Source organism: Pristis pectinata, chromosome 4, assembly GCF_009764475.1.
Source record: "Pristis pectinata isolate sPriPec2 chromosome 4, sPriPec2.1.pri, whole genome shotgun sequence".
NCBI lineage: Eukaryota > Metazoa > Chordata > Chondrichthyes > Rhinopristiformes > Pristidae > Pristis > Pristis pectinata.
Window position 1 is genome coordinate 4130484 of NC_067408.1, and position 68369 is coordinate 4198852.

Here is a 68369-nt window from a genome sequence, read left to right on the forward strand (position 1 = left end):
GCCAGGCAGCATCCGTGGAGAAAAGCAGGCGGTCAACGTTTCGGGTCAGGACCCTTCTTCTGAGTTCCTCCAGCATCATAGGTTTAAGATCAGAGGTGAGAGATTTAAAAGGGACGTCAGGGGCAGCTTCTTCACGCAAAGGGTGGTGTGTATTTGGAATGAGCTGCCGGAAATAGTGGTTGAGGCGGGCACATTAGCAACGTTTAAAAGTCATCTAGATAAGTACACGGATAGGAGAGGTTTAGAGGGATCTGGGCCAATCGCGGGCAGATGGGACCAGCTCGCTGGACAACACAGTCGGCATGGACGAGTTGTCAAGATACTTAGAACATAGAACGGTACAGCACAGGAGCAGGCCCTTCAGCCCACAATGTTGTGCCGAACCAATTACATTAGTAATAAAATGCCCAACTAAACTAATCCCTTCTGCCTGCACAATGTCCATATCCGACCATTTCCCTCACATTCATGTGCCTATCTAAGAGCTTCTTGCACACCCCTATCGTATCTGCCTCCAGCACCACCCCAGGCAGCACATTCCAGGCACCCACCACCCTCTGTGTAAAAAAAACTTGCCCCACACATCTCCTTCGAACTTTCCCCCTCTCACCTTAAATGCATGTCCTCTGATATTTGACATTTGTACCCTGGGGAAGAGATACCGGCTGTCCACTCTATCTCTACCTCTCATAATCTTATAAACCTCTTTCAGATTTCTCGTCAGCCTCCGCCACTCCAGAGAGAACAACCCAAGTTTGTCCAACCTATCCTCATAGCTCATACTCTCTAATCCAGGCAGCATCCTGGTGAACCTCTTCTGCACCCTCTCCAAAGCCTCCACATCCTTCCTGTAATGAGGTGACCAGAACTGAATGCAATACCCCAGATGGGGCCTAACTGAAGTTTTATAAAGCTGCAACATAACTTCCTGACTCTTGAACTCAAGTGCCGAAGGGCCTATTTCCATGCTGTAAGACTATTAGTTTGGCAGATGAACCGGCAGATGGGATGTTTAGATTGGCAACATGGTCGGCACAGACATGATGGGCCGAAGGGCCTGTTCCTGTGCTGTACTGTTCTATGTTCTATAAGTTTTTATACCCTTATCACACGTGCCCCCCCACCCACCCCCAGCCTCCTCTGCTCCAGTGAAAACAAACCCAGCCTATCTCTCCTCATAACTGAAACACTCCATCCCAGGCACAGTGGTGCCTCACGGTGCCAGAGACCAGGGTTCGATCCCGACCTCCGGCGCTGTCTGTGTGTGGAGTTTGCACGTTCTCCCTGTGACCGCGTGGGTTTCCCCCCGGGTGCTCCGGTTTCCTCCCACATCCCAACGACGTGCGGGGTCGGTGGGTTAATTGGCCGCTGTAAATTGCCCCCAGTGTGTGGGTGAGGGGTAGAATCTGGTAATTGACTTATTATTGTCACTTGTACCGAAGTACAGTGAAAAACTTGTCTTGCATACCGATCGTACAGGTCAATTCATTACACGGTGCATTGAGGGAGTACAGGGTAAAAACAATAACAGAATACAGAGTAAAGTGTCACAGTTACAGAGAAAGTGCAGTGCAGGCAGACAATAAGGTGCAAGGTTATAGTGAGGTAGATTGTGAGGTGACTAAAAATTGGTATTAAGGGAGGATTAATATAAATGTGTGGCCAGTGGTTGATATGGAGGTGAGCTGAAGGGTCATCAGTCCAGTCCAGGTGAAGGGTCTCAACCCGAAACGTCGACGGTCCATTTCCCTCCACGGATGCTGCCCGACCCGCTGAGTTCCTCCTGCATCTCGTGTGTTGCTCCAGATCCCAGCGTCTGCCATCTCCCTCGTGTCTCCGGACATCGGATTCTGTCCGGCCTGCTCCTGTGGAATTCTTCGCGACCTTTGCCTGAAGCAGCCGCCCCACAAACCTGCGCCAAGGAGTAGGCCATTCGGCCCATCAAGTTTGTTATGTAATTCAGCGCCGCCTGAGCTTCACCCACTTCGCTGCCTGATCCCGAAAAAAGAATGAGAGTTGGGAGCAGGAGGAGGACGTTCGGCCCATTGAGTCTGTCAACAAGACCACAGTTAGTTTTCTACCTCAGCTGCCAATTTCTGCAACATCCCCACAGTGAAGTTAATTGTCTTGTGCACAAGTGCAGTGAGGTACAGGTACAATGAAAAACCTGCTTACCGCAGCATCACCAGCACGAAGGTACAGACAACACACAGGAACATAAATTATACAAGTCAGTGAAGGAAAAGTGTGCAAAACAAAACATTAGTGCAAACACACAATCAGAGACAAGTCCACGGTAGTGCAAGAGGTGGTGCGTAGTGTCCCGCTGCTGAGGTAGGGTGAGGGTTGTGCAGGTCGGTTCAAGAACCTAGATCATTACAGCACAGTACAGGCCCTTCGGCCCACGATGTTGTGCCGACATTTTATCCTGCTCTAAGATCTATCTAACCCTTCCCTCCCACATAGCCCTCCATTTCTCTATCATTCATGTGTCTATCTGAGATTCTCTTAAATGTATCTGCCCCCACAACCTCTGCCGGCAGTGCGTTCCACACACCCACCACTCTCTGTGTAAAAAACTTACCCCTGACATCCCCCTTATACCTTCCTCCAATCACCTTAAAATTATGTCCCTTCATGTTAGTCATTGTCGCCCTGGGAAAAAGTCTCTGACTGTCCACTCGATCTGTGCCTCTTATCATCTTGTACACCTCTATCAAGTCACCTCTCATCCTCCTCCTCTCCAAAGAGAAAAGCCCGAGCTCACTCAACCTATCCTCATGTGGTTGTAGGAAAGTCGCCGTTCCTGAAGCTGGTGGTGTGGGACTTCAGGCTTCTGTACCTCCTGCCCGATGGGAGCTGCGAGAAGATGGCGTGGTCTGGATGGTGGGGGTCCTTGATGATAGATGCCACCCTCTTGAGGCAGTGCCTCCTGTAGATGCTGTCAGTGGTGGGGAGGACTGTGCCCATGATATACCGGGCTGTGTCCGCTGCTCTCTGCAGCCTCTTGCGTTCCTGTGCGTTGGAATTGCTGTACCAGGCCTTGGTGCAACCAGCCAGGTTACTTTCTGCAGTGCATCTGTGGAAGTCTGAGTGTTTAGTGACATGCCGAACCTCCTTAAGCTTCTAAGAAAGTAGAGGTGCTGGGAAGGATGACCAATCATTTTGTGATTGGTCATCCAGATGTCAACGCCCAGGAGTTTGAAGCTGCTGACCCTCTCCACCGCCAACCCACCAATGAGCACTGGCACGTGGTCTCTCGACTTCCCCTTTCTGACGACAATGATTCGTTCCTTGGTTTTGCCGAGTCCCTCTCGGTCCCGAACCCTATCGATCTCTCCTCTGAATGCACTGGCTGAGCCTTCACGACCTCCGCAGTCGACAATTCCAATGGCCCACTGCCCTCCGAGTGAAGAAATCTTCCCTTACCTCAGTCCTAGACAGCAAACCCCTTACTCTGAGATCCCCTACACCCCTTTGGATGCTGATATGGCTAACACAGTAACTCAGCTGGTAGACCCACTACCCTGTAGCTCCAGGGATCCCGGTTCGATCCTGACCTGTCTGTGTGGAGATTTCACGTTCCCTGAGAGATTGCACAGACCTCAATGGGCCAAATAACCTCCTGTGTCATTAAAAGTGTAAGATAAGTGTGGAGGAACATGGGGATCTTGGGGTCTGAGTCCATAGATCCCTCCAAGTTGCTGCGCAAATTGATAGGGTTGTTAAGAAGGCGTATGGAGTGTTGGCCTTCATTAGTCGGGGGATTGAGTTCAAGAGCCGCGAGGTGATGTTGCAGCTCTATAGAACTCTGGTTAAACCACACTTGGAGTATTGTGTTCAGTTCTGGTCATCTTATTATAGGAAGGCTGTGGAAGCTTTTGAGAGGGCGCAGAGGAGATTTACCAGGATGCTGCCTAGATTGGAGAGCACGTCTTATGAGGAAAGGTTGAGCGAGCTAGGGCTTTTCTCTCTAGGAGTGACACAGGATGAGGGGCGACTTGATAGAGGTGGATAAGATTACGAGGGGCACAGATAGAGTGGACAGCCGGCACCTTTTCCCCAGGGCAGCAATGGCCAATACCAGAGGACATCAGTTTAAGGTCAGAGGTAGGTTCTTTACACAGAGAGCGGTGGGTGCCTGGAACGCACTGCGAGGGGCGGTGGTGATGGCTGATACGACAGGGACATTTAAAAAACTCTTAGATAGGAACATGGATGTAATAAAAAAATAGACAGTTATGGGCTGTGTAGGAGGGAAGGGTTAGATTGATCGTGGAGTAGGTTTATATAGGTCGGCACAACATCGTGGGCTGAAGGGCCTGTTCTGTGCTGTAGTGTTCCATGTTCTGTAATGACCAAAAATCTATCAGTCTCAGACTTGGAAATACTGAGGACCACAGCTCCCTGGGGTAGTAGTTCCAGAGGTTCACAACCCCCTGGTAGAAGAAATTCCTCCCCATTTCCGGCCAACTCCCTCACCCCGAGACCCTCTCCCTCACCCCGAGACCCTCTCCCTCCCAGAGGCTCCCCCGGCTTTGCCTCTCAGCGTCTCAGCCCATTTCACGTGTCCTCATCATCGGATGGGCAGCAGGTGGCGGCAGAGAGCCATCCCTCAGCATGGAGCAGGTCCCGGAGAGGACTGATCAGATCCCTTTTTTAAATTTTTTTTATTTACAGCGTGGTAACAGGCCCTTCCGGCCCAATGAGTCTGCGCCGCCCATTTTAAACCCAAATTAACCTACCCGTACATCTTTGCAACGTGGGAGGAAACCGGAGCACCCGGAGGAAACCCAGACACAGGAGAACGTACGAACTCCTTACAGACAGCGACGGGAATCGAACCCCAGTCGCTGGCGCTGTAAAGCGTCGCGCTAACCGCTACACTACCATGCTGCCCTTACCGTTCACTGACTTATATGATGTGCCCGTACTGTTGACTGACTTATATGATGTGAAATTCGTTGTTTTGCGACAGCAGTACAGTGCAACGGCATTAAATTACTCTCAGTTACAAAATAAGTAAATAGTGCAAAATAAGGGAACAATGAGGTAGTGTTCATGGGTTCATGGCCCGTTCAGAAATCTGATGGCGGAGGGGAAGAAGCTGTTCATGAAACGTTGAGTGTGGGTCTTCAGGCTCCTGTACCTCCTCCCTGATGGTAGTAACGAGAAGAGGGCATGTCCTGGATGGTGAGGGTCCTTAGTGATGGATGCTGCCTTCCTGAGGCACCACCTCTTGAAGATGTCCTCGGTGGCGGGGAGGGTTGTGCCCGTGATGGAGCAGGCTGAGTCTACAACCCTCTGCAGCACCTTGCGATCCTGTGCATTGGAGCCTCCGTACCAGGCGGTGATGCAACCAGTCAAAATGCTCTCCACCGTACATCTGTAGAAATTCATAAGAGTCTTTGCTGACATACCGGCTCTTCTCAAGCTCCGAGCAAAGTAGAGCCACTGGTGTGCCTTCTTTGTGATTGCATCAATGTGTTGGGCCAGGGATAGTTCCTCTGAGATGTTGATGCCCAGGAACCTGAAGCTGTTCACAGTCACTGTGAATTAAACAGCTTCTTCTGAGAAGTGGTCAACAGATAAAATTTGACTTCCAGTCACATAATCAATACTCCTGAAGTGTTGTATTGAGGGAAACGTCCAGCGGGCAGAAGATACAAAAGCCTGAAAGCACGTACCACCAGGCTCAAGGACAGCTTCTATCTCGCTGTTAAGACAATTGAATAGTTCCCTAGTATGATACGATGTTCTCTTGACCTCACAATCTACCTCGTTATGGCCTTGCACCTTATTGTCTGCCTGCACTGCACTTTCTCTGTAACTGTAACACTTTATTCTGCATTCTGTTATTGTTTTACCTTGTACGACCTCAATGCACTGTGTAATGAAATGATCCGTATGGATGGCATGCAAAACAAAGTTTTTCACTGTACCTCAGTACATGTGACAATAATAAACCAATTTAGAGGGTGCAGAGGAGATTTACAAGGATGCTGCCTGGAATGCGGAGCATGCCTTATGAAAGCAGGCTGAGGGAACTCGGCCTTTTCTCCTTGGAGCGACGGAGGATGAGGGGGGACCTGATAGAGGTGTTTAAGATGATGAGAGGTATTGATCGGGTGGATAGTCAGAGGCTTTTTCCCAGGGCTGAATTGGTGGCCACAAGAGGACACAGGTTTAAGGTGCTGGGAAGTAGGTACAGAGGAGATGTCAGGGGTAAGTTTTTTACTCAGAGGGTGGTGAGTGTGTGGAACGGGCTGCCGGCAACGGTGGTGGAGGCGGATACGATAGGGTCTTTTAAGAGGCTGTTAGATAGGTACATGGAGCTGAGTAAAATAGAGGGCTATGGGTAAGCCTTGTAATTTCTAGGGTAGGGACATGTTCGGCACAGCTTTGTGGGCCGAAGGGCCTGAATTGTGCTGTAGGTTTTCTATGTTTCTATGTAAACTGGGTACAGCAAGATCCCAAAATCAATAGTGACGTGGATAGCCAGTTGTTATAAACATTGACCTCAGGACTATGGGGAGAAGTCCACAGTTTTCCTTCATTAGTTAGGGTTTCAGTTTAATATTTTAACACTAGTTTTATACAATAAATGGAGTCAGGAGCACTGATGTACAGAGGGACCTTGGGGTGCAAGTCATAGCTTCCTGAAAGTGGCCACACAGGTGGATAGGGTGATAAGAAGGTAAATTAGAATCAGGTTTATTATCACCAACTTAGATGCCGTGAAATTTGTTGTATTGCGGCAGCAGTACAGTGCAAAGGCATAAAATTACTATAAAACCCTCCGGAGCAGAGAATTGCAAAGTTTCTCCGCCCTCTTAAATGAAGAAATTTCCCCTCATCTCCCTCCTGCAGAGACAGTGTCTCCTGCTCCCACACTCCTCAGCCAGAGGAAACACCCTCCTTGCATTTAACCTGTTGAGGGTTTAAGCATTAATAAAGAATTATTACCGCGCCGGTTTCCAGTAGAACAATTCCATCAGTTACACACCTTTTAGAGTATTGTGTGCAGTTCTGGTCACCTCACGGTAGTGTAGCAGTTAGCGTAACACTTTACAGTGCCAGCGATCCGGGTTCAAATGTGGCCACAGTCTGTAAGGAGTTTGTATGTTCTCCCCGTGTCTACGTGGGTTTCCTCCGGGTGCTCCGGTTTCCTCCCACATTCCAAAGACGTACGGGTTAGGAAGTCGTGGGCATGCTATGTTAGTGCCGGAAGCGTGGCAACACTTGCAGGCTGCCCCCCAGAACACTCTAAGCAAAAGATGCATTTCACTGTGTGTTTCGATGTACATGTGACTAATGAAGATATCTTATCTACCTGCAGGAAAGACATCAATAAGCTTGAAACAGAACAGAGAAAATTTACATGGATGTTGCCGGGACTTGAGGACCTTAGTTACAGGGCAAGGTTGAACAGACTTTATTCCCTGGAGCTCAGGAGAATGAGGGGAGATCTTATAGAGGTATACAAAATGATGAGGGGTATAGATAGGGTGAATGCATGCAGGCTTTATCCCCTCAGGTTGGGTGAGACTAGAACTAGAGGTCATAGTTTTAGGGTGAAAGGCGAAATATTTAAGGGCATTCGGAGGGTGGTGCGAGTGTGGAACGAGCTGCCAGCGGAAGTGGAGGATGCAGGCTCAATTGTAACATTTAAGAGAGGTTTGGATAGGAACATGGATGGGAGGGGTTGGGGGGGGGTGGGGTACGGTCCTGGTGCAGGTAGATGGGACTAGGCAGAAGATCAGGGCGGCGTGGACGAGACGGGCCAAAGGGCCTGTTTCTGTGCTGTGGGGCTTTATTACAAAAATAAATAAATAGTGCCAAAAAAGGAGTAACTAGGCTTTGGAGGGCATGCAGGGTCACCAGGATGCTGCCTGGATTAGAGGGCATGAGCTATAAGGAGAGGTTGGACAAACTGGGGTGTTTTCTCAGGAGCCCTGATGGAGGTTTGTAAAATTATGAGAGGCGTAGATAGATTAGACAGTCAGTCTTTCTCCCAGGGTAGAAACGTTGAATACTACAGGACATGCATTTAAGGTGAGAAGGGAGAAGGGGAAAATTTTAAAGATGTTCGGGGTAAGATTTTTTTTTAAATAACACACGGAGACCGGTGGGTGTCTGGAATGGGCTGCCGGGGTGGGTGGGAGGAGATACGATAGAGGTGTTTAAGAGGTTGTTAGATAGACACAAGATGGCATTGGAGCATGGTGACTCGTTGCAAGCTGCTCTCCACAGGTCTACTCATTACCCTTACTATAATCATTCTACACTTTTAAATTTAAATTCTATGTCACCTACTATTACTAATAATGTTCTTTTAAATCTTCTTACAGGGCTGGCGATCTTCCGACCTCCAGGAACGACTGCGAAACGGACCCAACTCCTGGACCCAGATGGAATGACTTGTACCTTATTGTCGACCTGCAATGCACTTCCCTGTAGCTGTGACACTTCACTCTGTACTCTGTCATTGTTTTTACCCTGTACTACATCAATGCACTCTGTACTAACTCAATGTAACTGCACTGTGTAATGAATTGACCTGTACGATCGGTTTGCAGACAGGTTTTTCACTGCACCTCGGTACAAGTGACAATAATAAACCAAGACATGAACCTGCAGGAAATGGAGGGATGTGGATCCTGTGCAGGCAGAAGAGATTTAGTTTCATTCAGTATCGTGTTTGGCACAGACACTGTGGGCCGAAGGGCCTGTTCTATGTTGTAGTGGTGCCTTAGCGATAAACCAGTCTGAGAAACCACACGGCAGGCAGCCAGAGGGGTCTAACTGTGTGTTTATTGTTTAGTCGATATAAGTTACACATTAATACACTAGAACATTAACTGTCACAGCACAATGCTTACAGGTAGTTGCGTACTGAGGGAGCCGCACAGAGTGGGGGGAGCTGGTGGGGACAGTAGCGGGGGCTGGAGGAAGAGGTGGTGGTCAGACAACGCAGCAGAGCAACTGATGGGCTGAACGGCCTTTTCGTCCTAGCCTCGCGCGTGCCAACGGCGGGGTGGAAGGGACTGTAACGGCGTGACTGCATTTCTCCCGTGCATAGTGTCTCCCAGCTTTGGGTCTGGATCCAGGACGACAGGTCCGAGATCGGGCAGCGTGGGGGCCAGATGGATCGGAGTTATACTGTGGGCTCTGAGTCAAGCTACAGCTCTGGGCGAGGGAGGGCAGGGGGCCACAGAGGGAGGGAGGGGTGTATTCCGGGACACTGCAGCCTCCTCTCTGCCTGGTACATCGCCCCCCCCACACACCTCAAATGTGCGCGCGACGCAGCGCAGAGTGACAGAGACTGCAGACACTGGGATCTGGAGCAATAAACGATCTGCTGGAGGAGCTCAGCGGGTCGAGCAGCATCTGTGGGAGGGAGAGGAATTGTCCTGATGCAGGGTTTCGGCTCGAAAAGTCGATAATTCCTTCCCCCAACACAGATGGTGCTCAGCCCGCCGAGTTCCGGACCGCCCGGTGCACGGAGACAAGCCCTGCAGCATCTTGCTCAAGTCTACCCAGAGACAGAGCGCAACTTAAATCGAAAGTTTGTTCAAAAGCCGGCAACTGAGAGAGAGGCAGGAGGCTGCAGACTCTGGAATCTGGAGCAACACACGATCTGATGGAGGAGCTCAGTGGGTCGAGAACTCAGTGTCTGTGGGGAGGGGAATGGGATGGACAGTCGGTGTTTTGGGTCGAGAGCCTTCACCTGGGCTGCTGATCTCCCTCCACGGATGCTGCCTGACCCACCGAGTTCCTCCAGCAGACCGGTTTACGAGGCGCGCGAAGAGGTTTGTGTCGAGTCTCTCGTCACGTTTCTCCCGCACGCTCAAAGAAGCTTCCGGATGAGCTCCAGTCCCTCTGACCCTCTCACCCGCTGGGGCAGGGGGTCAGCGGTGGGGAGAGGAAGGGGAGGAGGGAGAGGGGAGGGGGGAGGAGGGAGAGGGGAGGGGGGGAGGGGGAGGAGGGAGAGGGAGAGAGGGGGAGGGGGTGAGGGGGTGAGAGGGGAGGGTGGAAGGGGAGGGGGACCCAGTATCGGCTGTGTGTGCGTGTGTGTACGTGTTGGCCCTCACAACCCCACCTGCCCGAGGGAAGGGGGGTGAGGGGTGGGGGTCCCAGCCTCAGGCAGCCAGGGGTCCCAGGCTCAGGTCGACATGCTGAGTCAGCCAGATGACCTCGGCACTCAGCTCCCCCTCGTCAGCCGGCCGGATGGCCCCCGGCGGGTTCCTGAAGTCGTAGCGCAGCTTGAAGCTGACGTTGACAGCTCCACTCTCCCTCTGCGGCACCACCTTGATGAAGACGCCCACCTTGTTGGACTTCCGGAAGGCCACGACACTGGAGAGGGGACGGACGGGGCAGGGAGGTTAGTCCGCAGATCGTACCGGCGAGGCCTTTCTGCCCATCGCACCCATGGTAGAGTCATAGAGCAATAAGGCACGGCCCTTTGGCCCAACCAGTCCATGCCGACCACGGTGCCCACCCAGCTAGTCCCAATTTCCTGCGTTCGGCCCATATCCCTCCAAGCCCCACCCCTCCATGTACCTATCCAAGTGCTTCTTAAATGATACTGTTGTACCTGCCTCACCCACTCCCTCTGGCAGCTCGTTCCATACACTCACCACCCTCTGCGTGGAAAAGTTGCTCCTCAGGTCCCTTTTAAATCTCTCCCCTCTCACCCTAAACCTATGCCCCCTAGTTTTGGACCCCCCCACCCTGGGGAAAAGACTGTTACCATCCACCTTATCTATGCCTCCCATAACTTTAAACATTTCTAAAAGGTCGTCCCTCATTCTCCTATGCTCCAAGGAATAAAGACCCAGCCTGGCCAACCTCTCCCTATAACTCAGGCCCTCGAGTCCTAGCAATATCCTCGTAAATCTTCTCTGCACTCTTTCCAGTTTAACCACGTCTTTCCTATAACAGGGTGATCAAAACTGTACACAGTGCTCCAAGGGCGGTCTCACCAACGACTGCAACATAACGTCCCAGCTCCTAGACTCAGTGCCCTGACTGATGAAGGCCAGTGTGCTAAACACCTTTTCACCACTGTCTATCTGATGGCTAGCACAGACTTGCTGGGCTGAAGGCCCCTTTCTTTATTCCAAGACTAACTCTTTCTGTGAGACTGTGGCCCCAGGTTCCAGGAGACACAAGAGACTGCAGATGCTGGAATCTGGAGCAACACACAATCTGCTGGAGGAACTCAGCAGGTCCAGCAGCATCTGTGGGGGGGAAAAGATTTGTCGAAGTTTCGGGTCAAAACCCTGGACGGTCCTATTGCACAGGTCCTGAGGCAGGGTTGAGAACCACCAGGTTCAGGAACAGCTACTTCCCTTCAACCATTCAGTTCTTGAACCAACCAGCACAACCTTGATCACTACCTCAGTATAGCAATATGATGGCCACTTTCCGATGGCTGGCTGTACCTAACTCTCCTTCAGATGCAGGGATGCCCAAATCCCTTCCAACACCAATGATTCAGCGTCCACCTTTAGAAAAAAATTCATAGAACCATAGACAATACAGCACAATACAGGCCCTTTGACCCATCATGTTGTGCTGACCTTCAAACCACACCTAAGACTATCTAACCCCTTCCTCCCACATATCCCTCTATCTTACATTCCTCCATATGCTTATCTAACAATCTCTTGAATTTGACCAACATATCAGCCTCCACCACCACCCCAGGCAGCGCATTCCATGCACCAACTACTCTCTGGGTGAAAAACCTCCCTCTGATATCTCCCTTGAACTTCCCACCCATTACTTTAAAGCCATGCCCTCTTGTATTGAGCATTGGTGCCCTGGGAAAGAGGCGCTGGCTGTCCACTCTATCTATTCCTCTTAATATCTTGTACACCTCTATCATGTCTCCCCTCATCCTCCTCCTCTCCAAAGAGTAAAGCCCTAGCTACTTTAGTCTCTCCTCATAATCCATACTCTCTAATCCAGACAGCATCTTGGTAAATCTCCTCTGCACCCTCTCCAATGCCTCCACATCCTTCCCATAATGAGGTGACCAGAACTGGACACAGTACTCCAAGTGTGGTCTAACCAGAGTTTTGTAAAGCTGCATCATTACTTCGCGGCTCTTAAACTCGATCCCACGACTTATGAAAGCTAACACCCCATAAGCTTTCTTAACTACCCTATCCACCTGTGAGGCAACTTTCAGTCATCCTTTCTAGTTTACTGACTTGTGAATGAATTGACACATTCTCCAGACTGCATTGCGTCTACAACGCACTTGGCCAGGAACTTTACATCTCTTCGTAACTTCACAGCTCATTCCCAATCTACAATTTATACTGTAGGATAAATCGGGGGCCCCTGTGGGACAAGCTGGGGGACCTATCGGACAAGTTTGATCTATCAGGCTCTGTCTCTTCAACTAACTCACTAATATAGATCGCAAACAGTTGGGGCTCGATCAGATCTTGCTGACTTGACTGGACTTCACCGACTCGAGCAGAGCTCGCTGACTCACAACCGCTGGTAAGTGACCACTTTCTGCTGTTGACTATCCTTCAATACATTGCCCACAACCCCCAAAGAGCTGGGCGTGCCCCTCCCCACATTCAGCAGTTTACGAGCCGCACTCTTCACTCACTCTGGGTCATCGTGGAAATCCTGAGGTTCAGCGAGTTCGTCGTATTCGGCTGCTGCGTCTTTCCCAGCCAGGACAATCTCCTTGGAAGGAAGCAGGACCTAGAGAGACATGCAGGGACATCAGTGGTGATCTGGCAGAGACACGAGCCAATCAGGAAGAGGTAGGAGGCAGCTGCCAATTAGGAAAGGGCACGAGGTTCTGATTACCCCATTACAGGAAAGACATGGAGGCTTTGAAGAGGGTGCAGAAGAGGTATTGGGTTATTATTGTCACTTGTACCAAGGTACGGTGAAAAACTTGCCTTATATACCGTTCATACAGATCAATTCATTACACAGTGCATTGAGTCGTGCAGGGTAAAAACAATAACAGAATACAGAGTAAAGTGTCACAGCTACAGGGGAAGTGCAGTGCGGGTAGACAATAAGGCGCAAGCTCACAACAAGGTAGATTGTGAGGTCAAGAGCCCATCTCATTGTCTAAGGGAACCATTCTATAGTCTTATAACAGAGGGATAGAAGCTATCCTTGAGCCTGGTGGTACATGCCCTAAGGCTCCTGTATCTTCTGCCTGATGGGAGAGGGGAGGAGAGGAGACAGAATGACCCGGGTGGGTGGGGTCTTTCATTATGCTGGCCGCTTTACCGAGGCAGCGAGAGATATAGACAAGAGTCCATGGAGGGGAGGCTGGTTTCCGTGATGCGCTGAGCTGTGTCCATAACTCTCTGCAGTTTCTTGTGGTCCTGGGCAGAGCAGTTGCTGTATCAAGCCGTGATGCATCCGGAAAGGATGCTTTCTATGGTGCATCGGTAAAAGTTAGCAAGTGTCAAATTTCTTTAGCCTTCTGAGGAAGTAGAGGCACTGGTGAGCTTTCTTGGCCGTGGCATCTATGTGGTTGAACCACATCAGGCTATTGGTGATGTTCACTCCAAGGAACTGAAGCTCTCAACCCTCTCGACCTCAGCTGTCATTGATGTAGACAGGTGTAGGTGCACCGTGCCCCTTCCTGAAGTCAATGGCCAGCTCTTCTGTTTGCTGGGAAAGGTTATTGTCATGACACCACGTGACTAAGCTCCCTCTCTCCTTCCTGTACTCTGACTCATCGTTATTTGAGATACGACCACTATGGCATGCTTGCCTTCATTGGCCAGGGCATGGAGTATAAAAGTTGGGAAGTCACGCTGCAGCTGTTTAAAACTTTGGTCAGGCCACATTTGGAGCATTGTGTGCAGTTCTGGTCGCTCCGTTACAGGAAGGATGTGGAGGCTTTGGAGAGGGTGCAGAAGAGGTTCACCAGGATGCTGCCTGGATTGGAGAGAATCAGCTACAAGGAGTGGTTGGACAAACTTAGGTTGTATTCTCTGGAGTGTCAGAGGCTGAGGGGAGACCTGATAAAAAGGGGATAGATAGGGCAGATATTCAGAGTCCTTTTCCCCCCAGGATGGATATGTCAAATATTAGACCATAGGTTCAAGGTGAGAGGGGAAAAGTTTCAAGGAGATTTATGAGGCGGTTTTTTTTTAGAAACACAAGAGGTGCCTGGAACGCACTGCCAGTGGAGCTGGTGGAAGCAGATATGACAGCGGTGTTTAAGAAGCTTTTGGTCAGGTAAAGATAAGATCTTTATTAGTCACACGTAGAGAGGGTAGAGTGTTCTGGGGGCAGCCCGCAAGCGTTGCCACGCTTCCAGTGCCAACATAGCATGCCCACAACTTCCTAAACCATACATCTTTGGAATGTGGGAGGGAACTGGAGCACCCGGACGAAACCCACAAAGACACGGGGAGAATGTACAAACTCCTTCCAGACAGCGGCCGGAATTGAACCCGGGTCGCTGGCGCTGTAATAACGTTACGCTAACCGCTACACTACCGTGCCTGCCCGCACGGTACATAAACAGGCAGGGAATGGAAGGATATGGACCATCCACAGGCAGATGGGATTAGCTTAAATTGGCATCATGGTCGGCACAGACATTGTGGGCCGAAGGGCCTGTTCCTGTACTGTACTGTGCTGTGTTCTAATGGCATCCAATCAGGCAGAAACATGACTCAGGAACACCCAATCAGAAAGGGGCAGGGGTCAGCTACAACCAATCAGGAAAGAGATGGAGGTCTAAGGTGGTTTCAGGACTCAGTGGCTGACCAACACTGCCACAGGCTGAGATCACGAAAGTCGAGGACTCCGGGGTAGTGCAGAGGAGGTTCACCAGGACGTTTCAGTTCTGGGGACAGGCTGGGTTTGTTTTCCATGGAGCGGGAGGAGGCTGAGGGGGGATCTGTTAGAGGTGTACATGATTACAAGGGCCACAAATACTTTCCCTGCAGCAGAGGTGTCCAAAATGGGAGGGTGTAGGTACAGGGGAAGGACCAAGAGGTATAGGGGTATAGGGGAAGGGAAGGAAAAGCCCTAGTTTGCACAACGGCGTATAAGAACTTCGGCTGCTGCTGAACATGTTTGTACAATTAGTGCAACACACTGAGTTCTGTATTTTCTTCGTCCAACTCGGTTTTGCACTAACCCTGCACTAAATTTGTATTCTGCATATACCGTTTTTGCACTATTTGTACTTACACCATTTTTTTTTGTCTGCATTTATTGTATGTCTTCTGTTCTATGTATGTCCTCTGTTGCGTGAGTCTGGGGGAAATGACATTTCGTTCCTCCGTGTGTTTTCATAGCATGTGGGTGAATGAAAATAAAGTAACTTGAACCTTGAAGAGGCTTAGAGGGGATCAGAGGAGGAAATTTTTCACCCAGAGGGTGGTTGGAACCTGCCCAAGGGGGTGATGGAGGCAGAGATGCTCACAACATTGAAGTATCTGGATGAGCACTTAAATCACCAGGGTACAGAAGGCTACAGACCTAGGGGGTTAGTGTGGATAGGTGGTTAATAGTCAGCATTGACGTTGTGGGCTGAAGAGCCTGTTTCTGTGTTTAGGAATCCACATGGGTGCTCAGCCAGCCGAGAACACCCACAGCACTTGGCGCCAGTGAGCTGGGCTACAATCTTGGAAAAGCAGAGTTCAGTGGGAGAAAGCCTGTGTGTGGGCTATGGCAGGGAGCACAGGCAGGAGGGCTCAACTTAGGACTGCTGAGTGTGGGTCACAACTACATTTAAATCTCATTCAAAGCAGTGCCAAGCTCGTGATTTCACAACCAACAACCTGACTCGTGTCGTTGTCAGCTCAAGTTGAGAGATAAACAGGAACTGGCGCCTTACAAGGACCAGTGTTGGCAAGCACACGTCCTGTTATTGCTTCAGATGCCAACAGCAGCTCTGCCCCCACCAAAGTCACCTTGCACTGCCCCAGGAATCGCCCAAAACAGTCCGGGCTTTACATCTGGGAAGCAATTATGGCATTTCTGTTGGGGGCGGTGGGGGGGAGGGAAGGAGCGGTGGAGGGAGGGGAGTGGTTGGGGGGGAAGGGGAATGGTGGGGGGGGGAAGGGGTGGTGGGGGGAAGAGTGGGTGCAACGGGGGTCTGGGTGAAAGGATGCGAGGGAGACTGGGTGCGACCGGGGACTGGGTGACAGGGTGCGACGGGGAACTGGGTGTCTGGGTGCGAGAGAGACTGGGTGCGACCGGGGACTGGGTGACAGGGTGCGACGGGGAACTGGGTGACTGGGTGCGAGGGAGACTGGGTGCGACCGGGGACTGGGTGACAGGGTGAGAGGGAGACTGGGTGTGACAGGGTCTGGGTGACAGGGTGCGAGGGAGACAGGGTGCGACAGGGTCTGGGTGACAGGGTGCGAGGGAGACTGGGTGACAGGGTGCGAGGGAGACTGGGTGCGACTGGGGACTGGGTGACAGGGTGCGACGGGGAACTGGGTGACTGGGTGCGAGGGAGACTGGGTGCGACCGGGGACTGGGTGACAGGGTGCGAGGGAGACTGGGTGACAGGGTGCGAGGGAGACTGGGTGCGACGGGGGACTGGGTGACAGGGTGCGAGGGAGACTGGGTGACAGGGTGCGAAGGAGACTGGGTGCGACCGGGGACTGGATGACAGGGTGCGACCGGGGACTGGGTGACAGGGTGCGAGGGAGACTGGGTGCGACCGGGGACTGGGTGACAGGGTGCGAGGGAGACTGGGTGCGACCGGGGACTGGGTGACAGGGTGCGACGGGGAACTGGGTGACTGGGTGCGAGGGAGACTGGGTGCGACCGGGGACTGGGTGACAGGGTGCGAGGGAGACTGGGTGACAGGGTGCGAGGGAGACTGGGTGCGACGGGGGACTGGGTGACAGGGTGCGAGGGAGACTGGGTGACAGGGTGCGAAGGAGACTGGGTGCGACCGGGGACTGGATGACAGGGTGCGACCGGGGACTGGGTGACAGGGTGCGAGGGAGACTGGGTGCGACCGGGGACTGGGTGACAGGGTGTGAGGCCCCGTGGTGTGTACGCAGAGTGAAGCCTCCACAGATGGACACACCAGCTGAAGGCTGTGGATGACAGCTGGCAAGGACAACCCCAGTCTTGGTGGAGTCCAGCCAGAGAAGGTGGGCAATTGGAGGGTGGGGGGAGCTCCACGTTCCTCTGGTCAGTGAGGGACTCCTGTGCAGAGGCAGCACAAGCAGACAGCCTTGTACCAGAGCAGAGAAATGCAACACACCCTCTTACAACAGGAAGGAGTGGGAAAGAGAAACAGTAGGAAAGCAGCCAACATAATCAAAGACCCCACCCACCCCGAGCATTCTCTCTCCTTCCCCCTCCTACTGGGCAGAAGATACAAAAGCCTGAAAGCACGTACCACCAGGCTCAAGGGCAGTTTCTATCCTGCTGTTATAAGACTATTAAATGATAAAATGGACTCCTGACCTCGCAATCTACCTCGTTATGACCTTGCACCTTATTGTTTGCCTGCACTGCACTTTCTCTGTAACTGTAACACTTTATTCTGGTTTCTGTTATTGTTTTACCCTGTACTACCTCAGTGCACTGTGTAATGAATTGATCTGTACAAACGGTATGCAAGACAAGTTTTTCACTGTACCTCAGTACATGTGACAGTAATAAACCGATTCCAGCCCTGGGGCGTTTACCTTGGCAGTGCTATACACGTCATCAGGGTCTGACTCTTCGCAGGGCAGCAGGGTCACGTGGGTGAGATTCTCCACAGGGTTAGTGAGTGTCAGCAGCACTTGGCTCTCCTGAAGGCAGAGAGTTGAGAATACAAATCACCAAACCACTCCTGCCTCTCCCCACTGCAGTATGACCTCCCCCCAACCTCTCAACACTCCCGCCCGCGTTCCTAGTCCCCAATAGGTCTCAACGTCCCACCTCTGCTCAACCAGAAACAAGGTGGGGGTGTGGGAGGGGGAGGTGGGAAGCTGGGATTAACCAGGTCCACAGCCCAAGCACAAAAGGTCCACAATGAGATACAATACATTTAATCCAATAAAACTTCCCCCTTTCTTGTTACTACCATCGGGGAGGAGGTACAGGAGCCTGAAGACCCACACTCAACGATTCAGGAACAGCTTCTTCCCCTCCGCCATCAGATTTCTGAACATAACCTCATTATTCTTTTTTTTGCACTATTTTTGCAATTTATAGTAATTTTTTGTCTTTGCACTGTACTGCTGCCACAAAACAACACATTTCACATCACATAAGACAGTGATAATAAACCGGATTCTGATTCAATATTAGTTAACATTTTAAATTGTTTTATAAATAATACACGCTTCAGAAACTGGAATGCTGATCTCATGAGGTCCCGTCAGTCTGAAACTCTTGCTGCTTCTCTCCCTTCGGATGCTGCCTGACCTGCTGAGTATTTCAAGCACCACCTCCTTTTTCTAAATTCCAGATGTCCAGAATCTGCGGTATTTTGCTTCTGAAATGGGACCGTACTTGCCTTCATGTAGCGCAGGTTGGGAATGGTCAGAATTCGCACCTCTGGAACGTAGTTGCTGCGGAAGAGAAGAATCAAGAAGAGAAGTTTAGACAAGATTTACGAGGATGTTGCCAGGACTCGAGGGCCTGAGTTATAGGGAGAGGTTGGCCAGGCTACGACTTTATTCCTTGGAACGTAGGAGCACAAGGGGCGACCTTATAGAAGCGTTTAAAATTAAAGAGGCATAGATAAGGTGGATGGTAACAGTCTTTTCCCCAGGGTAGGGGAGTCCAAAACTAGGGGGACATAAGTATTGGTATTGGTTTATTATTGTCACTTGTACCGAGGTACAGTGAAAAACTTGTCTTACAAACCGATCTTACAGGTCAATTCATCACACAGTGCGGTTACATCAAGTTAGTACAGAGTGAATTGATGTAGTACAGGTAAAAACAATAACAGTACAGAGTAAAGTGTCACAGCAACAGAGAAAGTGCAGTGCAATAAGGTGCAAGGTCACAACAAGGTAGATCGTGAGGTCATAGGTCATAGTCCATTGCATTGTATAAGGGAACTGTTCAATAGTCTTATCACAGTGGGGTAGAAGCTGTCCTTAAGCCTGGTGGTACGTGCCCTCAGGCACCTGTATCTTCTAACCGATGGAAGAGGAGAGAAGAGAGAATGTCCCGGGTGGGTGGGGTCTTTGATTATGCTGGCTGCTACACCAAGACAACGAGAGATAAAGACAGAGTCCAAGGAGGGGAGACTGGTGTCCGTCATGCGCTGGGCTGTGTCCACAACTCTCTGCAGCTTCTTGCGGTCCCGGGCAGAGCAGTTGCCGTACCAAGCCGTGATACATCCTGATAGGATGCTTTCTATGGTGCACTGGTAAAAGTTGGTGAGAGTCAAAGGGGACAAACCAAATTTCTTTAGCCTCCTGAGGAAGTTTACGGTGAAAGGGGAAAGATTTATAAGGGACCTGAGAGGCAACTTTTCCACACAGAGGGTGGTGAGTGTATGGAACGAGCTGCCAGAGGAAGTGGGCGAGGCAGGTACAACAGGATCATTTAAGAGGCACTTGGATAGGTACATGGAGGGGTGGGGCTTGGAGGGATATGGGCCAAAGGCAGGAAATTGGGACTAGCTGGGTGGGCACCGTGGTCGGCAATGGACCGGTTGGGCTGAAGGGCCTGTATCTGTGCTGTACTGCTCTGTGACTCTAATGAATTGTCCTATTTAACACCTCGGCATTTATCCTCGAGGATCAGGCTGCTCACTCAGCCTCGGCTCCTCACAGCCACCGTGACCTCCAGCACAGATGCCAACGCCACTGCACAGCACGTTCACTTATTTGTCGAGTTCACTGCCACTTCTCTTCCAGGGACGCCTAACCTGAAGCAGCTCTACTTTATTTTGCGTCAGGATGTCTGCCCACCTTTCTTGCCTTGTTCACCTTCAAAGGTTTCTGTTTCCCTTCTCACCTTTTGTAAGACGTTGACTAAAACATCCACATCTCTCTCCTTACAACTGATCCACATGGTTATTTTTTAATTATGCATTCAGGGGATGTGGGCTTCACAGGCTGAGCCAGCATTTAATCGCCCGTCCCTAGTCGCCCTTGAGAAGGTGGTGGCGAGCTGTCTTCTTGAACTGCTGTCGTCCTTGAGGTGTGGGTGTGCCCACAGTGCTGGTAAAGGGAGGGAGTTCCAGGGTTTTGACCCAGCGACGGTGAAGGAATGGTGATACGCAGGCACGGTAGTGTAGCGGTTAGCGTAACGCTTTACAGCGCCAGCGACCCGGGTTCAATTCCCGCCGCTGTCTGTAAGGAGTTTGTACGCTCCCCCCGTGTGTCTGCGTGGGTTTCCTCCGGGTGCTCCGATTTCCTCCCACATTCCAAAGACGTACGGGTTAGGAAGTTGTGGGCATGCTATGTTGGCGCCAGAAGCGTGGCGACACTTGCGGGCTGCCCCCAGAACACTCGACGCAGAAGATGCATTTCACTGTGTGTTTCAATGTACATGTGACTAATAAAGAAATCTCATCTTATATTTCCCAAGTCGGGATGGTGTGCGGCTCGGAAGCAACTTCCAGGGGGTGGTGGTCCCCGTGCTTCTGCTGCCCTTGTCTTTCTAGCTGGTAGAGGCGGTGGGTTTGGAAGGGATTTATACAAATAACAATCACAAGATCACAAGACAAAGGAGCAGAAGTAGGCCATTCGGCCCATCGTCTGCTCCATGAGCTAAACTATATTCCTATCTAGCCCCAATTTCCGGCCTTATCCCCATATCCCTTGATACCCTGACTAATTAGATACCTATCAATCTCCTCCTTAAACCCCCCCCCCCAATGATTGGGCCTCCACAGCTGTACGTGGCAAAGAATTCCATAAATCCACGACCCTCTGGCTAAAGAAATTTCTCCTCATTTCTGTTTTAAACCAGTACCCTCTAATTGTAAGACTGTGCCCTCTGGTCCTGGACTCACCCACCAGGGGAAATAGCTTGATCACATCTACTCTGTCCAGTCCTTTCAACATTTGAAATGTTTCTATGAGGTCCCCCCTCATTCTCCTGTACTCCAGTGAATACAGTCCAAGAGCCAACAAACGCTCATCATAAGTAAGCCCTTTCATCCAGTAAAGGCTGGATGCCTGAAAACCCAGGGTCTGGCTTGACTTGGATCTCATGCTACAAGGAGCCCAGCACTGTGTGCAGTGGTGAAACAACACACAGAGAACACAGCGGGTCAGGCAGCACCTGTGGAGGGAAATGGGCAGTCGATGTTTTGGGCTGAGATCCTTCATTTGGACTGTAAAATAGGAAGGGAGAGAGCCGGTATAAAGAGGTGAGGGGAAGGGGAGGGGCAAGAGCTGGCAGGTGATAGGTGGGTCCAGGTGAGGAGGGGGGATCGGCAGATGGGGGAGGGGAGGGTGGGGACAGTGACAGAGGCTGGGGGCTGATCGGTGGAGGTGACAGAGGGCTGCAGATGGTGGGATCTGATAGGAGAGGAAGGTGGAGCCTGGAACCAAATAAGGGAGGTGGGGAGGGCAGATGGGAACAGTGGGGGGGAGGGGACCCAGTGGGAGGGGTGTGTGGGTGACGGGCAGATGGCGTGGGTGGGGGGGGGGGGGAAGGAACAGGGTGCTGGGGGCCGGGGAGGGTGTAGGAGGAACTGGGTAGATCTGGAGGAGAGAGGGGGAGCAGGTTACCTGAAGTTGGAGAGGTCAGTGTTCATACGGTCAGGTTGTAGACTACCCAGGTGGAATACCAGGTGCTGTTCCTCGAGTTTGTGTTTAGCCTCAACTTGGCAATGGAGGCAGCCAAGGTCAGACATGGCAATGGTGAACACTGACTTCAAAACTTTGGGATGTTCCCCTTTGGCACCGTGTACCCAAACACCTCCCCCCACCCACCCCAACCTCTCCTGCGAACTCCGTGCACTATTCAAACTGTCAAGCCCCTCGAGCAATTAGAAACACACAAAGGAGACAGTGCAGGCCCACCAGTACATCTGTAATGGTGTGAAATGCAGCACAGTTAAATCAAGAGACGCAAAGCCTGGTGCAAGTGCTGAGATCCCACACTTCCCGAGGTCATCCAGATGGCTCCGCACCGCCCAAATGCCGGGAAGAAAACTTGGAAAGGGAGAGCAGGCGCGTTTCCTGCCAACTCGCTCTCTGCTGTAGAATAAAGCTGTTTTCAATCGAACTCGACAGGAAGTGCGGAAAATGAGATGTTTTTTTTAGGAAGGAACACTTGAGAAGAAACTGCCATCCGAGGCAACATTGTTTAAAGCCTCCGAGGGGTTAATGGCTGATCTGCAGTGAAGCACCTTCTGGGCTCTGTGTGACTCCTGTTCACATACATGAACAACATGAACAGATTTCATTTGATGCAAGTTGTACAATAACCGACTCCCCCGTCTCCTGCCTCACCCCTCCTCGCCCCAACACTGCTCATTCGCCACCCACCGTTACAGCATTTCTCTCTAACGTACAGCAGTTCTTCCGGGATGGGTACGACAGATCCTGCTCTGCGGCACCAGCCCAACTTTCACTCAGTTGTCCTCCCAGTCACGTCACTTGGCTCAAGATACCACTTTCAAATTCACCTGTGGCTTCAAAGACAAGGACAGCTTCTATCCTGCTGTTACCAGACTCTTGAAAGGACCTCTCTCACAGAACTCTTAATCTCCCAAACTACCTTGTTGTGGCACTTGCACCTTATTGTCTGCCTGCACTGCACTCTGTAACTGTAACACTATATTCTGCATTCCGTTTTCATTTTACTACCTCGATGTACTTGTGTATGGAATGATCTGTCAGGATGGCTCACAAACAAAAGCTTTTCACTGTATCTCAGTAAACATAAACTGGTAAATTGGCTAATTGTCACATGTACCAAGGTGCAGTGAAAAACTGTTTTGCACACCATCCATACAGATCATCTCATCACATCAGTGCATTGAGGTAGTGCAAGGGAAAACAGTAACTGAATACAGAATAATGACAATAATAAACCAATCCAATCCATCCTCCTCAATGGTCCACTTCAGCACTGCATCCCCACGCACCTCTCTCCAACATCTGTCCGTGTCCACTGCTCTGACACCATTCGCTGTACTTTGTCTTGCTCCCTCCAGCTCAAGGTCACAATCAATAAAAAATAGGTGAGGCCAAATTTGGAGTATTGTGTGCTGTTCTGGTCACCTAACTATAGGAAGGATATAAGGTTGAAAGAGTGCAGAGGAGATTTACTAGAATGTTGCCGGGTCTTCAGGAGTTGAGTTACAGGGAAAGATTGAACAGGTTAGGACTTTATTCCTTGGAGTGGAGAAGAATGAGGGGAGATTTGATAGAGGTTTACAAAATTATGAGGGGTATAGACAGAGTAAATGCGAGTAGGCTCTTTCCACCTAGATTGGGAGAGATAAGTACGAGATTGGACAGGGTAGATGTGGCTAAGTTGTTTCCCATGGTAGGGGAGTCTAGTACAAGAGGGCACGACTTCAGGATTGAAGGGCGCCCATTCAGAAAAGAAATGCGGAGAAATTTCTTTAGCCAGAGAGTGGTGAATCTGTGGAATTCGTTGCCACGGGCAGCTGTGGAGGCACAGTGTTTAAGGCAGAGATCGATAGGTATCTGAGTAGCCAGGGCATCATTATGGTGAGAAGGCGGGGGAGTGGGGATAAATGGGAGAATGGTTTTAGTGTGAAAGGGGAAAGGTTTAGGGGGAACATTAGGGGGAACTTCTTCACTCAGAGTGGTGGGGGTGTGGAACGAGCTGCCATCTGACGTGGTAAATGCGGGCTCACTCTTAAGTTTTAAGAACAAATTGGATAGATACATGGACGGGAGAGGTCTGGAGGGTTATGGACTGGGTGCGGGTAAATGGGACTAGCGGAATAAAGTTTCGGCACAGACTAGAAGGGCCGAAGGGCCTGTTTTCCGTGCTGTAGTGTTCTATGGTTCTACTGCATGCAGTTCTGGGCACCACGCTGTAGGATGCGATAGCGCTGGAGGGTGCAGAGGAGATTCACCAGGATGGAGGGTTCCAGTGATGAGGAGAGATCGGAGAGGCTGGGTCAGTTTCCCTGCAGTGAAGGAGACTAAGGCGGATATAATTGAGGTGTATATAATTATGAGGGATATACGTAGGGTTAGGCTGCAGGAAACGTTTCCCCTTATCAGAGTTGAATAAAACTAGAAGACATAAATTTAGGTCAAAGGGGGGGAGAGATATAGAGGGGAACTGAGGGGGACCTTTTTCACACAGAGAGTGGTGAGTACCTGGAACACACTGCCTGAGAGTGGTGGAAGCAGAGTTGCTGACAGCACTCAAGAAGTGTCTCGATGAGCACGTGAATCTCCCAGGCATAGAAGACTCTGGATCACGAGCTGGCAGATGGGATTAATACATTTCCCTGCTGTGTGACTCTATGACTCGACAAGCCTTGTACCTCACAACTCCTCTTCCAGGTGCTGAGTCCTTTTAACATCAGATATCTACCGCCGCTGTATTTACTTAAGCGGTGAAATATTTTGCTGGCCCTCGGGTAGAAAGATCACATTGCTTTCAAGTGTTTACAAGAAGATCAAACACCGTTAAATTATCCAGTGCAAGGAAGATGAAGCAGCATTTACTACTACCTCGGTGTTGCTTTCAAATACAAGCACTGTGTGCAGTTTTGGGCTCCTTATTTAAGATGTGCTGACGTTGGAGAGGGTTCAGAGAAGATTCACTAGAATGATTCCAGGAATGAGAGGGTTAACATATGAGGAATGTTTGACAGCTCTTGGGCTGTACTCCTTGGAGTTCAGAAGAATGAGGGGGGACCTCATAGAAAGAATTCGAATGTTAAAAGGCCTGGACAGAGTAGATGGCGAAGTTGTTTCCCATGGTAGGGGAGTCTAGTACAAGAGGGCACGACTTCAGGACTGAAGGGCGCCCATTCAGAACAGAAATGCGGAGAAATTTCTTTAGCCAGAGAGTGGTGAATCTGTGGAATTCGTTGCCACGGGCAGCTGTGGAGGCACAGTGTTTAAGGCAGAGATCGATAGGTATCTGAGTAGCCAGGGCATCATTATGGTGAGAAGGCGGGGGAGTGGGGATAAATGGGAGAATGGTTTTAGTGTGAAAGGGGAAAGGTTTAGGGGGAACATTAGGGGGAACTTCTTCACTCAGAGTGGTGGGGGTGTGGAACGAGCTGCCATCTGACGTGGTAAATGCGGGCTCACTCTTAAGTTTTAAGAACAAATTGGATAGATACATGGACGGGAGAGGTCTGGAGGGTTATGGACTGGGTGCGGGTAAATGGGACTAGCGGAATAAAGTTTCGGCACAGACTAGAAGGGCCGAAGGGCCTGTTTTCCGTGCTGTAGTGTTCTATGGTTCTACTGCATGCAGTTCTGGGCACCACGCTGTAGGATGCGATAGCGCTGGAGGGTGCAGAGGAGATTCACCAGGATGGAGGGTTCCAGTGATGAGGAGAGATCGGAGAGGCTGGGTCAGTTTCCCTGCAGTGAAGGAGACTAAGGCGGATATAATTGAGGTGTATATAATTATGAGGGATATACGTAGGGTTAGGCTGCAGGAAACGTTTCCCCTTATCAGAGTTGAATAAAACTAGAAGACATAAATTTAGGTCAAAGGGGGGGAGAGATATAGAGGGGAACTGAGGGGGACCTTTTTCACACAGAGAGTGGTGAGTACCTGGAACACACTGCCTGAGAGTGGTGGAAGCAGAGTTGCTGACAGCACTCAAGAAGTGTCTCGATGAGCACGTGAATCTCCCAGGCATAGAAGACTCTGGATCACGAGCTGGCAGATGGGATTAATACATTTCCCTGCTGTGTGACTCTATGACTCGACAAGCCTTGTACCTCACAACTCCTCTTCCAGGTGCTGAGTCCTTTTAACATCAGATATCTACCGCCGCTGTATTTACTTAAGCGGTGAAATATTTTGCTGGCCCTCGGGTAGAAAGATCACATTGCTTTCAAGTGTTTACAAGAAGATCAAACACCGTTAAATTATCCAGTGCAAGGAAGATGAAGCAGCATTTACTACTACCTCGGTGTTGCTTTCAAATACAAGCACTGTGTGCAGTTTTGGGCTCCTTATTTAAGATGTGCTGACGTTGGAGAGGGTTCAGAGAAGATTCACTAGAATGATTCCAGGAATGAGAGGGTTAACATATGAGGAATGTTTGACAGCTCTTGGGCTGTACTCCTTGGAGTTCAGAAGAATGAGGGGGGACCTCATAGAAAGAATTCGAATGTTAAAAGGCCTGGACAGAGTAGATGGCGAAGTTGTTTCCCATGGTAGGGGAGTCTAGTACAAGAGGGCACGACTTCAGGACTGAAGGGCACCCATTCAGAACAGAAATGCGGAGAAATTTCTTTAGCCAGAGAGTGGTGAATCTGTGGAATTCGTTGCCATGGGCAGCTGTGGAGGCACAGTATTTAAGGCAGAGATCGATAGGTATCTGAGTAGCCAGGGCATCATTATGGTGAGAAGGCAGGGGAGTGGGTCTAAATGGGAGAATGGATCGGCTCATGATAGACTCGATGGGCCGAATGGCCTACTTCTGCTCCTTTGTCTTATGGACTAGTGAGAGACAATTCCAATCCTCACTGTGTGTACAACTTTACAGTTTTTAAGAAAGTCCACTCTGCTGGCTGAATTCTAACTGTTTAACCGTGATCCAAAGCAAACTGATAATGTGTCCTTCTCAGTAATGCGCTTGCACAATGCTTTGTTCAATGTAGTTGCCAAACGTTTATACTTGGCTGCACTTTATGGCTGGAAGTTCTGAGTAATGACTTCTGTGGTGTTTTTGCAGGATGCATTAAATAATTAAAGCTTGCATCAAGGTTTTCTGAGGGTGTTAAATGGGCATTAGATTCAGTTAGTGGTTGAAATGACTAAGGAATGGAACAGAGTCAACAAGGAAAGATTTCTTCCAGTCACGACAGACCTTGGACGGGTGGGTGTTGTTGTAGGGTTAGGACAGAAAGCTGGAGAGAACATAGTAGTACACCACAGGAACAGGCCCTTCAGCCCACCATGTCCAGACCGACCATGATGCCAATGGAACTAATCCCATCTGCCTGCACACGGTCCATATGCCTCTATTCCTGTTCATGTGTCGAAATGCCTCTTAAACACCACTATCATGTCTGCTTCCACCGCCTCCCCTGGCAGCCCGTTCCAGGCACCCACCGCGCTGTGTAAAATAAAACTTACCCCATGCAACTCCTTTAAACTTCCCCCTTTCACCTTAGACCGACACCCTCTGGTATTTGACATGTCCACCCTGGGAAAAAGACTCCAATTACCTTCCCTATTGTGGAGGGTCGTGGCTGTCATGTGACAGCACTGCCCATTACCTGGTCGAAAGACACCCCACTGCCAATCAAGGTTTGGCTCCACCCCACCCATCGGTCCCTTTAAGCACCTTTGTATTTGGTCTCAGGCCATCAGCCTTTTTGAACTACCTGGGCTGGACCCTCCAGCCCTATAAAGAGTGCCACATGTGGCCGGTTCATTCTCTTTGATTGCTCCGAGGAACCGTGGAACAGTGCTGGAGAGATTGTTGGTAAGGTGTGCACTTCAATAGGGTTAGGAGCGTTCTAGTTGGTATTCCCGGTAGCATAAGCCGTGCCTGCACTGAGTCAAGGGGTGGCGGGTATCGTTTTGCTTTTCCTTGATTCTCTGTACCCAGTCCGTTGTGTGTGCGTGTGTGCATTTTACCCTTGTTGCAATTTTCCCACGCTCGCTATCACTGCTGCACATGTGTGTGCTGCCCCGTTACCTTTTCCCTACGTTTGTCTTCGTATATAAATCATTTATCTCTAAGGCTGTGTTCAGAGTCCTTGTCCTCTGAGACCTCAAACCTGTTTCACAACAATGCCTCACATAGTTTGAACATTTTGCACAGTGATTTGGGTGGCTGCAGAATGAGAGAGTGACTAAAACAAAGAACATTGGGCAGCCCTGTGGTACAGCTGGTAGAGCCGCTGCCTCTCAGTTCCAGCAACCCAGGTTCAATTCCGACCTCCGGCGCTGTGTGTGGAGTTCGCACGTTCTCCCTGTGACCCAATGGGTTTCCCCCGGCTGCTCCGGTTTCCTCCCCCACCCCAACGACGTGCGGGTTGGTGGGTTAACTGCTTGCACGTGTGTGTGTGGTGAGGAATACAAACTTGGGTTGAGTTAATGGGAACATGGGGAGAATAAAATGGGATTAGTGTAGGTTGAGAGTAGATGTGGCCAAGATGTTTCCCCACGGTGGGTGAGTCCAGGACTAGAGGGCACAGTCTTAGAATTGGAGGGTACTCATTTAGAACAGAAATGAGGAGAAATTTCTTTAGCCAGAGGGTGGTGGATTTATAGAATTTGTTGCCACATACAGTTGTGGAGGCCCGATCATTGGGGGTGTTTAAGGAGGAGATTGATAGGTATCTAATTAGTCAGGGTATCAAAGGATATGGGGAAATGGCTGGGAATTGGGACTAGATGGGAGAATAGTTTAGCCAATGGTGAGGTAGCCGAGCAGACGCGATGGACCAAATGGCCTGGTTCTGCTCTGTCTTGGGATCTTAATGCGAGTTGTTCTAGGGTCAGCTTGAACTGAGTAAGTCAAAGGACCAGAATCCATTCTGTATGAGGATCACTCTAGGGCTGATCACCAAATAACAGGTTAGATAGCCAGCTAAGGGGATAGTGCAGGATGAAGAAAGGGAGAATAAAGATGGACAGAGGATGAGGTCACTGGAGCAGGGGTTGGGACTGCAACTCATGAGTAATACACAGTATCATCTGTCATTTTAAATTCTGATCTTTGAGGTCACTTGCTGTCTTCTCCACAACACTACCGCATTGAATCCAAGGCCAGACTTTTGCGCCAAAACGTACTTACACGGCAACCAGCTGAATCTTGAACTTGATGGAGGTTGGATTGAACTCTGGCTTGCTCAGGTTGTGTTCACACTTCTACAGTGCACGGGCGAACGGGCGTGTGGCAGAGAGGGTGAAAAGCAAGAGGAAGAAGATATAAAAGTCAAACTGATGTCCTGCCACAAACCTCCCATGTCTGAAATTAAACTCTCAGCTCTAATCTAAAGATTAATCGGTTAATCTAATCCATTAGGTTAATTTTAAGACAGAGTTTGAAAATATTTTTGGAGACTTCTGATTTAAACATATTGGCCTTTATTTCTCTTATAGCCAGGAGGGCTGTGTTGCTTAAATGGAAGGAAGTTACTCCGCCTACCCATGCTCAATGGTTACGTGATGTTATGTCATACCTAAATTTAGAGAAGATCCGTTGTTCAATTTCTGAATCAAACTTAGACTTTCAAACATTGTGGGGACCTTTTTTGAACTATTTTCAAAACCTTTGATCTGGTGATTAAAGTACAGATATTGGCTAATATCATTATGTGTTAAGGGATTTTCTCTGTCTTTTTTAACCAAACAGCTTCGGTCTTGATAGTGAGTTTAGATTTTTTTTATATAATAAAATTATTCCAATTTATTTGTTATTAATTAACTATCATTTTTGTTTATCAATATGGGGTATTGTGATTTCAAGTCTGATCTAACAATGTATTTTGTCACATTTTGATTCATGGACTCTGTATTTTCTATGTGGAATCAATACAAGCATTGTAAAAGAAAATATTTTTCTCTTCAGGATTATTTCAGCATTGCCATTTGATACAACCAGAGAACTGCCTTGCTCTGCAAACGACAATAGCTCTTTGCTTGTTGAATATCCTTCAAAGCTTCCAGAAGGTGTCTACTGGAGATTTCTGAAGCAAGGCTGCATTTCCCAAGCCAAGGAGTTCACAATACTGGTCATATCATTCTCAATACAGAGGAGACACAGGAGACTGCAGATGCTGGAATCTGGAGCAACAAAATCTGCTGGAGAAACTCAGCGGGTCAGGCAGCATCTGTGGAGGGAAAGGAATTCCGCCTCCCCCCCAATAAAATCCCGGCGTGAGGCTTTGACCTGAAACGTCAACAATTCCTCCCCCCACCACTGAGTTCCTCCAGCAGATTGTGTGTTGCTCATTCGCAATGCACTTCATTTCCTTTTGTGGTTTATTTAATGTCTGATGCCATTAGCTTAATGTGTTCTCTGAAGACCACGATTTATATCAACAGCCACTAAGTACTGGCAGCAAGCATTGGAATAATCCTTTAGCAGTCCTCAGTGATGAAGACAGGAAATGTTGGGAATGCTTGGCAGGTCAGGTAGCATCCACGAAGAAAGAAACAGTTAGCACTTCAGAGTCAACAACCTGGCATTGGAACCAAATACATTAGTTTCTCTCTCCTGCCCGACCTGCTGAGTGTTTCCAGTGTGTTCTGTTTTTAGTTCAGATTCCAAGATAAATCTTTACCATACGAGACACAAGAGACTGCAGATGCTGGAATCTGTAGCAACAAACAATCTGGTGGAGGAACTCAGCGGGTCGAGCAGCATCTGGGGGAGTGCGGGGGGGTCAGGAACTGTCGACGTTTTGAGTCGAAACCCTGCATCAGGACTGAGAATGGAGAGGGAAGATGGCCAGTGTGGCGAGAAGAAGGGGAGGGGTGAGACAGGGGCCGGTAGGTTATTGGTGGACCAAGGAGGGGTGAAAGATGACGGGCAGATCGAGCCAGGTGGGTGAGGGGAAGGGGTGTAGTTGGACCACTCTGGCCCCCATCTCGCTATCCCTCCCCCCCTTCTCTGTATACTGGCCATACTGACCTGAAACGTTGACAATTCCATTCCCCTCCACAGATGCTGCTCGACCACCTGAGTTCCTCCAGCAGATTGCTTTAACAAACTCTGATATATTTAAAGCTCTAGGGCTGACTTGGAGCAAAACAAGAGCTGAGGTCTCCTCCAAACAAAAGAGGCAAGGTTTTTTAACATGATGGTGGGGTCTCAGAGATGAGCTCGTTCACACATTTATGGAGTTTAGACTGGAAGTCATAACTATAAGATAGTTGTTAATTAATCCAACAGAGAATTTAGGAGAAACTTGTTTACTCTGAGAGTGGTGAGTATGTGGAAACTGATACTGCGGGAGGTGGTTGAGGTGAAGCAGAATAAATAGATGAAGGAAAGGAATGCAGGATATGATGATGGGGTAAAATGGAACACGTGTGGGGTACAAACATCAGCCCAGACTAGACGGGCCAAGCAATCTATTTCAAATTCTACATAATCCCAGCCAAAGGTCTGTTTGAAGGGTTGGGATGAAGGTCCAAACCAGGGAGAGTACAGGATCTTGTTCGATCACTGAATATCCAACAGCAAGAACAGTAGATTTAATTAAAAAGGATGGGGAACGGACAAAAGGCAGACCCGAGGTGAAGGATCAGCCAAGATCTTATGGGTTACTGAGGAAAGCTCATTAGGACTACTCTTCGGAGACACAAGAGACGGCAGCAGATGCTGGAATGTGGAGTCACAATGTGCTAGCAGCATCTGTGGAGGGAAATGGACAGTCAACATTTCGGGTTAAGACCCTTCATATAGACTGCTCTTCCTTTTATTGGTTCTTCAAGATCAAGGGTGGCCAGAATGCATCCTTTTTATGGTACAAGTGCAGCTCCCTCAGATTCATGACAAACTCTACGGTAGTTCAGCATCATAACTTCAAAAGATTCACAGTGGGAAGGGTGTCACATCTCCGCAGACTGGCCATAAAATGCACGTACCTTGCTGCACTGCAGGACTATGATGCCATAGAGTCAGGGCACAGCAACAGACCCTTCAGCCCACCACATCCATGCTGACCATTGTACCCAACTATATAATCCCAGCCCAGTCATACCTTGCTCAGCACTGTGGCGCGATTGCAATTTCCTGCAGAATATTTCTGCAGAACACAAGGCCCATATATAACAGACTGTGCTTACCAGTCAGAAGACTTAAATGTTACTCGTCCTATGTTAATTTTTTTTGGATGCAAACTTAAGAAAACTGGTTTCAAACCAGAAGAGGGAAGATTTTACATTTAATGTTCAAGATAGAAGCAAAAAAAACAAACTGCTGGAGGAACTCAGCAGGTCAGGCAGCATCTGTGGAGGGAAATGGACAGTTGACATTTCATGTCCAGATGAAGGGCCTCAACCTGAAACGTCAACTGTCCATTTCCTTCCACAGATGCTGCCTGACCCGCTGAGTTCCTCCAGCAGTTTGTTCCTTTGCTCTGGATTCCAGCATCTACAGTCTCTTGTGTCTCCCAGACAGGAAACCTCTTTGCCTTACGGGCAAAATATCACTCATTCAACACAAACTTAACAAATTGAAACAAGACCACAGTGATTTTTCATCTGAGTTGCCTGCTGTGTTAAGTAGGAATTTGAACAGAAGCCAGTTTTGTTATTTATTGGGTACTGTCCAGATTATCATCCATAATTCTGATGGAGAATTTGTTATTCTGATGGAGAATTTGTTCAGAATATTACAGGGGTGGCTGCAATTTTAGAGCCAAGTTACACAAAATCTAATAAAACAAGCTTTAATTTCGAAAGACTAATGAAAAAACAGGAGACTCGATGTCTCTAGCTCCAGTAGGAGTAGGCCACAATGCACCGTGTGTTTAATCTGTCTCTCCGACTTAATGACATGGAACATTCGCAATGAACTTGAACTTATGAAAGTTGAGCATGATTGTGGCTTTTAAACTTCCGAATATAATTGCACGTGGTTCTAAGGGACAGGTTTGACCACCCCATAAATATTCCCAATACTACCATTAATAAGCCACCTCTGAACCCATTTCTGGACTTACCCGACAACGCAGCGAGCGTTTTATAAGGAGGTGTTTGTGCCTTGGATACAACTGGGAGGCACTGATGGGTTGAAAGTCAGGCTGCAGCAGTCGCTGCTGAAGGGTGGTCACTATATGTGGAAGAAAATTTAAAGCATTATTACCGATTCGGGACCAAAAGGGTCAAGCCACTTCTACCATGACAGCTGTACTGTCTGTCCTTGGTAAACTGCCAACTAACTAACCCTACCTAGCTTGCTTGCACTTTAAGGACGTGGGAACTTTTTCTTCTTTGGAATCATTGTTCCGTAATCAGCCCTACCGCTGCAAGCAGAGTAAATTTTAAACTGATAGGTGTTTCAGGTTATCGCCGAGAACATGCTGTGAAACTTCTCTATTTGTGTAATTCAGTGCTTCTTGTCACATATATTTTGACTATAAAAATGAGTGTAATCTTTTGTTGAGCAGAGTCTCGGAACTCCGCTTTTAGGAGTCTGAGCTCTCCATGATATCATGTGAAAATAAAGGCTTTCTGAAGCAGACGCCCTCCGGGTCCGAATAATACTTTTCCGCGACACTATAGGATGACAAAGGGTCACACAGGATGAGATAAAATACAAGATCTGCCTCTGCTAACTCATTACTCAGTGAGAGCTTCAACAATCCGTGGGGTTGAGAGCAGGCTGCTGGCTGTTTTAATGCACTAATTTATCAAAGATTTCGTGCACAGCTGGTACAACCACTGCCTCAGTGACCAGAGTTAAATCGTGATCTCGGGTGCTGTCTGTGTGGAGTTTACACATTCTCCATTCCACCCGCCCCGAGTGCTTCAATTTCCTCCCCACATCCCAGAGACGTGCAGGTCAGGAGGGTAATTGGCTGCTGTAAATTGTCCCTAATGTGAGTCAGGAGTAGAATCTGGGGGGAGTTGATGGGAATGTGAGAACAAAATGGAATTAGTGTAAGGTTGGTGGTAAATGGGTCCTTGATGGCTCCATTTTATGAGGCAGCTATGCCCATCTGCCTTGAACCTACCCTGAAAGCCCAGCTGGCTGCAGAAAGCCACATTACCCAGAAGTCACCAAGATGGGTTGTGCCAAGCAGCTGGCATCAGGAGGGATGAACAGGCAGATTGGACATGAAAGGGTCAGTCTTAATGCCATCCTTTATAGAAGGGGACAGTGGCAGCCCCTCGTCCAACAGTCCTGTGTGTTCTGTCCATGTCAAGTCTAAGTTCAAGTCGAGTTTACTGTCATGTGCACAAGTACGGTGAGGCACAGGTACAATGAAAAACTTGTTTGCAGCAGCATCACAGGCACGTAGGTACAGACAACACACAGAACATAAATTATACATGACAGTGAAGAGAGAGAGAAATAAAACTATGTAAAAACAAGACATCAGTGTAAAAAAAAAGACACAATCAGAGACAAGTCCACAGCAGTGCAAGAGGTGGTCCGTAGTGTTCCGTTGCTCAGGTAGGGTTAGGGGTGTGCAGGTTGGTTCAAGAACCTGATGGTTGTAGGGAAGTAGCTGTTCCTGAACCCGGTGGTGTGGAACTTCAGGCTTGTTGCAAAGGGATAGGTATTGCCTTTAAATCCATTCATTCCTCCGGGCGCTCCAGTTTCCTCCCACATTCCAATGCCGTACAGGTTAGGAAGTTGTGGGCATGCTATGTTGGCGCCAGAACTGTGGCGACACCTGCGGGCTGCTCCCAGAACACCAAGCAAGCGATGCATTTCACCGTATGTTTCGGTGCACGTGTGACCACATAACAAAGAAGGCACCTGCCATCTTACTCCTCGTCTATAGGAAAGCTGTAAAGAGTGCAGAGGAGATTTACAACGATGTTGCCAGGATTCGAGGGACTGAGTTATCGAGAGAGGTTGAGCAGGTTGGGACTGTTTTCATTGGAGGTAGGAGACCGAGGGGTGATGTTAAAGAGGTGTATAAAATCACGAGGGGCATAGATAGGGTGAATGTACACAGTCTTTTTCCCAGGGTTAGGGAATCAACAACTCGAGGGCAGAGGTTTAAGATGAGAGGGGAGAGATTTAATAGGAACCTGAGGGGCAACTTTTTCACCCAAAGGGTGGTCAGTATATGGAACGAGCTGCCAGAGGAAGTGGTTGAGGCAGGTACATTGATAACATTTAAAAGGTACTTGGTCAGGTACATGGGTAGGAAAGGTTTAGAGGAATATGGGCCAAATGGGACTAGTATAGATGGGAATCTTGGTCGGCATGGATCAGTTGGGCTGAAGGGCCTGTTTCCGTGCTGTATGACTCTCTTGCCTCACTTTCAGAAGGTTGTTGACTCAATGGTCCAGACCAGGGCCAGAGTTCATTTGGTGCTCCAGTGCAACGCTGAGGATTTAATGCAGCATCTTCAGCTGTTGGCCCTAGGATAACTGAGGTTTCGCTACCTTCCTGTGTTGTGCTCCCCTGAGAGAGGCTTGCATTAATGCTGGAGTTCTCCATCTATCACTAGCATGGAGGGAAACCTGGATTACTGCTAGGAGTGCACTGGCTGCTGCAGTCAATGAGTGGAGAACAAAGCAATTCGTTGCTTGGAAGGTTTCACAGGAGATGTGCGGGCCAAGTGGGTTTTTCTGCATAGAGCGCGGTGGATGCCTGGAATGTGCTGCCAGGGGTGGTGGTGGAGGCAGATACGATAGAGGCATTTAAGAGGATCATAGATAGGCACATGAATGTGCAGAGAATGGAGGGATATGGACATTGTGTAGACAGAAGGGATTAGTTTAGTTAGACATTTAAGTTTACTAGTTTAATTAGTTTGGCACAACATTGTGGGCTGAAGGGCCTGTTCCTGTGCTGTACCGTTCTAGGTTCCATGTTATACAAGGTCTGTTATCCTGGATTACATTAACTTGCGATGAGGGTTGTACCAAGAGGACAGACTGATTACAATGGCTCTTATACTTTCAGAAAGAATGAAGTGATCTCAGCTGAGCAAATAAAATTCTTGATTTTCACTGTCAGCAGAGTCCAGAAAGAGGGAGGGGTTGGTGGTGTAATCTCAAGACAAAGTCACCATTTGTGACTCTTCACTCTGTGAACCTCTGACCTTCTCTACTCCCCAAGAGTTCTGGATGTTCAGTCATTGATGTATTTAAGATTGAATTCCTGTCTATTGATCCTGAGTGAATTGAGGAACATACTTGCATTGGAGAGAAGGTTCATTGAGACGATTCCTCGGATGAAGAAGGCTGAGCAGGTTGAGTCTCTACATGTTTGGAAGAATGATAGGTGACCGTAGAAACAAAAGAATCCGAGGGGACTTGACAAAGTCCACACTGAGAGGATGCTACCCCTTACGGAGTAAGCTGGAACCACAAGCGTAGTTTCAGAATAAGGGGTCGTCCACCTAAGACAGAAATGAGAAATTTCTTCTGCAAGAATTGAGAATCTTTGGAATTCCCTGCACTTGAGACCAGTGGAGAATAATTCATTGAATAAATTCAAAGCCGAGATTGATTTTTGGTCCACAGAGGAGTGAAAGGTGAAAGGAAATAGAAGGGAGAGCTGAGGCCAAGATAAATCAGCCGTGATTATATTGAATGACAGAGCAAGGGGCCGTGTGCCCTATTCTTGTTCCTATTTCTTAGGGATCCCATGTTGGAAATGGGGACAGTCTGAAGGGGAGTCAATGCAGAAAATCAGCCATTGACCTTATCTGTTAACAGAATGGGCTCATCTTTCTGCTGTTCTTTATGTTCTGTGACCTATTCCGTGTTCTGTAGGTTCTTTCCCTCAAATTCTTGCCAACATCCTCTTGCAAAGCCTTCAGCATCCCACCAATGCTTCTCCCTAGTGACCACAACCATAAGGAGGTCAAGAGACTGCCAGAAAATCTCCTCAAGCCATTCCACCTCAATATCCAAACCATCTGCATTACCTAACAGCACAAATGGGCTGATTTTTTTTCCTCTGCTCCCCTCACCCCAGCAATGACAATTCCCTCCAGATCCCTAACAAGACTCCAACTACAGTGCCTCTTCCCGCTGCAGGCCATGACTCAGTGAACACAAAGGAAATGAACCTCGACCATCTAGGCTGGTTGCCTCAGTACATAGAGTCAGAGTTATTCAACACGGAAAACAGGCCCTTTGGCCCAACTCGTCCACGCCGACCAAGTTGCCCACCTGAGCTCGTCCCATTTGTCTGCGTTTGGCCCAGATCCTTCTAAACATTTCCTATCCACGTACCTGTCCAAATGTCTTTTGAATAACATGATTGTACCGACCTCTGCCACTTCCTCTGGTAACTTGTTCCATATACCCACCACCCTCTACTTGAAATTTGCCCCTCAGGTCCCTTTTAAATCTTTCCCCCTCACCTTAAATCTATGCCCTTTAGTTTTGGACTCCCCTACCCTGGCAAGACAATAGGGAACTCAATATGCACAATATGGGAACTCCATTGACTTTGGCTACATTTCTGTATCACAAACATCTGCCTGCAAAGATACCACGAAGTTCACAACACACCATCAGGTGCAACAATTCACTGCACGTTCAGTATGTAGTCCATCGGTCTCGGGCTGGCTTAGCTCTTACCCTCGGGCAGGTTAATGGGTCTGGTGTAGTAATCCTCTGGCAGCGGCTCCACCTCTTCCGACGCCTGAGCAGGTTCAATCTTAATTTCCTTGTGGTCCTCTGCTTCTTTCAACCTAGAAGGTGGGATGGTTGAATTGAATTGGTTAATTATTGTCACATGTACCAAGACAGTGAAGAACTTTGTGTGCATATTGTCCTGACAGATCACGTCAGACATAATTACATCGAAAACAGAACGCAGAATATAGTGCAGCACACACACAAAGTGCTGGAGGAACTCAGCGGGTCAGGCAACATCCATGGAGAGAAATAGACAGTCGACGTTTTGGGTCGAGACCCTTCATCAGGACTGGAAAGGAAGAGGGCAGAAGCTGGAAATAAGAAGGTCAGGAGAGGGGGAGGAACTCAGGCAGGTGATGGGCGAGTTCAGGTGATCGTCGAGTCCAGGTGATGGGGGAAGGGGGGAGATGCAAGAAACTGAGAGGTGATAGATGGAAGTGGCAAAAGGGCTGAAGGAGGAGGAATCCGGTAGGAGAGGGCGGTGGACCATGGAATAAAGGCAAGGAGGTGGAGAATAGATGGGCAGGTCATGAGGGCGGGGGAAGGGGAAAAGGGGGGATGGAGCCACAGGAATGAGGGAAAAAAAAGGAGGGGAAAAATGCAGAATATAGTGTTGCAGTTACTGAGAAAGTGCAGTGCAGGTAGACAATAAGGTGCAAGGGCCACGACGAGATAGACTGAGGGATCAAGAGTTCATCTTTTAGTGAATGAGAAATCCGTTCAGGAGTCCGATAACAGCGGGATAGAAGCTATCCTGGAGCCCAGTGTTATGTGCTCTCGAGCCTCTACCTGACGGGAGGGTGGAGAAGAGGGAGTGACTGGATGAGAGGGAATAAACCATCAGCCATGGCTCTGTGGGAAGTCCTCTCTCAGATTCAAGTCAATGGTGACGGGTTCAAATCCTACTCCACAGGCTCAAGCTTAAAAATCTAGGCTCAGGACCCAGGGGAGTGCCACATTACTAGAGGAGCAGCCTTTCTGATGCATGCCTTCTCACAGATGTAAACAAGATTCCACAGCAGTATTTTAAATAAGGGAGTTCTCCCCAGTATCCCAAGACCAATAGTTATCCGTCACACAGTATCACAGTTAGCGGGTTACCTGGCTATTCTCACTCTGCTGTTTATCACGGCAGCTGAGAATTTAAGTTCAAGCAATTAATAAACAGTCATACATCATGGAAGCAGACCCTTCAGCCCAACTGGTCCATGCTGACCAAAATGCCCATCTAAATTAATCTCACTTGCCCGTGTTTGGCCCATCTCTCTCTCAACCTTTCCTGTCAATGTACCTGTCCAAATGTCTTTTGAATGTTGTTAATGTACCTGCCTCAATCACTTCCTCTGGCAGCTCGTTCCAGATACTCACCACCCTCTGGGTGAAAATTTTGCCCCTCAGGTTCCTTTCAAATCTTTCCCTTCACCTTAAACCTATGCCCTCTAGTTCTTGATTCCCCAACCCTGGGGAAAAAGACTGAGTGCATTCACCGTCTACACCCCTCCTGATTTTATACACCTCATTCTCCTACGCTCCAATGAAAGCAGTCCCAACCTGCTCAACCTCTCTACATAACTCAGTCTCTCAAGTCCCTGCAACATCCTCGTAAATCCCCTCTGCACTCTTTCCAGTTTGAATCTTGAGTTTAAAAAAAAACTAGCATCAGTCACAGTCACTTTAAAACTATAAAAGCCTGGCTAATCCTCATGTCCTTCAGGGAAGGAAATTTCCCATTCTCATCCGGTGTGGACTCTGGAAGAGCAGCCATGTGGTTGACTTTGAATTGCCCTCTGAGTGAGCCAATCTGTTCAGGGGTAACCAGAGGTAATGATCTCTGGTCTTTACAGAAACACCTGCATCCTGTAAATAAATTAATACTTACGTTGGTCCGGCAAGGGTAATAATAGGAGCCCCTGCTCGTTGTCGCTGCAGTCTGGTGCCAAGGCCGTACTTGTCCTGAAATAGAATGCAACAAAAATCATACAGGGCATCTCCCTGGGTCAATGTAATACTGTGACACAGATCTTGCAACAGTTAATGATCCACTCGATTAAACACCATGACAGGGTGAAGGGTAGCAGAAGTTGCATGGAATGTTTATACCATCCCTAGACAAACAGAGAACTCATCTCCGACAAATGACAGATTGACCCCTTTCCAAGCCTGTGCCCCAATTATAGTTTAGGTTATTCTGACACTTGGGCACAAAGGAAAATTCAGGCAAGGATTTGAACACAGTTGTAAGGAAATCATCCGAAGTTTAAGTGGATGCACGATAGCAGTGTCTGCCATCAAGCAGGTAAATGAGCACCAGTGTAATTTTTCAGTCCCACAACAATACATGGAGTGTTTGACACACATTCAAAGAAACTTCACAATGATGCACTATCCTGAGTATGTACACATTAAACATGCATACAACCGCACACAATCATGCACATTATACAGCATATACACTCATGCTGACCAGTACATGTTACGCACACACCAACATAAATAATTTCTATAGAGTTATAAAGTTGTTTACCAAAAATTATTTTTATTGGTTTATGGCACTGAGACAAAGATAACTTAATAGAGACATTTATAAATCGCCAACATTCACCTGAACCCAAAAATTACCAGTCTCACTCCTCCCTCCGATCCCACAGCACCACCTACTTTTGCAAAGGGTAAATGTTTGTTCAGGACCAGTTTGTAATTCTTCCCAATTTAAGATGAAGGGAGAATCACTCCAAATCCATTACAGACTCCAGTAAACGGTCAGATAATGCTAATGCGGATTTCCAATCTATGTGCAAATGATCTAACAACACTGGGCAAATAAACATAATAACCAACTCACCACCACGTGTATAGTGTGTGTCTATACACCCCAAGGAGCAGCAGCAGTATTGAGAGAAAAAAATCATTCACGGTTAAGGCAATCGAATTAACATGTACGACCTAAACAAATTTGATTAGACTGTGTTGGTCGTTGTACACCTGGTTAGTTAGCAGACTTAAATACCAAGTGATTTTTCTTTTACACTATAAATATCGACAAACTGTACATAAATCTCTATGAGTCATTTAACTACTAACAACTGTCATTATGAGCAAGTATCCTGGGGAATTCTAAGCTGCTTGTTTGAGTGCCAGTGGGGCACATACCTTCCGCTCCAAGTGTCAGTCCAGAGCAGCCTAAGCTCCCAGGGAAACACACCATCAGTCTCTGGATCACATACAGTTCTCTTCCAGGATACCAACCCTCCAGTGGATCAGTCTGAGGACCAGCTTGCTCAGTTATGGCCCTCAAACCCAAGATCTAATTGAAGAAGCCTATCTATCCACTTCGTCCTCCACCCAGATGGACAGACTCCCTTGCTGAAATGACAACACCTCCAGTCTTGCAGGAATCCATGTTCTCACCAGCCGCCTCTTTTAGAATGTTGTGCTGTTCCCACTGACCAAGTCCAATCTTGAAGGGAAGCATGGCACTGCATTCAGAACACCTCTTTCCAAGAGAACAGTGTAGACAGGATGAGCTGAATAGCTCCTTCGGCACTGTACAATTCAGACTCCTTCCCACTATTTAGCTGATTGTTAAAGGATTCCTGTGCCCAGCCATGAATAATGCTGGTCTCCCAGTACAGCTGTTGATCACATCTGGGTAAAGTGTTGCTTTCCAAAACTGGAGCTAAGTTTGCCCTTTGTAGCCTTGAGTTCAGCTTGCTGAGGATGAGTAATCACTTCAGCTTTAATTTCCCCCATCCTGCAAAGTTCCTTATACCACAAGATCTCCCCAGAAATGTCAATTCAACGCAAGGAGCCCATAATTCAAGGAGAATATTACACAATGATACAACAAAGGAGGCTATTTGTCAGTCATGCCTGTGCTGGTTCTCTGGGGGAAAAGAAACCTCTCAAGTAGGTTTCAGTCCCCTCTCTTTCCCCACAGCCTTGCCACCCAATTTTATTACAGCACAAAAGAAGACCATACTGAAAAGGGTGAAGCTCTGTAATAAAATTGGGAACTAGGACCAAGACCAGAAGGACAGGTCATGTTCCCTCCTTTTGTTACGAAGACCTTGAACATTATATTGATAACAGTATAATTGATATGGGAGTTCTTCCAGCAAATGGTGTAAGAGGAAAAGTGTCAACACTGGTATGTGGGCCATTTAGAACATAGAACCGGACAGCACAGGAACAGGCCCTTTGGCCCACAATGTTGTGCCGAACTAATTAAATTAGTAATCAAATGCACAACTCAATTAATCTCTTCTGCCTCCACAATGTCCATATCCTTCCCACCTCCTGCACATTCCTATGCCTTTCTAAGAGCCTCTTAAATGCCTCTATCGTATTTGCTTCCACCCCCACCCCTGGCAGCACATTCCAGGCACCCACCACCGTGTAAAAAAAAACTTGTCCCGCACATCTCCTTTGAACTGACCACCTCTCACATTAAATGCATGCCCTCTAGTATTAGACATTTCAACCTTGGGAAAAAGATGCTGGCTGTCTACTCTAGCTATGCCCCTCAATCATATAAACCTCTATCAGATCTCCCCTCAGCCTCTGCCGCGCCAGAGAAAACAACCCAAGTTTGTCCAGCCTCTGGTACCGACATTTGAGCTTTAAATGTCGGTACCAGTGCTGTTAAGGATGTGGAATAGTCAGACCCTCAAACCTGTCCTACCATTCGGCTAAATCACAGCTTCTCCTAGGTCTGAGGGACCACTGCACTGCTGGGAGGTGCTATCTTTCAGAGAGAATGTTAAACCAAGGATCCACCCCCTCGAAAGTGTTAACGATTCGCAGAGTAGACAAGTTGCCCCAGAGCCCTAACCAATAAGTAATCCTCAGAAAAAAAGCACATTTGAAAAAAAATTAGCTGGCCATCGTCTCACAGTTGTTTGCAAGAGATTGCTTATGAAAATTGCCAGCAGTGTTTCCTGTGTTGCAATGATGATGATATTTTTAAAGTTCCTTGACTAACTCTCCCAAGATTGTGATGTGAATGCAAATGTTACTTCTGAGTTCGATCTGTACCTTAACTACCTATTGGTTAAATTTCCCTTAACATATTAATTAAACAATGCTCATGAAAAATGCAGGCTATTGGAAGTACTCAGGTTAGGCAGTATCCGGAGAGAGCAAAACAGCATTCACATTTCAGATTGATGATATTTCATCAAACAGTGCTAATAACAGTTCAATGAACCAACACATCAGTTCTGCTTCTTTCCCTATAATGCTGACAGATGTGATGAGTATTTCCTGCATTTTCTGTTTTAATTTAGATTTCTGCAGTTGTTTTACTTTTGTAAAAATCTAACCGAGCTGGAGCAACAATCTGCTGGAGGAACGCAGCAGGTCGAGCAGCATCCGTGGGAGGAGAGGAATTGTCGACATTTCAGGTCAAAACCCTGCATCAGGAATCTGCGAAGTTTCAACCTGAAACATCAACAATTCCTCCCCCCCCACCCCCCACACAGATGCTGCTCAACCCACTGAGTTCCTCCAGCAGATTGTTTGTTGCTCCAGATTCCAGCACCTGCGGTCTCCGGTGTCTGAGCTGATTTTCAACAGGTCTCCAACCTGCTCAGCTTTTCAGGGAAAACAGTTTAATTGCTTTCATAGTATAAGCCTTCCAGGACTGTCCCAGCAATGGAGCAGAGCAGAACCTCAAAAGCAAGCTGCACGATAAGTTTCATATTCTCACGTTACGTGATAGGATTGTATGCTTACAGAACTAAAATCAACAATAATGTCTTGCAAGATCGCAGATCACAGCTTGAGAATTGCAGTACTTGCAAAAATGTTACGCAACTTGCATTCCACAACACTCCTACTGAAAAACCTCAAAGTGTTTCACCTTGGGAGAAGAAGTCTTTAAAGCATCTACTAGTGAGATGCAAACCCTGTGGTCAAGCACAGCCCAAAGATCTTTGATGTGGATAATGGTGCTTTGAACAGGTTATAGCAATGGGCCAGAGTGTGGCCAAATAGCCAAGGCTCAAGTTCTCCCAGGATAGAGATGTCAAATACTAGAGGGCATGCATTTAAGGTGAGGGGAAAAGTTCAAAGGAGATGTGTGGGGCAGGTTTTGTTTTAAAGTACAGAGAGTGGTGGGTGCCTGGAATGTGCTGCCAGGAGTGGTGGTGGAGGCAGATACGATAGGAGGCTCTTAGACAGGCACATGACTGTGCAGAGAATGGAGGGATATGGACCATGGGCAGGCAGAAGGGATTAGTTTAATTAAGCATCATTAGCTTAACTAGTTCAGCACGACGTTATGGGTCGAAGGGCCTGTTCCTATGCTGTACTGTTCTATGTGTGATGGGATCAGTGGTTGATAGAGAAGCCAATGGAGAGAAGCTCCCATTGAAGTGCAGCCCAAGGGAAGATATTGTAGGCTGCAGTCAAGCACTTTATCAAGACCCTGCAGCTCCCAGTGCTGACAGACTCTGAGCCAAAGGTTGCGACCTCTGCGTTGTCTCTGGATCTCCCCCAGTTCAGCAAACAGGATACTGATGTAGAAGACAAAGGGAAGGGAGCTCTAGTGAATAAAAGGGTTACTCTCTCTCTACTGGTAAACAGCTTGAGTCATGTCTGCTCGTGAAGTCTCTGCTTGGTGTGGTAAGGAGCTGCTGAGATTCAAGGCCACCAGGAACAGGGTTGTTTGTGCACACAGAAGCCTCAGCTTGACCAATGGTAACGTGAGCTGGTCAAGCAGACCCAAATACGGGTATGCCTGTGCAGGAAGTGGACACCCACCGGAGAACAATGTACTTAAGTTTGTTAGCACCCTGTATTCCTTGAGTCAGGCCATGCGCAGGGAAGAGCAGCACTGACTGTTTGCTCCTCCATGTACCCCCACTCCCACTAGCGTTAAACTAATAAAGCATTAATCATAAGTTCTTTGGTTCTGCTGTTGTCTGATTTATTACAGAGCACGGGTCGACTTTTACACTGATAAAGGGAAACTCACAGAAAAGGCTAAAGGCATGTAGTTTCTACGTCTGACCAGCTTCTTTCGATCACGCTCAATCTTCTCTCTCTGTGCCAGTTGGTGGTAATACTCCAGCAATTTATTGATCTGTAGAGGAAGGTGGAAAGTAATACTTTTCATTTACAGTGCACACTGGTGAGAGTTACACATTGTAACTCCCTGAATTCCTAATTAACTCCCGAATCAGACAAAGACACCATTGAAAGAGATGAAGAAGATACAGGCACTCATTGTTCTATAACCATTCCAATCATGTGACAGGGAAAATAAAGTTAACCAATGCCCCCAAGTGTTATGCAAAGACTCTCATCTCGGATTAGACTGGGCTTTGGTGCTCCTTTCCCCATCTCCTCACAACAGCATTTTTGGCTGAAGAGTCAGAAACATTTACTTGTCTAGGCTTGGGTTCAACGATCATCAACAGGTGGCGTCACAGCGATACAGCAGGTCGAGCCACTGCCTCACAGCTCCAGAGACCCGGGTTCGATCCCAACCTCCGGTGCTGTCTGCGTGGAGTTTGCACGTTTTCCCTGTGACTGTGTAGGTTTCCCCTGGGTGCTCCAGTTTCCTCCCACAACCTAAAGACGTGCAGGTTTGGTAGGTTAACTGGTCACTGTAAATTGTGTGGATGAGGGGAAGATTCTGGGGGGAATTGATGGGAATGTGGGGAGAATAAAATGGAATTATTTTAAATGGGTGATTGGTGGTAAGTGAATTTATTGTCACATATACTGAGGTACAGTGAAAAACGTTGTTTTGCATGCCATCCATACAGATCATTTCATCACATCAGTGCATTGAGGTAGTACAACGCAATAACAGAATGCAGAATAGAGTGTTACAGTTACAGAGAAAGTGCTGTGCAGGCAGTCAATAAGGTTCAAGGTCATGACGAGGTAGATTGAGTGGTCAAAAGTCGGCGGAAGGACCCGTTTCCATACTGTATCGCTCCATGTCTCTGTGACCATAATTTGGCATCAACCACGTAACTTTACAGGTAACTCACCTTCTGGGTATGAAGGTTCTCTGGTTCCTGCCACCCTCCACTGGCTGAAAGAGAAGAAACATGATTGGTACAGTTCACAGGACCTCTGACATATAGAAATGGAAAATCAGAGATAAATTTACGACATAAGGAGATCACTCAGCCCAAAACATCTGTGCTGGTTGATCGAGAACTACCTTCCAGCACCGGGTCCATATCCCTGAACATCATGGCTGTTCAGGTACACGTCCAATAGCTGTTTAAATAGAAAACAGAAAATGTTGGAAACACTCAGGAGGTCAGGCAGCTTCTGTGGAGGAAGGAGAGTTAACGTTTCCAGTTGACTGGATTGGAGGAGGTGAGTCATGGGGAGACGCTGGACAGGCTGCGCTTGTTTTTCCTGAAGTGGAGGAGGCTGAGGGGTGACCTGACAGAGGTACGAAAGATGAAAGGCATAGATAGGGTAGAGAGTCAGATCTTTTTCCCCACGGTAGGGATAGCAAAAACAAGGTGGCATGGGTTTAAGGCGAGAGGAAGGACTTTTAAAAGGGATTGGAGGGGAAAGTATTTTTTTTACACATAGAGTGGTTGATGTCTGGAACGTGCTGCCAGAGGAGGTGGGGGAATCAGATACACTCAGTACATTTAAGAGGCATTTAGACAGACACTTTAAGTAGGCAATGCATAGAAGGGCAAGGTCCTAATGCGGGCAAATTGGATTAGTGTAGATGGGCAAAAAGGTTGGCATGGACATGGTGGGCCGAAGGGCCTGTTTCTGTGCTATACGACTCTATGACTGGTACAGGAACCAATAAGGGTTCCTCTTCCTCCTCCCAGTAAAACTCTTTCTGGCTGAAGAAACAGCAGAATGTCACAGCACAGCAGAGCCACGCTGTGTCTTCCATCTGAAACACCCGTCCAATTCAGTCCCACCACAGCCTTGCTAGTTGGCTGGCCGGTTCGTCTCCACTTACCCACAGATTTGTCTGCCATGCCGACATCCCTAGAAGTCCAGCGGCAGAAGCCACAGGCCAGGTAGTAAGCCTTCTTCATGGTGGTCTTGGCTGGGTCATCAGGCAGGGGTGCCGGGATGTTTGTCGCTCTCGTGGAGAGAGTATGCATGCAGCTTGGGCAGTCAAAGCAATTGGCGCACCTACAGGACACAAGAAATATTAGACACCCTGCATTGCGCCAGTCCTGCCAGTAATCAATGTGTTCAACTCAAATCAAGGTTAACAGGCTTAAAAGGGGCGGTGGTGAGAGATTGGAAGATTACATTCACTTCGAGGCAATGAGATCGAGAAATTAGAGCAGTTGGGTTTGTTTTTAGAGCAGGCAAAACAAGTTGAGATTTGCCAGCAACACACACACACACACTCACAGGAACTCAGCAGGTCAGGCGGCATCTCTGGAGGGAAATAAACAGTCAACGTTTCGGATCGAGACCCTTCATCAGGCCTTCTCCTGCCTTAAGCCCTCCTCCTGGACAACCCGTTCTGGTGTTCTGCCCTCTCTGGATCTTTTCGATCACTCCATTGATGCTGCCTGACCTGCTGAGTTCATCCTCCAGAGGTTGCTCCATTTCCAGCATCTGCAGAATCTCTTGTGTCTGCATCTTTGAGATTTGCCAGACTTGATCAAAATCATGTGCATTTCATATACTTTCACCCAATCACAGGAGGGTTAATAAGTACAGGCAACAGATTTAAAATGATTGCCAAGATGAGGCGAATTCAGAGGGGGGCTGGAATCTGGAACGCACTGCCTGGGGGGATGGTGGAGGCACCCTATCTAGATGATCTATCTAGACGAGTACTTGAATCACCGAGGCAGAGGAGGCTATGGACTAAGTGCTGGTATTTAGTATTCAGAGAAGGGGACCTTACAGAGGTATACAAAATTACAAGGGGTATAGATAATGAGAATAATGGGAGGGAAACTTCGCCCCACAGCAGAGGTATCTAAAACCAAGAGGGCATAGGTTCAGGGTAAGGGGCAAGAGGTTTAGAGCGGATCTGAGGAAAAATTGTCTTCTTTCTTGTATAATTTATGCTTTCCTTGTGAATGTTGCATCTCTAGTGCTACGTGCCTGTGATGCTGCTGCAAGTAAGTTTTTCACTATACCTGTACATACACGTATTTGTGCATATGACAATAAACTCGACTTGACTTGAAGTACCATCAAGCTCAAGGACAGCTTCTATCCTGCTATTATCAGAATCTTGAACAGACCTCTCATATGCTCTTGATCTCCCAATCAACCTCGTTGTGGCCCTTGCACTTTATTTGTCTATCTGCACTGCACTTTCTCTGTAACAGTAACACTATATTCTGCATTCTGTTTTTTTCTTTTTACTACCTCAATGTAGTTATGTACGGCATGATCTGTCTGGATGGGAGGCAAACAAAAATGTTTTACTGTATCTCAGTACACGTGACAATAATAAACCAATGACAGATGAACTTAAAATGTTCAAGGGAATTTCAAATCCTGCTTTTATTTCACACATCAAAAGCAGGAGGGTAGTTTCATCTGATACCTTGTGCTTGGTATAGAGACATAGGGTGAAAGCAACAAAGCACCTGAAGAAATGACTGTGAATATTTCAGTGGGCCACAAACTGAAATGAGTGATTGCTGGGACATCTGCTAATCTTACAGTGCAACCACATGACAGTCACAAGAATCTATTGTTACAGCCATAGTGGCCTGGCTTTACAGAGGAAACAACTCACCTGTTCTTCTTCAGTTTTGCCTCAGCTGAGGGCATGTTCTCCAGACAACTTGGGCAATAGTGAGAATCCACCTGTAGATGGCAAAGTGAACATTAGGAGTCACACCACATTCACAGCAGCCGAAACTACAAGCTCACTAACAAACTGCAGTGCACTTTTTTTTAAATGGTGCCAGTTAAAACTCAGTGGATACTCCTCACACTGCAGTGTGGGGTCTGTCCTACTACAGACACTTGGGCACACAATCCAGATTAATACTCCCAATGTAGGGGCTGAGGGACTGATATATAGTCAAATGAGACCATCAGGAAGGAGGTACAGGAGCCTTGAGGACCCACACCCAACGACTTAGGAACAGCTTCTTCCCCTCTGCCATCAGATTTCTGAACAGTCCAAGAACACTACCCCATTATTCCTTTTTTTTGCACTTATTTATTTTGTAATTTAGAGTAATTTTAATGTCTATGCACTGTACTGCTGCTGCAAAACAAACTTCACGTCATACAAGTCAGTGACAATAAACCTGATTCTGAAAAGAGACGGTAATCTAAAGCCCTGTTTGCATTCTCAGCTGGTTACTAAAATCTACAAGAGGCTGCAGATGCTGGAATCTGGAGCAACAAAGAATCTGCTGGAGGAACTCAGTAGGTCGAGCAGCATCTGGGCTGATGAAGGGTCAGGACAGGTAAAGGGTTTTAACCCAAAACGTTGAGAAGTCCTCTCCCCCCACAGATGCTGCTCGAGCCGCTGAGTTCCCCAGCAGGTTGTCTGTTGGTTGGTCACAAAATTCCAACTGCACTGTCCCAGTTCAAACAGAACGTTTCTCCCCAATGTTTTCAGTGAACAGTGATCTTCTGATCAATGCCAAAAGCGCAAGTTTTGTGTCATGACAAATCGACTGCCACATTGGAACAATAGCCACAGTCCCTATGTACTTCATTGGCTGAGAAGTGCTTTGAGATAAACCAAGGCTACAAAAATTATTTTTAGCTAACAGAATACATTTAGTAGCATTTATAAAACTATTCAACATAAAGGCAAAAGGAGAAGCAACAGTCACGAGGGGGCAAGCACGAAGTGAGGGGGAGGTGTGCGGATTCAGGGGAAGACAAAATTTAATCCAAACATTGGGTCTTAAAGTGGAAGGAAATGAGGAGTTAGCAGAAGTGGCCTAAAGCTGCTGCCTCAGACTCCAGTGGCATGGGTTCAATCCAGTGCTGTCTATGTGGAATTTGCAAGTAGCCACGTGAGTTCCCCCCAGCTGCTCCAGTTTCCTCCCACAATCCAAAATCAGGCGAGTCGACAGGTTTATCGACTACTGTAAACTGCCCCTGTACGGAGGTGAGGGATAGAATCTTGGTATTGGTTTATTATTGTCACTTGTAACAAGTTACAGTGAAAAACTTGTCTTGCATACCGATCGTACAGGTCAATTCATTACACAGTGCAGTTACATTGAGTTAGTACAGAGTGCATTGATGTAGTACAGGTAAAAACAATAACAGTACTGAGTAAAGTGTCACGGCTACAGAGAAAGTGCAGTGCAATAAGTTACAAGGTCACAACAAGGTAGATCATGAAGTTATAGTCCATCTCATTGTATAAGGGAACCATTCAATAGTCTTATCACAGTGGGGTAGAAGCTGTCCTTAAGTCTGGTGGTACATGCCCTCAGGCTCCTGTATCTTCTGACCGACGGAAGAGGAGAGAAGAGAGAATGTCCTGGGTGGGTGGGGTCTTTGATTATGCTGACTGCTTCACCAAGGCAACGAGAGGTAAAGACAGAGTCCAAGGAGGGGAGGCTGGTGTCCCTGATGCGCTGGGCTGTGTCCACAACTCTCTGCGGTTTCTTGCAGTCCTGGGCAGAGCAGTTGCTGTACCAAGCTGTGATACATCAAGATAGGATGCTTTCTATGGTGCATCGGTAAAAGTTGGTGAGAGTCAAAGGGGACAAACCAAATGTCTTTAGCTTCCTGAAGAAGTAAAGGAGCTGGTGAGCTTTCTTGGCCGTGGCAACTACGTGATTTGAACAGGATCTGGGGGAAGTTGATGGGAATGCAGGGTCGCAGGGATAATTAGTGGGGAAATGGATTTGCTCTGTGAACCAGCTGAAATAACCTCCTATGTCATCAGGAACTATGGAAATAATCTTGACAAGAGAAGAGATGAGGAGAAATCATATTAGGCCAACCTAGCAGAGGGTGAGGGGAAGTGGAATGACTTGAAGCTCATTATATTAGTCATCGAAGACATGGATGAGAGTTGCAAGAGGAAATAATCTGGGTTGGGGGCAGAGGCAAATGTGTCGTACATTGGCAAGCTGACAGTCGTAATGATTGGAAGTTTATGGCTTCCACAGCTCAACTCAGGCTTGAACATGGCACAGAGTGTGCCAGCAGTTGGAAACAAAAGCCAGGAGAGCAGAGAGTCAGAGTCAAGATGTTATCATAATCGTCTACACGAAAGACACTGGAACAAAGGCTTTACCTGCAAGTGAACAGACGTTCTGGCAGAAAGCTTGCAGTCAGATCACGGTTGAAGTGAATAATTCATGCAGCAAAGAAAGACACAAAGACCGCATGCACACACAGACACCACCAGAGGCCAAGATTACTCATTTGTTGACGTAAGGCAGAACTAAAACCCCAAGATACATGTTTGTAATGCTCTCCTTTCCATGACATTCAGAGATTGCACCACTTTATGATTTCCTGTATATGTCACCATATATTTGCTGACCAGGTTATTTTTTGAGCAAGAAATTACCTTGTTGCATTACATTGTTTGCACATGAGCCCGCAAATGAACACCTCCCCACCACACCCCGCCCCCTCCCCCATTAATCCCACCTCTTGGTTATTTTCTGCAGAGGACCCCAATTCAGGTCTTTGATAACTCATAACTTGGTGCTAGGAGAATTGCAAATGCAACACCTTGCACCAAAAGTATGGATAAATTCAGCAAGAACAGACAAGTCAACTTAACCTTAGTGTTGGGAAAATTCTTACAAACAGTGATCTCTGACAAAACCAGTCATGACCAGTATGATTTACTGGAAACCAACACTGGGTTTGTAAAAGGCACATTACGTACACGGGTTTCCAAGCTTTTGATAAAGTGCCACATTACAGGTTTATCAGATTATTAACAGAAAATAGGCCATCCAGGCCCTGTCCCACCATTTAGCAAGACCGTGGCTGATCCTTCACCCAAACACAACCTCCCCACACTAACCCTAGATCCCTTTATTCCCTTAATACCCAAAAACCAACAAATCTGCCTCAGCAACCGAGTTTCCACAGTCCTCTTAGGTAGACAGTTCCAAAGACTCCTTACCCTCCGGGTGAATAAACAAATTCTAATCTCAGTCCCAAACGACCAACCTCGTATTTTGTAACCGGGACCCTATTTGTCAACACTACAGAAAGAACATCATCCCTTAAAGCCTTGTAAGAAGTTGTATCTTTCTGTGAGGTCACTTCTCATTTTTCTAAACTCAAGACGGTACAGTACCAGTCTACATAATTTCCAAGGATAATTCCCTCATTCCAAAAACCTATCTGGATGCATCCTGGCTTGGTATGTCAACTGCTCTGCTGTGACCGCAAGAAACTACAGAGAGTTGTCGACACAGCTCAGTACATCACAGCAACCAACCTCCCCTCCATGGACTCTGTCTACACTTCTTGCTGCCTTGGTAAAGCAGCCAGCACAATTTAAGGACCCCACCCAACCTAAACATTCTCCCTTCTCCCACCTCCCATCAGGCAGAAGATACAAAAGCCTGAAAGCACGTACCACCAGGCTCAAGAACAGCTTCTGTCCCACCGTTATAAGACTATTGAATGGTCTCCTAGTATGATAAGATGGATTCTTGACTTTTCAATCTACCTCGTTATGATCTTGCACCTTATTGTCTGCCTGCACTGCACTTTCTCTGTAACTGTAACACGTTATTCTGCATTCTGTTATTGCTTTTCCCCTAGTATTACCTCAATGCATTGTAATGAACTGGTCTGTATGGACCGTACACAAGACAAGTTTTTCACTGTACCTCAGTACATGTGACAATAATAAACCAATTTACCAACCTGTGTAATAAGAGAGGGATAAGAAATTAGCTTACTGAAGAAAAAAGAGCAATGATAATTTCTGGCACCAGAGGAAGTAGATAGTTGTGCTTGGACCATGGCTTATCCTATATTAGTGACTTTAATTTAGAGGCAAATAGGGCAAAGCAGAAAATTTGCAGACAACATGGTGAACAAGGATAGTGATAAAGTTAATACAAAAGTTGGTAGAATGAGTCAGATGACATTTCAATGCTGGGAAGTGCAAGTGAAATTTTTGGGGAAAAAAAATGAAGTAATTTAAGCAGCACAATTCTAAATGGGCTGCAGGAACAGAACATGCTTCTGTGCTGTATAACTCTCTGTCCTTCCTATAGTGTGGTGGCTGGAACTGCACACAGAATTCCAGGTGGGGCCTAGCCAACGTTTTGCACAACTGTAGCCTGACATCCCAACTCTTGGGGCCGGTGCTTCAACTGATGAAGGCGGCCAGGACTTGGGCCTTTCTCATCACCGTCTGCCTGTTCCTTGTTTTAGGGAGCTATGTGCCGGTACCCCGAGGCTTCTCTGTTGACCAACACTCCCCTGGGCCTTGCCATTCACTATTGTCTGTCTTGCCCTGATTCAACTTCTCAAAATGCATCACTTCGCACTTGATCGGAGTTAAATTCCATCTGCCATTGTCTTGCCCACTTTCCCAGTTGATCTAGATCTTTTTGTAACCTCAGACAACCTTGTTTCACTGTCCACTGTGCCACCAATTTTGATGTCATCTGCAAACTTACTAATCATGCCAGCTACATTCTCAACCGATTCATTAATAAAGATGACAAACAACAAAGGACCCGACACAAGCTCTGCAGCACACCACTGGTCACAGGCCACCAATCTGACAAACAACCCTCCACTACCACCCTCTGCCTCCTACCACCAAGCCAATTTTGTATCCAATTCGCCAGCTCATCCTGGATCCCATGCGCTCTAACCTTCTGGACCAGCCTACCATGTGGGACCTTGTCAAAGACCTTAGTGAAGTCCATGTAGACAAGTGTCTACCACCATGCCCCCATCAATCCTCTCGGCCACCTCTTCAAAAAAACTCAATAAAATTCATGAAACACTATTTCCCATGCACAAAGCCATGCTGACCATTCCCAATTACAAATCCTTGCCTTTTCAAATGCAAATAAATCCTGTCCCTCAGAATACTTTCCAGTAAGATTACCACCACTGATGTAAGGCTCATTGGAGCAATCCTCCAGTCTTCTGGTACCTTATCAATGGCTAATGAAGATACAAAAGTTTCTGCCAAGGCCACAGCAATTTCCTCTCTTGGTTCCCATAATATCCTCTGATCCCTGGTCAGGCCCCAAGGATTTATCCACCTTTATGCATTCCAAGACCTCCAGTATCTCCTTTGTAATGTTGATAATGCGCCAGAATAAACACTCTTCCCTCCCCTGAAGTCACGAGCTTCCATGTCCTTCTCCATGGTAAGTACAGACAAAAAGTATTCATTTACGACCTTGTCTGTCTCCTGTGGTTCCACACGTAGATCACCAAACTGACCCTTGATAGGACCTACTGTCTCTTGAGCTACCCATTTGATCATAATATACTTAGAGAATTTTTTGGGATTCTCCTTTATCTAGTCTGCCAGGATATCGCATGGTCCCTTTTTTACCCTCCCAATTTCCTTAAGTGTACTCCTACATCCCATACACTTGCTTGATCCCAGCTGCCTCTACCTGACATATGCCACCTCCTTTTATCTGATCAGTCCCTTAATATCCCAAGTCAACCAAGGTTGCCTAATCTTGCCAGCCTTACCTTTCACCATAACAGGAACATGTTGTTCCTGGACGTTTCCCATCTCACTTTTGAAATCCTCCCAGTTTCCAGACATACCTTTACCTGCAACAACCTATCCCAATCAACTTTTGCTGGTTCCTATCTGATGCCATTAAAATTAGTCTTCCCCAACTGGGTTAGTAAGTTTGCTGATGATACAAAGGTTGGTGTTGTAGTGGATAGTGTAGAAGGTTGCTGTAGATTACAACAGGAGATTGATAGAATCTGGGCTGAGAAGTGGCAGATGGAGTTCAACCCGGATAAGTATGAAGTGATACACTTCGGGAGATCAAAATTTGAAGGCAGAATACAAGGTTAATGGCAGGACTCTTAGTAGTGTGGAGGAACAGAGGGATTTTGGGGTCCACGTTCATAGATCCCTCAAGGTTGCCGCACAGGTCGACAGGGCTGTTAAGAAGGCATATGGTGTGTTGGCCTTCATTAGTCAGGGTACTGAGTTCAAAAGTCGCGAGGTGATGTTGCAGCTCTATAGAACTCTGGTTAGACCACGGAGTATCGTGTTCAGTTCTGGTCGCCTCATTATAGGAAGGATGTGGAAGCTTTAAAGAGGGTGCAGAGGAGATTTACCAGGATGCTGCCTGGATTGGAGAGCATATCCTATGAGGACAGGTTGAGTGAGCTAGGGCTTTTCTCTTTGGAGAGGAGGAGGATGAGAGGTGACTTGATAGAGGTGTACAAGATGATAAGAGGCATCGATCAAGTGGACAGTCAGAGACTTCTTCCCAGGACAACAATGGCTAACACGAGGGGACATAATTTTTAAGGTGATTGGAGGAAGATATAAGGGGGATGTCAGGGGTAAGTTTTTTTACACAGAGAGTGGTGGGTGCATGGAACGCACTGCCAGCAGAGGTTGTGGGGCAGATACATTAGGGTCATTTAAGAGGCTCTTAGATAAACCCATTTAGATCAGAGATGCGGAGGAATTTCTTTAGCCAGAGGGTCATGGATTTAAGGAATTCGTTGCCACGTACAGCTGTGGAGGCCCGATCATTGGGGGTGTTTAAGGCGGAGATTGATAGGTATCTAATTAGTCAGGGTATCAAGGGATATGGGGATAAGGCCGGAAATTGGGGCTAGATAGGAATATAGTTTAGCTCATGGAGCAGACGATGGGCCGAATGGCCTACTTCTGCTCCTTTGTCTTGTGATATAAGTCAGTGATAATAAACCTGATTCTGATAATAATGGAACAATATTAATGAAACACACTGCTGACTCAGTGGTAATGTTTTTTTTATCAACTTTCATCAGAACCATTGGGTGTGACATTCCAAGCATTTTAGATCATTTTAGATCATTTTAGATTTCCAGCATGTGCTTTAGTTTAAGATATTAAGGCAGATGGTCAAAGACTTGGTCAAGAAGCTTGCTCAAACAGTCAAAAATAGAAATTGAAGAATGGCTTCATCTGAAGGCGTGGCCTTGAATTGTTGACCTATTAAACTCAGGATGATCACACGAGAAAATAGGACAGTAAGCCACTCAACTCCTCCCCATCACTCAATAAGATCACAGAATATCTACCACAGGCCTCATCTCCCTCTCTGCACCAGATCGACATGTCCCCCTGTCTTTCAAAAATGCATCTGCCTCCATTTGAGATACTTCTATTGATCCAGCCTCCATAACTCTCTGGGGAAGAGAGTTCAAGATTCCCCACTCTCTACGCATCTCAGTTTAAAATTTATCTTGAAACTCTTTCCCCTCATTCGAGATTCTGTTAGCGAAAACATCTCGACATCTACCTGTCAAGTTGGAACATGAGCATCAGTGCTTTGGATGATCCCAAGTTTGCAGTGGCCAACCAAGAATGAGTCAGTAAGTCATACAGCATGGAAACAGGCCCTTCGGCCCAACTGGTCCATGCCGACCAAGATTCCCATCTAAACTAGTCCCATCTGCCTGCATTTGACCCATAATCTTCAAAACCTTTCCTATCCATGTACCCGATTATGGAGAAGGATAGGATTGGTCCTCGGGTTGAGATTCTAGATTGGAGTAAGGCCAATTTTGATACCATCAGAAGGGATCTGGCAGGCATGCATTGGGATAGGCTGTTTTCCAGCGAAAAGATGCTTGGTAAGTGGGAGACTTTCAGTAGTGAAATATTGAGAGTACACTGTCTGTAGGTTCCTGTTAGAACGCAAGGCTAACAGGTTTAGGGAACCTTGGTTATTGAGGCCCCAGTAAAGAAAGAGGAGATACATATCAGCTATAGGCAGTTAGGATCAAATGAGGCACTTGACTGTAAGAAGTGCAAGAGAACACTTAAGAGAAATCAGGAGGGCAAAAAGAGGACATGAGGTTGCTCTGGCAGACAGGGTGAAAGAGAATCTCAAGGCTTTCTATAGCTATATTAAGAGCAAAAGGGTAGCAAGAGACAAAATTGGTCCTCTTGAAAATCAGCATGGTTATCTTTGCATGGAGCTGAAAGCGATGCGGGAGATCTTAAATGAATTTTTTGCATCCGTATTTACTCTGGAGACAGACACAGAGACGACAGACCTGAGGAAAAATAGTGAGGTCATGGACTGTGTCCAGATTATGAAAGAGGAGGTGCTTGCTGTCTTGAGGTGACTGAAGGTGGATAAATCCCCAGGACCTGACGAGGTGTCCCCTCGGACCTTGTGGGAAGCTGGTGCAGTAATTGCAGGGGCTCTGGCAGAGATATTTAAAATGCCTTAGCCACGGGTGAGGTGCCGGAGGACTGGAGGATAGCTAATGTTGTTCCATTGTTCAAGAACAGCTTCGAGAATAAGCTGGGAAATTATAGGCCAGTGAGCCTGACGTCAGTCGTGGGTAAATTATTGGAAGGTATTCTCAGGGACAGGATATACAAGTATTTGGATAGACTGGGCCTGATTAGGGATAGTCAACATGGCTTTGTGCATGGTAGATCATGTCTAACCAATCTAATAGAGTTTTTTGAGGAGGTTACCAAGATTGATGAGAGAAAGGTAGTGGACATTGTCGAAGACCTTGCTAAAGTCCATGTAGACAAAGTCCCACATCGGATGCTGGTCCAGAAGGTTAAGTCGCTTGGCATTCAGGATGAAGTAGTCAACTGGATTCAACATTGGCTTAGCGGGAGAAGCCAGAAAGTGGTAGTAGATGGTTGTGTCTCTGACTGGAGGCCCATGACTAGTGGTGTGCCGCAAGGATCAGCGCTGAGTTCATTGTTGTTTATCATCTATATTAATGATTTAGATGATAATGTGGTAAACTGGATCAGAAAATTTGTGGATGACACCAAGATTGGGGGCATAGTGGACAATGAGGAAGGCTATCAAAGCTTGCAAAGTGATCTGGACCAGCTAGGAAAATAAGCTGAAAAATGGCAGATAGAATTTAATGCAGATAAGTGCGAGGTGAGTGGGAGGACAAACCAGGGTTGGGGGGTTGGTCAGACACCAGGTAGGAGGAGTGGGGGAGGGGGGGGTCAGACCGGGGAAGAGGGGTGAGGGAGGGAGGGAGGGAGGGAGGGAGGGGGGGGAGGGAGGGAGGGAGGGGGGGAGGGAGGGGGGGAGGGGGGGGAGGGGGGGGGGGGGGGGGGGGGGGGGGAGGGGGAGGGGGGGAGGGAGGGGTGGGGGGAGGGGGGGAGGGAGGGGTGGGGGGGAGGGAGGGGTGGGGGGGAGGGAGGGGAGGGGTGGGGGGGAGGGGGGAGGGAGGGGAGGGGTGGGGGGAGGGGGGAGGGGGGGGAGGGGAGGGGGGGAGGGAGGGGTGGGGGGAGGGGTGGGGGGAGGGGGGAGGGGAGGGGGGGGAGGGGAGGGGTGGGGGGAGGGGGGGAGGGGAGGGGTGGGGGGAGGGGGGAGGGGAGGGGGGAGGGGTGGGGGGAGGGGGGAGGGGAGGGGGGAGGGGAGGGGGGAGGGGAGGGGGGAGGGGAGGGGTGGGGGGAGGGGAGGGGTGGGGGGAGGGGGTGGGGGAGGGAGGGGGTGGGGGTGGGAGGGGGTGGGGGTGGGAGGGGGTGGGGGAGGGAGGGGGTGGGGGAGGGAGGGAGGGGGTGGGGGAGGGAGGGAGGGGGTGGGGGAGGGGGGGAGGGGGGAGGGAGGGGAGGGAGTGAGTAAGTCAGACCGGGGAAGAGGGGTGGGTGTGGGGTCAGACCGGGGAAGAGGGGTGGGTGTGGGGTCAGACCGGGGAAGGGGGGGGAGGGGGTCAGACACCGGGGAAGGGGGGGGGGAGGGGGTCAGACACCGGGGAAGGGGGGGGGAGGGGGTCAGACACCGGGGGAGGGGGGGGGAGGGGGTCAGACACCGGGGAAGGGGGGGGGAGGGGGTCAGACACCGGGGAAGGGGGGGGGAGGGGGTCAGACACCGGGGAAGGGGGGGGGAGGGGGTCAGACACCGGGGAAGGGGGGGAGGGGGTCAGACACCGGGGGAGGGGGTCAGACACCGGGGAAGGGGGGGAAGGGGGGGGAAGGGGGGGAAGGGGGGGAAGGGGGGGGAGGGGGTCAGACACCGGGGAAGGGGGGAGGGGGTGTCAGACCGGGGAAGAGGGGTGGGGGTCAGACACCGGGGAAGGGGGGGGAGGGGGTCAGACACCGGGGAAGGGGGGGGAAGGGGGGGTCAGACACCGGGGAAGGGGGGAGGGGGAGGGGGTGTCAGACCGGGGAAGAGGGGTGGGGGTCAGACACGGGGGAAGGGGATCAGACACGGGGGGGGGGGGGGAAGGGGAGGTCAGACACCGGGGGGTGGGGGGTCAGACTGTCGGGGGTGGGGGGGGGGGGGTTGCGGTGAGGAAGGCCCGACAGCTGCCGGCTTCTCGCCTCCAACACAACAGGCCACGGCCCGTCACCATGGGGAGGGCCGGCTGACAGGCGGCGCCGCGCAGCCATTGGCTCCTCCATTTGTCCGGCACCGCCGGCAGCCAATCATCGAGGGTGTCACGGAAGAGGGGGCGGGCCGTCCACCTCCGGCAGCCAATCAGCGAGGAGGGGGCGGGCCGCCACTCCTGGGCGGGTCCGCCTCGACGAGCCGAACGATATTTTCGCCCGGAATCCGACCGCCCCGGGACACCCACCTCATGGGAGACGCACTCCAGCGAGCGCAGCTCATGGCAGTAGCGGCAGAAGTAGAGCTGCGACAGAGGCAGCCGCAGCTTCTTCTCCCCGTTCACCAGGTAAACCACCCGCTCCAGCTGCAGCAGCGACGCCATCTTCCCCGGCGTCCTGCCACCATCCCGGCTCGACGCGATTGCGTCACCGGCGTCCGCCGGCCGTGGGTGGACGTGATGACGCTGTAGGGGAGGGGTGGAGCTTGTGGGTCCCCCCACCTGGCGCCCTGACGTCAGCAGAATCAGGTCCTGCCACCCATCCTGGTTGGGGATGCAGGGCATAGCAAGAGTCCAGGGGAGCTGATTGCTTTAGAGTCATAGAGAGAGGCCCTTCGGCCCATCGAGTCTGTGTCAACCATCAACTACCCGTTTACATTAATCCCAATTTTTTTTAATCCTCCCCACATTCTGGTCAGACCTCCCCAGATTCTAACACTCATCTATACAATAGGGGCAAGTTACAGTGGCCTAATAACCTCCACATCTTTGGGATTTTGGAGGAACCCAGAAGGTTCCCACCTGCTTCAAGATGGCATTGACTGTACTGGTGCCCAAGAGCAGGGTTATGTGCCTCAACAACTACCGTAGGGCTTACACCCACCATAATGAAGTGCTTCAAGAGGTTGGATATGGCTCGAATCAACTCCTGCCTCAGTAAGGACCTGGACCCGCTTCAATTCACCTATCACCACAACAGGTCTACAGCAGATGCTATCTTGCTGGTTCTCCACTCTGCTCTGGACCACCTGGACAACTGGAACATGTACATCAAGCTGTGCTTCATGACTGGAGCTCAGTGTTCAACGCCTTCGTCCCCATGTCCCCAAGCTCCAAGACCTAGGCCTCTGTACCCCCGTCTGCAATTGGATCCTCGACTTCCTCACTGGGAGACCACAATCAGTATGGATCGGAAACCTTATTTCCTTCTTACTGACCACCAACACAGGAACACCTCAGAGCTACACGCTTAGCTCCTCTCTCTATACCTACGACTGTGTTGTCAAACATAGCTCCAATGTCATTTACAAATTCACTGATGACACCACTGTTGTTCACAGAATCACAGATGATGACAAAGCGGCGTAGAGGAGTGAGATAGGTCAGCTGGTTGAGTGGTGTTGTAACAACAACCTTGCATTCAATGTCAGCAACACCAAGGAACTGATTGTGGATTTTAGGAAGGGTAAGTCAGACAAACACACACCAGTCCTCATTGAAGGATCTGCAGTAGAAAAGGTGAGCAACTTCATGTTCCTGGGTGGAATGGGTCATGGTGGGCCAAAGGGCCTGTTTTGTGCTGTATGGTTCTATGGTTTTATTGTCAATATGCACTTTGGAAGGACAAACTCCAAGGCAGAGTACAAAGTTAATGGCAGGATTCTAGGTAGTGTGGAAGAGCAGAGGGATCTGGGGGTCCATATCCACAGATCTCTGAAAGTTGCCTCACAGGTGGATAGGGTAGTTAAGAAAGCTTATGGGATGTTAGCTTTCATAAGTCGTGGGATCGAGTTTAAGAGCCACGAGGTAATGATGCAGCTCTACAAAACTCTGGTTAGACCACACTTGGAGTACTGTGTCCAGTTCTGGTCGTCTCATTATAGGAAGGATGTGGAAGCGTTGGAAAGGGTGCAGAGGAGATTTACCAGGATGCTGCCTGGTTTGGAGAGTATGGATTATGAGGAGAGACTAAGGGAGCTAGGGCTTTACCCTTTGGAGAGAAGGAGGATGAGGGGAGACATAATAGAGGTATACAAAATATTAATAGACGATCAGTGCCTCTTTCCCAGGGCACCAATGCTCAATACAAGAGGGCATGGCTTTAAAGTAATGGGTGGGAAGTTCAAGGGAGATATCAGAGGGAGGTTTTTTACCCAGAGAGTGGTTGGGGCATGGAATGCGCTGCCTGGGGTGGTGGTGGAGGCAGGTACATTGGTCAAATTCAAGAGATTGCTAGATAAGTATATGGAGAAATTTAAAATAGGGGGATATGTGGGAGAAGGGGTTAGATAGCCTTAGGTGAGGTTTAAAGATCGGCACAACATTGTGGGCTGAAGGGCCTGCATTGTGCTGTGCTGTGCTGTGCTATGGTTCTATGGCATGCATGTGCAAAGTGGGCGGTAAGAAAAGCGAATGCTATGTTAGCATTCATTTCGAGAGGTATAACATAAAAGTAAGGATGTGTCGATGAGGCTCTATGGGGCACTGGTGAGGCCTCATTTGGAATACTGTGTGCAGTTTTGGGCCCCTTATCTTAGGAAGGATGTACTGATGTTGGAGAGGGTTCAGAGAAGATTTACGGGGATGATTCCTGGAATGATGAGTGATTGTCAGCTCTTGGACTGTATTCATTGAAGTACAGAAGAATGAGAGGAGACCTCATAGAAACATTTCGAATGTTGAAAGGACTGGACAGAGTAGATGTGGCTAAGTTGTTTACCTTAGTGGGTGAGTCCAGGACTAGAGGGCACAGTCTTAGAACTAGAGGGTAGCCATTTAGAACAGAAATGAGAAGAAATTTATTTAGCCAGAGGGTTGTGGATTTGTGGAATTCGTTGCCATGTACAGCTGTGGAGGCCCGATTATTGGGGGTGTTTAAGGAGGAGGTTGATAGGCAAGTGTCGCCACGCTTCCAGCGCCAACGTAGTATGCCCACAACTTCCTAAACCGTATGTCTTTGGAATGTGGGAGGAAACTGGAGCACCCGAAGGAAACCCACGCAGACACGGGGAGAACGTACAAACTCCTTACAGACAGCGGCCGGAATTGAACCCGGGACGCTGGCGCTGTAATAGTGTTACGCTAACTGCTACACTACCATGCTTGCCTCTCTCTCTGTCTCTGTCTGTCTGTCTCTCTCTCTTGCACTATTGTCGGTATGTTTATTCTGTTGTGTAAATTATGTATAATTTAGGTTTACCAGGATGCTGCCTGGATTAGAGGGCATGTGCTATAAGGAGAGGTTGGACAAATTTGGGTTGTTTTCCCTGGAGCAGTGGAGATTGAGGGGAGATGCCCTGTACTACCTCAATGCACTGTAATTAATTGATCTGTACGAACAGTATGCAATACCAATAAACTTAAGTTAACATAACAGGAACAGGTCTTTTGGCCCATGATGTTGTGACGAACTAATTAAACTAGCTATTAAAAGCCCACCAAACTAGTCCCTTCTGCCTACACAATGTCCATATCCTTCCGTTCTCTGCATATTCATGTACCTCTTAAATGCCTCTATTGTATCTGCCTCCACCTCCACCCCCACCCCTGGGAGCACATTCCAGCCGCCCACCAATCTCCATGTAAATAAAAAAACTTGCCCCTCACATCTGGAGCCACAAGAGATTCTACAGCTCAGATTTCCTTTGAATTTACCCCCAACCCTCCCCCCCCCACCTTAAATGCATGTCCTCAAGTATTAGACATTTCAACCCTGTGGGAGAAAGATACCGGCTGTCTACCCTATCTATTCCCCTCATAATCTTATAAAGTTCTACCAGGTCTTCTCTCAGCCTCCTCCGCTCCAGAGAAAACAACCCAAATTTGTCCAACCTCTCTTTATAGCATGTGCCCTCTAATCCAGGCAGACTCGATCGGCCGAATGGCCTACTTCTGCTCCTTTGTCTTGTGGTCTTGTGATCCTGGTAAACCAAAATTATACATAATTTACACAACAGAATAAACATACCGACAATAGTGCAAGAGAGAGAGGCAGACAGAGACAGAGAGACACTGAGAGAGAGAGATACTGAGAGAGAGAGACACTGAGAGAGAGAGAGACACTGAGAGAGAGAGACACTGAGAGAGAGAGACACTGAGAGAGAGAGACACAGAGAGAGAGAGAGAGACACTGAGAGAGAGAGAGAGACACTGAGAGAGAGAGAGAGACACTGAGAGAGAGAGAGAGAGAGACAGAGAGAGAGACAGAGAGACAGAGAGAGAGAGACAGAGAGAGAGAGAGAGAGACAGAGACATAGTGTTAAGGTGCTTCAGGTCAGTTTAACAGTGTGGGCTCTGCTGGAGATTTACTCGAGCACACAGCCTTGAGTTGTTATGCCAGCTGTGTATGAAAGTTTTGATTGACTTCTGTCCAGTCCATGGTCTCCTTTGTGCTGTCTTTTCTTGTCCCAGAGCATGACGTCAGTGGGAAACTGACACTGTGTCTATTATGGGAATGGATATACACTGAGACTATTAAGGGAATGGATATACACTCCAAGCCTGCATGGACCATAGGAGTTCCAGAACCTGATGGCAGTGGGGAAGAAGCTGTTGTTGAACCTTGAGGTGTGGGTCTTCAGGCTCCTGTACCTCCTGCCTGATGGCAGCATCGAGAAGAGGGCACGGCCCGGATGGTGGGGGTCCCTGATGAAGGATGTCACCTTCCTGAGGACCATTTAGCCTCTTCAGCCTTGTCCATCAGTCGTTCAATGAATTCCTAAATGGTCCACGTTCCATCAGGCAGCTCTGGTAAACAAACCTCTACCAATCTCAGATTTAAAATAAACGTTCGACCTGGCATTAATTCAAGAGCCTCACCTAAAGGTTCAACAACAGCTTCTTCCCCACTGCCTTCAGATTCTTGAACTGACCTAAAAAACCCAGCCCTATTTCAGATTATATTCCTTTCTTCTCTTTCTCTGTTTACACTAGTGTTGCTATGTTTATTTTGTCATTAAAGTTACGTGTAATTTATGTTAATTTAAGTTTACATTAACTTATGTTTGTAACGTACTGTGCTACTGCTGCAAAAAGCTAATTTTCATGGCATTTATGCCCTGGGTGTGTGCGCCTATGACAATAAACTTGAAACTTGAACTTGGGCCTCCAAAATCCCGAAAATGATGAATTAAGGAAGTGATACCCCCATTTGTCCCTTTAGATGTGATTGGTTACTCACTCTTTAGCAAAAACGCTACTAGTAAAAATATTTACAAGAGAGAAGGGAAACGAAAGCGGTCCCATGCCCGAATTTCTCAGTGACTCCACCCTCCCACGGGATGAGAGAGGAAGGAAGAGGGCCGGCAGCTTTAGAAGAGCAACAAACAAAACTCCTGGAGGAACTCAGTGGGTCAAGCGGCATCTGTGGAGGCAGAGAAATGGCCGTCCTTTTCCTTGTCCGTTTCCACCTATCACCTTCCAGCCCCCGTCTCACCCTCTCCCTCTCTCATCTCCTAATACTGGCTACCTCCCCTCTACTCTCTCAGTCCTGATGCAGGGTCCTGACCCGAAACAGCAACCTTTGCCTTCACAGACGCTGCTTGACCCGCTGAGTTCCTCCAACAGATTTGTTTTTTGCTCTGGATTCCAGCATCTGCAGTCTCTTGTATCTCCGAACCTCAGAAGAGGTTTAGCTATTTTCTGACCCTAATCCCCTCTGACTGTAGGAGGGGTCCAATCAGCTCAGCATGTCTGCACCAGGAATGGGTCCTATCCTTCACAATGACAGGCTGGAGAGGGGAGGTTATGTTGACTCTGTACAAAACACTGGTTTGGCTACAACTAGAGTATTGCTTCCAATCTGTTTGCCCCATTCAAGGAAAGTTCCTGGAAGGATGTGGGAATGTTATATTGGAATAGATCCAGGGATGAAGGATTTCCGCTCCAGAGTCAGACTAAGAGGCTGGGGTTCATCTCCTTGAAGCAGAGAAGGTTGAGGCGTTCAGGATCATGGCTGGATTAGACTGGGTAGATAGATGGAAGCTGTTCCTTTCAACAGAATGAAATGAGCTTTCCATTGAACAGATAATGTTTTTATGCATGGGATCTACGGTGATTTGGCCTTTTAGATACAGAACTGGCTTTCCTGTAGAAGGCAGAGGGTAGTGATCGAGGGAACTTATTCTGGCTGGAGGTCTGTGACTGGTGGTGTTCCTCAGGGATCCATACTGGGACCTCTGCTGTGTGTGATTTATATAAATGACCTGGCTGAAAATGTAAATGGGTGGGTTAGTAAATTTGCAGATGATATGAAGATTGGTGGTGTTGTGGATGGGGTAGAAGACTGGCTAAGGATACAGTGGATATAGCTCAGTTGCTGATGTGGGTGGAGAAATGGCAGATGGAGTTCAACCCGGCCAAATGTGAAGTGTTGCATGTTGGGGGATCAAATGTAAAGAGACAGTACACTGTTAATGGCAAGACCCTTAACAATGTTGTTGAGCAGAGGGATCTTGGGGTCCAAGTTCATAACTCCCTGAAAGTGGGTACACAGGTTGATAGGGTGGTAAAGAAGGCATATGGCATGCTTGCCTTCATTAGTCGAGGCACTGAGTTCAAGAGTCAGGAAGTTATGCTGCAGCTTTATAAAACTTTAGTTAGGCCGCATCTGGAGTATTGCATTCAGTTCTGGTCGCCCCATTATAGGAAGGATGTGGAGGCTTTGGAAAGAGTGCAGAAGAGGTTTACCAAGATGCTGCCTGGATTAGAGGGCATGTGCTATGAGGATAGGTTGGACAAACTTGGGTTGTTCTCTCTGGAGTGGCGGAGGCTGACGGGAAATCTGAAAGAGGTTTATAAGATTATGAGGTAGAGATAGAGTAGACAGCCGGTATCTTTTTCCCAGGGTAGAAATGTCTAATACCAGAGGGCATGCATTTAAGTTGAGAGGGGGAAAGTTCAAAGGAGATGTGCGGGGCAAGTTTTTTGTTTAAAAACACAGACTGGTGGGTACCTGGAATGCGCTGCCTGGGCTGGTAGTGGAGGAAGATACAACAGGGGCATTCAAGAAGCTCTTAGATAGGCAAATGAATGTGAGGGAAATGGTCGGATATGGACATTGTGCAGGCAGAAGGGATTAGTTTAGTTGGGCATTTTATTACTAATGTAATTGGTTGGCACAACATTGTGGGCCGAAGGGCCTGTTCCTGTGCTGTACTGTTCTATGTTCCATGATCGTTGACCTGTGTTCCTCTCTGTATTGATACCAAGTGAGATGCTGGGTATTTCTAGTATTTTCTGTTTTGTTACAGTTATAACCTCCATGCCCACACCCACATTATGTCTCTGAAATTCTGATCCATTGAAATATGAAATAAATTTTGCAGCTAGACTATAATGTGCTGATGAGCTCACACATAGCCCATCTAAGAGTCCAGTTAAGGGTGAGATGTCAAGAGTCCTTGGGCAGCATGATCCTGGGTGAAGGGTAAACGTGGCAAGTTGAGGGAACCTTGGCTGATGACAGATATTGAGCTCTGGTCAAGAAAAAGAAAGAAGCATAAATTGGGTTTTAAGGATGTTGCCAGGACTGGAGGGTTTGAGTTTTAGGGAGAGGTTGGCCAGGCTAGGTTTTGTTTTCTTGACACATAGGAGAATGAGGGGTGACCTGATAGAAGTTTAAAATTATGAGAGGCATAGATAAGGTGGACAGTGACAGTCTTTTCCCCAGGGTAGGGGAGTCCAAAACTAGGGGGCATATGTTTAGGGTGAGAGGGGAAAGATCTCAAAGGGACCTGAGGGGCAACTTTTTCCACGCAGAGGGTGGTGAGTATATGGAATGAGCTGCCAGAGGAAGTGGGCGAGGCAGGTACAACAGTATCATTTAAGAAGCACTTGGATAGGTACATGGAGGGGTGGGGCTTGGAGGGATATGGGCCAAACGCAGGAAATTGGGACTAGCTGGGTGGGCACCGTGGTCAGCATGGACTGGTTGGGCCGAAGGGCCTGTATCTGTGCTGTATTGCTCTATGACTCAATGTTACAGATTGGGTTCTATTTCTAGACAATATTTTTCTTAAAACAATCAATTTCAATAATTTTTGTCAACTTTCTAACAGTTGCAAGAACTAGAGTGCTTGTTAAAAAATGTTTTCTATTTGTTGACTATCCCAACCGCAGCTTTAGAAATTAAACTACCCACAAATGCTAACAATGCTGGAAACGCTCAGCAGGTTGGAACAGCACAGCACAGGAACAGGCCCTTCGGCCCACCATGTCCATGCTGACCATGATGCCAACCTAAACTGCACTTCTGCCTGTTCACAGTCCATATCCCTCCATTCCGTGCCTGTTCACATGTCTGTCTAAATGTGTTACATACCAGCAGCAATAGAAACACAATGAGCAACGTTTCAACATTAACCTATTTATTAATAACTACTTGTAATAAAAAACGTTACATATCAGACACTGAAAAAAACCGATGTGTGTGTGTGTGTGTGTGTGTGTGTGTGTGTGTGTGTGTGTGTGTGTGTGGCTAGTTCCCAAACCCCAAGTCTAGGAACAATTCTCAAAGTTTTACGATGGCAAACCAGTTCAGTTCAGCAAGTCACGAAGCAAAACGATGAGCAAAGGCTTCTGAAAACCACGCTAGAATGTAGAGAGAAGGAGTTTACGAATTTCACAAGTCCCACGCTGGAACTAATATGATACCACAATCGCTGAAGATCTCCATTGCTTTGTTCCGAAATATCTGCCACACCAAGGGCACTCGATACGTGGCCGCCCACAGATATACCTGCTTCCCGGTACAGGTTAGTGACAGTGGACCTCCACAGATTGCTCTCTCTCTCTCTCTCTCTCTCTCTCTCTCTCTCTCTCTCTCTCTCTCTCTCTCTCTCGTTTTCTCCCTCTCTCTCTCTCTCTCCTTATCTCTGTGGCCGGGTTCAGGAATCAGCTCACAGACAGACACATCTGCAGTTTCTGCAGTTACCAGTACTTCAATGAATTAGCCTTCAGACACCTGCAGCATTCCAGTTATCCTGGTCATAGAAGCTCTCCGCTCCCACTGGCAGCAGTCAGACAAAGCCACATGCTGCCATTCAGATGCCTTAAAGGGACACTTACCAAGTAGCAACCTGGGCTCATAACAAATGCCTCCTGAACATCACCACTGTATCTGCCTCCACCACCTCCCCTGGCAGCCCGTTCCAGGCACCCACTACTCTCTGTGTTTAAAAACTTGCCTCATAAATCTCCCATAAACTTTCGCTCTCTCACCTTAAACCTATGCCCTCCAGAAGTTGACATTTCCACCCTGGGAAAGAGACACTTTGACTCTGACCTGAAATATTTACTGTTTTTATCTCCACAGATGCTGCCTGACCTGCAACCAACCATCCGGGCCGTGCCCTCTTCTCCCTGCTACCATTGGACAGGAGGTACAGAAGCCTGAAGTCCCACACCACCAGGTTCAGGGACAGCTACTTCCCTTCAACCATCAGGTTCTTGAACTGACCTGCACAACCCTAACCCTACCTCGGCAATGGGAAACTACGGACCACCTCTTGTACTACCATGGACCTGTCTCTGACTGTGGGGGCTTTTTTGCA

At 48.2% G+C, this 68369-nt stretch overlaps 1 protein-coding gene across 3 annotated transcripts; it reads right to left on the reverse strand.

The window, feature by feature from the left end:
• Positions 1–8794: 8794 nt before the first annotated feature.
• On the reverse strand, positions 8795–59268 carry dctn4 (dynactin 4). Of its 3 annotated transcripts, none has more exons than XM_052013810.1 (14): positions 59068–59268; positions 48107–48177; positions 46346–46524; positions 45393–45436; positions 44366–44473; positions 40232–40252; positions 39269–39342; positions 37330–37442; positions 32772–32881; positions 28892–28965; positions 18494–18548; positions 17676–17783; positions 12635–12732; positions 8795–10356 (listed from the first exon to the last, which is right to left on the reverse strand). In XM_052013810.1, the coding sequence occupies exons 1-14, from the start codon at positions 59200–59202 to the stop codon at positions 10143–10145; spliced, it is 1404 nt and encodes a 467-aa protein (XP_051869770.1). In that variant the 5' UTR covers positions 59203–59268; the 3' UTR covers positions 8795–10142. The 3 variants fall into 3 exon arrangements, with proteins under 3 accessions (XP_051869770.1, XP_051869773.1, XP_051869771.1); XM_052013813.1 differs by lacking the exon at positions 59068–59268 and adding an exon at positions 50594–50688; XM_052013811.1 differs by lacking the exon at positions 40232–40252 and having other exon boundaries at positions 59068–59265.
• Between the last annotated feature and the right edge of the window lie 9101 nt (positions 59269–68369).

Bases quoted from the DNA above. Each gene is read 5' to 3' on its own strand.
- dctn4 (XM_052013810.1), bottom strand. From the start codon at position 59,202: ATGGCGTCGCTGCTGCAGCTGGAGCGGGTGGTTTACCTGGTGAACGGG. The intron at 39,343-40,231 runs GTGAGTTGGTTA...ATTCTATTTCAG, and splicing joins CACACACTATACACGTGGTG to GACAAGTACGGCCTTGGCAC. The intron at 17,784-18,493 runs GCAAGTACGGTC...CTCTGCCTTCAG, and splicing joins CCAACCTGCGCTACATGAAG to GAGAGCCAAGTGCTGCTGAC.